Below are 72,089 nucleotides of genomic sequence, written 5' to 3'. Positions count from 1 at the left end.
TTGTCATAGAAATTATGGTTAGTGCTGTAGAAAGGAAAATTAGGACATGTTTTAAATGAGAGCTCAAATATCTTCCTGTTATATTTGAACAGGAGCAGCCTGTCAGTTGATGCCTTTGTGTTCTACTTCAGCTTCCCAGAGTGTTCTAAAGAACAACTAGAGCACTAACAGCCTTACTTATGACAAAAGTATGGCACACCTGAAGCCAACTTGATTGGAATAAACTGGCAACACATAAAACATTTAATTTAAAAAGGAACAAAATGATGGGGTTCATTTTGTCATAGAAATTATGGTTAGTGCTGTAGAAAGAAAAAATAGGACATGGTTCAAGTGTGATCTCAAATATCTTCCTGTTATATTTCAACAGGAGCAGCCTGTCAGTTGATGCCTTTGTGTTCTACTGCAGCTTCCCAGAGTCTTCTAAAGAACAACTAGAGCGCTAACAGCCTTACTTATGACAAAAGTATGGCACACCTGAAGCCATCTTGATTGGAATAAACTGGTAACACTTAAAACATTTAATTTAAAAAGGAACAAAATGATGGGGTTCATTTTGTCATAGAAATTATGGTTAGTTCTGTAGAAAGAAAAATTAGGACATGTTTCAAGTGAGATCTCAAATATCTTCCTGTTATATTTCAACAGGAGCAGCCTGTCAGTTGATGCCTTTGTGTTCTACTGCAGCTTCCCAGAGTCTTCTCAAGAACAAATAGAGCGCTAACAGCCTTACTTATGACAAAAGTATGGCACACCTGAAGCCATCTTGATTGGAATAAACTGGTAACACTTAAAACATTTAATTTAAAAAGGAACAAAATGATGGGGTTCATTTTGTCATAGAAATTATGGTTAGTGCTGTAGAAAGAAAAATTAGGACATGTTTCAAGTGTGATCTCAAATATCCTCCTGTTATATTTCAACAGGAGCAGCCTGTCAGTTGATGCCTTTGTGTTCTTCTGCAGCTTCCCAGAGTCTTCTAAAGAACAACTAGAGCACTAACAGCCTTACTTATGACAAACGTATGGCACACTTGAAGCCATCTTGATTGAAATAAACTAGTAACTCTAAAAACATTTAATTTAAAAAGGAACAAAATGAGGGGGTTCATTTTTTCATATAAATTATGGTTAGTGCTGTAGAAAGGAAAATTAGGACATGTTTTAAGTGAGAGCTCAAATATCTTCCTGTTATATTTGAACAGGAGCAGCCTGTCAGTTGATGCCTTTGTTTTCTACTTCAGCTTTCCAGAGTGTTCTAAAGAACAACTAGAGCACTAACAGCTTTACTTATGTCAAAAGTATGGCACACCTGAAGCCATCTTGATTGGAATAAACTGGCAACACATAAAACATTCAATTTAAAAAGGAACTAAATGATGGGGTTCATTTTGTCATAGAAATTATGTTTAGTGCTGTAGAAAGGAAAATTAGGACATGTTTTAAGTGTGATCTCAAATATCTTCCTGTTATATTTCAAAAGGCGCAGCCTGTCAGTTGATGCCTTTGTGTTCTACTGCAGTGTTCCAGAGTGTTCTAAAGAACAACTATAGCGCTAACAGTCTTACTTATGACAAAATTATGGCACACCTGAAGCCATCTTGATTAGAATAAACTGGTAACTCTTAAAATATTTAATTTAAAAAGGAACAAAATGAGGGGGTTCATTTTGTCATAGAAATTATGGTTAGTGCTGTAGAAATGAAAATTAGGACATGTTTTAAGTGTGATCTCAAATATCTTCCTGTTATATTTCAAAAGGCGCAGCCTGTCAGTTGATGCCTTTGTGTTCTACTGCAGTGTTCCAGAGTGTTCTAAAGAACAACTATAGCGCTAACAGTCTTACTTATGACAAAATTATGGCACACCTGAAGCCATCTTGATTGGAATAAACTGGTAACTCTTAAAACATTTAATTTAAAAAGGAACAAAATGAGGGGGTTCATTTTGTCATAGAAATTATGGTTAGTGCTGTAGAAATAAAAATTAGGACATGTTTTAAGTGAGAGCTCAAATATCTTCCTGTTATATTTGAACAGGAGCAGCCTGTCAGTTGATGCTTTTGTGTTCTACTTCAGCTTCCCAGAGTGTTCTAAAGAACAACTAGAGCACTAACAGCCTTACTTATGACAAAAGTATGGCACACCTGAAGCCATCTTGATTGGATTTAACCGGCAACACATAAAACATTCAATTTAAAAAGGAAAAAAATGATGGGGGTTCATTTTGTCATAGAAATTATGGTTAGTGCTGTAGAAAGAAAAAATAGGACATGTTTCAAGTGTGATCTCAAATATCTTCCTGTTATATTTCAACAGGAGCAGCCTGTCAGTTGATGCCTTTGTGTTCTACTGCAGCTTCCCAGAGTCTTCTAAAGAACAACTAGAGCGCTAACAGCCTTAATTATGACAAAAGTATGGCACACCTGAAGCCATCTTGATTGGAATAAACTGGTAACACTTAAAACATTTAATTTAAAAAGGAACAAAATGATGGGGTTTATTTTGTCATAGAAATTATGGTTAGTGCTGTAGAAAGAAAAATTAGGACTTGTTTCAAGTGAGATCTCAAATATCTTCCTGTTATATTTCAACAGGAGCAGCCTGTCAGTTGATGCCTTTGTGTTCTACTGCAGCGTTCCAGAGTGTTCTAAAGAACAACTATAGCGCTAACAGTCTTACTTATGACAAAATTATGGCACACCTGAAGCCATCTTGATTAGAATAAACTGGTAACTCTTAAAATATTTATTTAAAAAGGAACAAAAAGAGGGGGTTCATTTTGTCATAGAAATTATGGTTAGTGCTGTAGAAAGGAAAATTAGGACATGTTTTAAGTGTGATCTCAAATATCTTCCTGTTATATTTCAACAGGAGCAGCCTGTCAGTTGATGCCTTTGTGTTCTACTGCAGCTTCCCAGAGTCTTCTAAAGAACAACTAGAGCACTAACAGCCTTACTTATGACAAACGTATGGCAGACTTGAAGCCATCTTGATTGGAATAAACTGGTAACTCTTAAACATTTAATTTAAAAAGGAACAAAATGCGGGGGTTCATTTTGTCATATACATTATGGTTAGTGCTGTAGAAAGGAAAATTAGGACATGTTTTAAGTGAGAGCTCAAATATCTTCCTGTTATATTTGAACAGGAGCAGCCGTCAGTTGATGCCTTTGTGTTCTACTTCAGCTTCCCAGAGTGTTCTAAAGAACAACTAGAGCACTAACAGCCTTACTTATGACAAAAGTATGGCACACCTGAAGCCATCTTGATTGGAATTAACCGGCAACACATAAAACATTCAATTTAAAAAGGAACAAAATAATGGGGTTCATTTTGTCATAGAAATTATGGTTAGTGCTGTAGAAAGAAAAAATAGGACATGTTTCAAGTGTGATCTCAAATATCTTCCTGTTATATTTCAACATGAGCAGCCTGTCAGTTGATGCCTTTGTGTTCTTCTGCAGCTTCCCAGAGTCTTCTAAAGAACAACTAGAGCACTAACAGCCTTACTTATGACAAACGTATGGCACACTTAAAGCCATCTTGATTGAAATAAACTGGTAACTCTTAAAACATTTAATTTAAAAAGGAACAAAATGAGGGGGTTCATTTTTTCATATAAATTATGGTTAGTGCTGTAGAAAGGAAAATTAGGACATGTTTTAAGTGAGAGCTCAAATATCTTCCTGTTATATTTGAACAGGAGCAGCCTGTCAGTTGATGCCTTTGTTTTCTACTTCAGCTTTCCAGAGTGTTCTAAAGAACAACTAGAGCACTAACAGCCTTAATTATGACAAAAGTATGGCACACCTGAAGCCATCTTGATTGGAATTAACCGGCAACACATAAAACATTCAATTTAAAAAGGAACATAATAATGGGGTTCATTTTGTCATAGAAATTATGGTTAGTGCTGTAGAAAGAAAAAATAGGACATGTTTCAAGTGTGATCTCAAATATCTTCCTGTTATATTTCAACAGGAGCAGCCTGTCAGTTGATGACTTTGTGTTCTACTGCAGCTTCCCAGAGTCTTCTAAAGAACAACTAGAGCGCTAACAGCCTTACTTATGACAAAAGTATGGCACACCTGAAGCCATCTTGATTGCAACAAACTGGTAACACTTACAACATTTAATTTAAAAAGGAACAAAATGATGGGGTTCATTTTGTCATAGAAATTATGATTATTGCTGTAGAAAGAAAAATTAGGACATGTTTCAAGTGTGATCTCAAATATCCTCCTGTTATATTTCAACAGGAGCAGCCTGTCAGTTGATGCCTTTGTGCTCTACTGCAGTGTTCCAGAGTGTTCTAAAGAACAACTAGAGCGCTAACAGTCTTACTTATGACAAAATTATGGCACACCTGAAGCCATCTTGAATGGAATGAACTGGTAACTCTTACATCATTTAATTTAAAAAGGAACAAAATGAGGGGGTTCATTTTGTCATAGAAATTATGGTTAGTGCTGTAGAAATAGAAATTAGGACATGTTTTAAGTGAGATCTCAAACATCTTCCTGTTATATTTCAACAGGAGCAGCCTGTCAGTTGATGCCTTTGTGTTCTTCTGCAGCTTCCCAGAGTCTTCTAAAGAACAACTAGAGCACTAACAGCCTTACTTATGACAAACGTATGGCACACTTGAAGCCATCTTGATTGAAATAAACTAGTAACTCTAAAAACATTTAATTTAAAAAGGAACAAAATGAGGGGGTTCATTTTTTCATATAAATTATGGTTAGTGCTGTAGAAAGGAAAATTAGGACATGTTTTAAGTGAGAGCTCAAATATCTTCCTGTTATATTTGAACAGGAGCAGCCTGTCAGTTGATGCCTTTGTTTTCTACTTCAGCTTTCCAGAGTGTTCTAAAGAACAACTAGAGCACTAACAGCTTTACTTATGTCAAAAGTATGGCACACCTGAAGCCATCTTGATTGGAATAAACTGGCAACACATAAAACATTCAATTTAAAAAGGAACTAAATGATGGGGTTCATTTTGTCATAGAAATTATGGTTAGTGCTGTAGAATTAAAAAATAGGACATGTTTCAAGTGTGATCTCAAATATCTTCCTGTTATATTTCAACAGGAGCAGCCTGTCAGTTGATGCCTTTGTGTTCTACTGCAGCTTCCCAGAGTCTTCTAAAGAACAACTAGAGCGCTAACAGCCTTACTTATGACAAAAGTATGGCACACCTGAAGCCATCTTGATTGCAATAAACTGGTAACACTTAAAACATTAAATTTAAAAAGGAACAAAATGAGTGGGTTCATTTTGTCATAGAAATTATGGTTAGTGCTGTAGAAAGGAAAATTAGGACATGTTTTAAGTGTGATCTCAAATATCTTCCTGTTATATTTCAAAAGGCGCAGCCTGTCAGTTGATGCCTTTGTGTTCTACTGCAGTGTTCCAGAGTGTTCTAAAGAACAACTATAGCGCTAACAGTCTTACTTATGACAAAATTATGGCACACCTGAAGCCATCTTGATTAGAATAAACTGGTAACTCTTAAAATATTTAATTTAAAAAGGAACAAAATGATGGGGTTTATTTTGTCATAAAAATTATGGTTAGTGCTGTAGAAAGAAAAATTAGGACTTGTTTCAAGTGAGATCTCAAATATCTTCCTGTTATATTTCAAAAGGAGCAGCCTGTCAGTTGATGCCTTTGTGTTCTACTGCAGCGTTCCAGAGTGTTCTAAAGAACAACTATAGCGCTAACAGTCTTACTTATGACAAAATTATGGCACACCTGAAGCCATCTTGATTAGAATAAACTGGTAACTCTTAAAATATTTAATTTAAAAAGGAACAAAAAGAGGGGGTTCATTTTGTCATAGAAATTATGGTTAGTGCTGTAGAAAGGAAAATTAGGACATGTTTTAAGTGTGATCTCAAATATCTTCCTGTTATATTTCAACAGGAGCAGCCTGTCAGTTGATGCCTTTGTGTTCTACTGCAGCTTCCCAGAGTCTTCTAAAGAACAACTAGAGCACTAACAGCCTTACTTATGACAAACGTATGGCAGACTTGAAGCCATCTTGATTGGAATAAACTGGTAACTCTTAAACATTTAATTTAAAAAGGAACAAAATGAGGGGGTTCATTTTGTCATATACATTATGGTTAGTGCTGTAGAAAGGAAAATTAGGACATGTTTTAAGTGAGAGCTCAAATATCTTCCTGTTATATTTGAACAGGAGCAGCCGTCAGTTGATGCCTTTGTGTTCTACTTCAGCTTCCCAGAGTGTTCTAAAGAACAACTAGAGCACTAACAGCCTTACTTATGACAAAAGTATGGCACACCTGAAGCCATCTTGATTGGAATTAACCGGCAACACATAAAACATTCAATTTAAAAAGGAACAAAATAATGGGGTTCATTTTGTCATAGAAATTATGGTTAGTGCTGTAGAAAGAAAAAATAGGACATGTTTCAAGTGTGATCTCAAATATCTTCCTGTTATATTTCAACAGGAGCAGCCTGTCAGTTGATGCCTTTGTGTTCTTCTGCAGCTTCCCAGAGTCTTCTAAAGAACAACTAGAGCACTAACAGCCTTACTTATGACAAACGTATGGCACACTTGAAGCCATCTTGATTGAAATAAACTGGTAACTCTTAAAACATTCAATTTAAAAAGGAACTAAATGATGGGGTTCATTTTGTCATAGAAATTATGGTTAGTGCTGTAGAAAGAAAAAATAGGACATGTTTCAAGTGTGATCTCAAATATCTTCCTGTTATATTTCAACAGGAGCAGCCTGTCAGTTGATGCCTTTGTGTTCTACTGCAGCTTCCCAGAGTCTTCTAAAGAACAACTAGAGCGCTAACAGCCTTACTTATGACAAAAGTATGGCACACCTGAAGCCATCTTGAGTGCAATAAACTGGTAACGCTTACAACATTTAATTTAAAAAGGAACAAAATGATGGGGTTCATTTTGTCATAGAAATTATGGTTAGTGCTGTAGAAAGAAAAATTAGGACTTGTTTCAAGTGAGATCTCAAATATCTTCCTGTTATATTTCAACAGGAGCAGCCTGTCAGTTGATGCCTTTGTGTTCTACTGCAGCTTCCCAGAGTCTTCTAAAGAACAACTAGAGCGCTAACAGCCTTACTTATGACAAAAGTATGGCACACCTGAAGCCATCTTGATTGCAATAAACTGGTAACACTTACAACATTTAATTTAAAAAGGAACAAAATGATGGGGTTCATTTTGTCATAGAAATTATGGTTAGTGCTGTAGAAAGACAAATTAGGACATGTTTCAAGTGTGATCTCAAATATCCTCCTGTTATATTTCAACAGGAGCAGCCTGTCAGTTGATGCCTTTGTGCTCTACTGCAGTGTTCCAGAGTGTTCTAAAGAACAACTAGAGCGCTAACAGTCTTACTTATGACAAAATTATGGCACACCTGAAGCCATCTTGAATGGAATAAACTGGTAACTCTTAAATCATTTAATTTAAAAAGGAACAAAATGAGGGGGTTCATTTTGTCATAGAAATTATGGTTAGTGCTGTAGAAATAAAAATTAGGGCATGTTTTAAGTGAGATCTCAAACATCTTCCTGTTATATTTCAACAGGAGCAGCCTGTCAGTTGATGCCTTTGTGTTCTACTTCAGCTTCCCAGAGTGTTCTAAAGAACAAGTAGAGCACTAACAGCCTTACTAATGACAAGAGTATGGCACACCTGAAGCCATCTTGATTGGAATTAACCGGCAACACATAAAACATTCAATTTAAAAAGGAACAAAATGAGGGGGTTCATTTTTTCATATAATTTATGGTTAGTGCTGTAGAAAGGAAAATTAGGACATGTTTTCAGTGAGAGCTCAAATATCTTCCTGTTATATTTGAACAGGAGCAGCCTGTCAGTTGATGCCTTTGTGTTCTACTGCAGCTTCCCAGAGTCTCCTAAAGAACAACTAGAGCACTAACAGCCTTACTTATGACAAACGTATGGCACACTTGAAGCCATCTTGATTGGAATAAACTGGTAACTCTTAAAACATTTAATTTAAAAAGGAACAAAATGATGGGGTTCATTTTGTCATATAAATTATGGTTAGTGCTGTAGAAAGGAAAATTAGGACATGTTTCAAGTGTGATCTCAAATATCTTCCTGTTATATTTCAACAGGAGCAGCCTGTCAGTTGATGCCTTTGTGTTCTACTGCAGCTTCCCAGAGTCTTCTAAAGAACAACTAGAGCGCTAACAGCCTTAATTATGACAAAAGTATGGCACACCTGAAGCCATCTTGATTGGAATAAACTGGTAACACTTAAAACATTTAATTTAAAAAGGAACAAAATGATGGGGTTTATTTTGTCATAGAAATTATGGTTAGTGCTGTAGAAAGGAAAATTAGGACATGTTTTAAGTGAGAGCTCAAATATCTTCCTGTTATATTTGAACAGGAGCAGCCTGTCAGTTGATGCCTTTGTTTTCTACTTCAGCTTTCCAGAGTGTTCTAAAGAACAACTAGAGCACTAACAGCTTTACTTATGACAAAAGTATGGCACACCTGAAGCCATCTTGATTGGAATAAACCGGCAACACATAAAACATTCAATTTAAAAAGGAACAAAATAATGGGGTTCATTTTGTCATAGAAATTATGGTTAGTGCTGTAGAAAGAAAAAATAGGACATGTTTCAAGTGTGATCTCAAATATCTTCCTGTTATATTTCAACAGGAGCAGCCTGTCAGTTGATGCCTTTGTGTTCTTCTGCAGCTTCCCAGAGTCTTCTAAAGAACAACTAGAGCACTAACAGCCTTACTTATGACAAACGTATGGCACACTTGAAGCCATCTTGATTGAAATAAACTGGTAACTCTTAAAACATTCAATTTAAAAAGGAACTAAATGATGGGGTTCATTTTGTCATAGAAATTATGGTTAGTGCTGTAGAAAGAAAAAATAGGACATGTTTCAAGTGTGATCTCAAATATCTTCCTGTTATATTTCAACAGGAGCAGCCTGTCAGTTGATGCCTTTGTGTTCTACTGCAGCTTCCCAGAGTCTTCTAAAGAACAACTAGAGCGCTAACAGCCTTACTTATGACAAAAGTATGGCACACCTGAAGCCATCTTGAGTGCAATAAACTGGTAACGCTTACAACATTTAATTTAAAAAGGAACAAAATGATGGGGTTCATTTTGTCATAGAAATTATGGTTAGTGCTGTAGAAAGAAAAATTAGGACTTGTTTCAAGTGAGATCTCAAATATCTTCCTGTTATATTTCAACAGGAGCAGCCTGTCAGTTGATGCCTTTGTGTTCTACTGCAGCTTCCCAGAGTCTTCTAAAGAACAACTAGAGCGCTAACAGCCTTACTTATGACAAAAGTATGGCACACCTGAAGCCATCTTGATTGCAATAAACTGGTAACACTTACAACATTTAATTTAAAAAGGAACAAAATGATGGGGTTCATTTTGTCATAGAAATTATGGTTAGTGCTGTAGAAAGACAAATTAGGACATGTTTCAAGTGTGATCTCAAATATCCTCCTGTTATATTTCAACAGGAGCAGCCTGTCAGTTGATGCCTTTGTGCTCTACTGCAGTGTTCCAGAGTGTTCTAAAGAACAACTAGAGCGCTAACAGTCTTACTTATGACAAAATTATGGCACACCTGAAGCCATCTTGAATGGAATAAACTGGTAACTCTTAAATCATTTAATTTAAAAAGGAACAAAATGAGGGGGTTCATTTTGTCATAGAAATTATGGTTAGTGCTGTAGAAATAAAAATTAGGGCATGTTTTAAGTGAGATCTCAAACATCTTCCTGTTATATTTCAACAGGAGCAGCCTGTCAGTTGATGCCTTTGTGTTCTACTTCAGCTTCCCAGAGTGTTCTAAAGAACAAGTAGAGCACTAACAGCCTTACTAATGACAAGAGTATGGCACACCTGAAGCCATCTTGATTGGAATTAACCGGCAACACATAAAACATTCAATTTAAAAAGGAACAAAATGAGGGGGTTCATTTTTTCATATAATTTATGGTTAGTGCTGTAGAAAGGAAAATTAGGACATGTTTTCAGTGAGAGCTCAAATATCTTCCTGTTATATTTGAACAGGAGCAGCCTGTCAGTTGATGCCTTTGTGTTCTACTGCAGCTTCCCAGAGTCTCCTAAAGAACAACTAGAGCACTAACAGCCTTACTTATGACAAACGTATGGCACACTTGAAGCCATCTTGATTGGAATAAACTGGTAACTCTTAAAACATTTAATTTAAAAAGGAACAAAATGATGGGGTTCATTTTGTCATATAAATTATGGTTAGTGCTGTAGAAAGGAAAATTAGGACATGTTTCAAGTGTGATCTCAAATATCTTCCTGTTATATTTCAACAGGAGCAGCCTGTCAGTTGATGCCTTTGTGTTCTACTGCAGCTTCCCAGAGTCTTCTAAAGAACAACTAGAGCGCTAACAGCCTTAATTATGACAAAAGTATGGCACACCTGAAGCCATCTTGATTGGAATAAACTGGTAACACTTAAAACATTTAATTTAAAAAGGAACAAAATGATGGGGTTTATTTTGTCATAGAAATTATGGTTAGTGCTGTAGAAAGGAAAATTAGGACATGTTTTAAGTGAGAGCTCAAATATCTTCCTGTTATATTTGAACAGGAGCAGCCTGTCAGTTGATGCCTTTGTTTTCTACTTCAGCTTTCCAGAGTGTTCTAAAGAACAACTAGAGCACTAACAGCTTTACTTATGACAAAAGTATGGCACACCTGAAGCCATCTTGATTGGAATAAACTGGCAACACTTAAAACATTCAATTTAAAAAGGAACTAAATGATGGGCTTCATTTTGTCATAGAAATTATGGTTAGTGCTGTAGAAAAAAAAAGGACATGTTTCAAGTGTGATCTCAAATATCTTCCTGTTATATTTCAACAGGAGCAGCCTGTCAGTTGATGCCTTTGTGTTCTACTGCAGCTTCCCAGAGTCTTCTAAAGAACAACTAGAGCGCTAACAGCCTTACTTATGACAAAAGTATGGCACACCTGAAGCCATCTTGATTGCAATAAACTGGTAACGCTTACAACATTTAACTTAAAAAGGAACAACATGATGGGGTTCATTTTGTCATAGAAATTATGGTTAGTGCTGTAGAAAGAAAAATTAGGACTTGTTTCAAGTGAGATCTCAAATATCTTCCTGTTATATTTCAACAGGAGCAGCCTGTCAGTTGATGCCTTTGTGTTCTACTGCAGCTTCCCAGAGTCTTCTAAAGAACAACTATAGCGCTAACAGCCTTACTTATGACAAAAGTATGGCACACCTGAAGCCATCTTGATTGCAATAAACTGGTAACACTTACAACATTTAATTTAAAAAGGAACAAAATGATGGGGTTCATTTTGTCATAGAAATTATGGTTATTGCTGTAGAAAGAAAAATTAGGACATGTTTCAAGTGTGATCTCAAATATCCTCCTGTTATATTTCAACAGGAGCAGCCTGTCAGTTGATGCCTTTGTGCTCTACTGCAGTGTTCCAGAGTGTTCTAAAGAACAACTAGAGCGCTAACAGTCTTACTTATGACAAAATTATGGCACACCTGAAGCCATCTTGAATGGAATAAACTGGTAACTCTTAAATCATTTAATTTAAAAAGGAACAAAATGAGGGGGTTCATTTTGTCATAGAAATTATGGTTAGTGCTGTAGAAATAAAAATTAGGACATGTTTTAAGTGAGATCTCAAACATCTTCCTGTTATATTTCAACAGGAGCAGCCTGTCAGTTGATGCCTTTGTGTTCTACTGCAGCTTCCCAGAGTCTCCTAAAGAACAACTAGAGCACTAACAGCCTTACTTATGACAAACGTATGGCACACTTGAAGCCATCTTGATTGGAATAAACTGGTAACTCTTAAAACATTTAATTTAAAAAGGAACAAAATGATGGGGTTCATTTTGTCATATAAATTATGGTTAGTGCTGTAGAAAGGAAAATTAGGACATGTTTTCAGTGAGAGCTCAAATATCTTCCTGTTATATTTGAACAGGAGCAGCCTGTCAGTTGATGCCTTTGTGTTCTACTTCAGCTTCCCAGAGTGTTCTAAAGAACAAGTAGAGCACTAACAGCCTTACTAATGACAAAAGTATGGCACACCTGAAGCCATCTTGATTGGAATTAACCGGCAACACATAAAACATTCAATTTAAAAGGAACAAAATGATGGGGGTTCATTTTGTCATAGAAATTATGGTTAGTGCTGTAGAAAGAAAAAATAGGACATGTTTCAAGTGTGATCTCAAATATCTTCCTATTATATTTCAACAGGAGCAGCCTGTCAGTTGATGCCTTTGTGTTCTACTGCAGCTTCCCAGAGTCTTCTAAAGAACAACTAGAGCGCTAACAGCCTTACTTATGACAAAAGTATGGCACACCTGAAGCCCTCTTGATTGGAATAAACTGGTAACACTTAAAACATTTAATTTAAAAAGGAACAAAATGATGGGGTTCATTTTGTCATAGAAATTATGGTTAGTGCTGTAGAAAGAAAAATTAGGACTTGTTTCAAGTGAGATCTCAAATATCATCCTGTTATATTTCAACAGGAGCAGCCTGTCAGTTGATGCCTTTGTCTTCTACTGCAGCGTTCCAGAGTGTTCTAAAGAACAACTATAGCACTAACAGTCTTACTTATGACAAAATTATGGCACACCTGAAGCCATCTTGATTAGATTAAACTGGTAACTCTTAAAATATTTAATTTAAAAAGGAACAAAATGAAGGGGTTCATTTTGTCATAGAAATTATGGTTAGTGCTGTAGAAAGGAAAATTAGGACATGTTTTAAGTGTGATCTCACATATCTTCCTGTTATATTTCAACAGGAGCAGCCTGTCAGTTGATGCCTTTGTGTTCTACTGCAGCTTCCCAGAGTCTTCTAAAGAACAACTAGAGCGCTAACAGCCTTACTTATGACAAAGGTATGGCACACCTGAAGCCATCTTGATTGGAATAAACTGGCAACACATAAAACATTTAATTTAAAAAGGAACAAAATGATGGGGTTCATTTTGTCATAGAAATTATGGTTAGTGCTGTAGAAAGAAAAAATAGGACATGTGTCAAGTGTGATCTCAAATATCCTCCTGTTATATTTCAACAGGAGCAGCCTGTCAGTTGATGCCTTTGTGCTCTACTGCAGCGCTCCAGAGTGTTCTAAAGAACAACTAGAGCGCTAACAGCCTTACTTATGACAAAAGTATGGCACACCTGAAGCCATCTTGATTGGAATAAACTGGTAACACTTAAAACATTTAATTTAAAAAGGAACAAAATGATGGGGTTCATTTTGTCATAGAAATTATGGTTAGTGCTGTAGAAAGAAAAAATAGGACATGTTTCAAGTGTGATCTCAAATATCTTCCTGTTATATTTCAACAGGAGCAGCCTGTCAGTTGATGCCTTTGTGTTCTACTGCAGCTTCCCAGAGTCTTCCAAAGAACAACTAGAGCGCTAACAGCCTTACTTATGACAAAAGTATGGCACACCTGAAGCCATCTTGATTGGAATAAACTAGTAACTCTAAAAACATTTAATTTCAAAAGGAACAAAATGAGGGGGTTCATTTTTTCATATAAATTATGGTTAGTGCTGTAGAAAGGAAAATTAGGACATGTTTTAAGTGAGAGCTCAAATATCTTCCTGTTATATTTGAACAGGAGCAGCCTGTCAGTTGATGCCTTTGTTTTCTACTTCAGCTTTCCAGAGTGTTCTAAAGAACAACTAGAGCACTAACAGCTTTACTTATGTCAAAAGTATGGCACACCTGAAGCCATCTTGATTGGAATAAACTGGCAACACATAAAACATTCAATTTAAAAAGGAACTAAATGATGGGATTCATTTTGTCATAGAAATTATGGTTAGTGCTGTAGAATTAAAAAATAGGACATGTTTCAAGTGTGATCTCAAATATCTTCCTGTTATATTTCAACAGGAGCAGCCTGTCAGTTGATGCCTTTGTGTTCTACTGCAGCTTCCCAGAGTCTTCTAAAGAACAACTAGAGCGCTAACAGCCTTACTTATGACAAAAGTATGGCACACCTGAAGCCATCTTGATTGCAATAAACTGGTAACACTTAAAACATTAAATTTAAAAAGGAACAAAATGAGTGGGTTCATTTTGTCATAGAAATTATGGTTAGTGCTGTAGAAAGGAAAATTAGGACATGTTTTAAGTGTGATCTCAAATATCTTCCTGTTATATTTCAAAAGGCGCAGCCTGTCAGTTGATGCCTTTGTGTTCTACTGCAGTGTTCCAGAGTGTTCTAAAGAACAACTATAGCGCTAACAGTCTTACTTATGACAAAATTATGGCACACCTGAAGCCATCTTGATTAGAATAAACTGGTAACTCTTAAAATATTTAATTTAAAAAGGAACAAAATGAGGGGGTTCATTTTGTCATAGAAATTATGGTTAGTGCTGTATAAAGGAAAATTAGGACATGTTTTAAGTGTGATCTCAAATATCTTCCTGTTATATTTCAAAAGGCGCAGCCTGTCAGTTGATGCCTTTGTGTTCTACTGCAGTGTTCCAGAGTGTTCTAAAGAACAACTATAGCGCTAACAGTCTTACTTATGACAAAATTATGGCACACCTGAAGCCATCTTGATTGGAATAAACTGGTAACTCTTAAAACATTTAATTTAAAAAGGAACAAAATGAGGGGGTTCATTTTGTCATAGAAATTATGGTTAGTGCTGTAGAAATAAAAATTAGGACATGTTTTAAGTGAGAGCTCAAATATCTTCCTGTTATATTTGAACAGGAGCAGCCTGTCAGTTGATGCCTTTGTGTTCTACTTCAGCTTCCCAGAGTGTTCTAAAGAACAACTAGAGCACTAACAGCCTTACTTATGACAAAAGTATGGCACACCTGAAGCCATCTTGATTGGATTTAACCGGCAACACATAAAACATTCAATTTAAAAAGGAAAAAAATGATGGGGGTTCATTTTGTCATAGAAATTATGGTTAGTGCTGTAGAAAGAAAAAATAGGACATGTTTCAAGTGTGATCTCAAATATCTTCCTGTTATATTTCAACAGGAGCAGCCTGTCAGTTGATGCCTTTGTGTTCTACTGCAGCTTCCCAGAGTCTTCTAAAGAACAACTAGAGCGCTAACAGCCTTAATTATGACAAAAGTATGGCACACCTGAAGCCCTCTTGATTGGAATAAACTGGTAACACTTAAAACATTTAATTTAAAAAGGAACAAAATGATGAGGTTTATTTTGTCATAGAAATTATGGTTAGTGCTGTAGAAAGGAAAATTAGGACATGTTTTAAGTGAGAGCTCAAATATCTTCTTGTTATATTTGAACAGGAGCAGCCTGTCAGTTGATGCCTTTGTTTTCTACTTCAGCTTTCCAGAGTGTTCTAAAGAACAACTAGAGCACTAACAGATTTACTTATGACAAAAGTATGGCACACCTGAAGCCATCTTGATTGGAATAAACTGGCAACACATAAAACATTCAATTTAAAAAGGAACTAAATGATGGGGTTCATTTTGTCATAGAAATTATGGTTAGTGCTGTAGAAAGAAAAAATAGGACATGTTTCAAGTGTGATCTCAAATATCTTCCTGTTATATTTCAACAGGAGCAGCCTGTCAGTTGATGCCTTTGTGTTCTACTGCAGCTTCCCAGAGTCTTCTAAAGAACAACTAGAGCGCTAACAGCCTTACTTATGACAAAAGTATGGCACACCTGAAGCCATCTTGATTGCAATAAACTGGTAACGCTTACAAAATTTAATTTAAAAAGGAACAAAATTATGGGGTTCATTTTGTCATAGAAATTATGGTTAGTGCTGTAGAAAGAAAAATTAGGACTTGTTTCAAGTGAGATCTCAAATATCTTCCTGTTATATTTCAACAGGAGCAGCCTGTCAGTTGATGCCTTTGTGTTCTACTGCAGCTTCCCAGAGTCTTCTAAAGAACAACTAGAGCGCTAACAGCCTTACTTATGACAAAAGTATGGCACACCTGAAGCCATCTTGATTGCAATAAACTGGTAACACTTACAACATTTAATTTAAAAAGGAACAAAATGATGGGGTTCATTTTGTCATAGAAATTATGGTTATTGCTGTAGAAAGAAAAATTAGGACATGTTTCAAGTGTGATCTCAAATATCCTCCTGTTATATTTCAACAGGAGCAGCCTGTCAGTTGATGCCTTTGTGCTCTACTGCAGTGTTCCAGAGTGTTCTAAAGAACAACTAGAGCGCTAACAGTCTTACTTATGACAAAATTATGGCACACCTGAAGCCATCTTGAATGGAATAAACTGGTAACTCTTAAATCATTTAATTTAAAAAGGAACAAAATGAGGGGGTTCATTTTGTCATAGAAATTATGGTTAGTGCTGTAGAAATAAAAATTAGGACATGTTTTAAGTGAGATCTCAAACATCTTCCTGTTATATTTCAACAGGAGCAGCCTTTCAGTTGATGCCTTTGTGTTCTACTGCAGCTTCCCAGAGTCTCCTAAAGAACAACTAGAGCACTAACAGCCTTACTTATGACAAACGTATGGCACACTTGAAGCCATCTTGATTGGAATAAACTGGTAACTCTTAAAACATTTAATTTAAAAAGGAACAAAATGATGGGGTTCATTTTGTCATATAAATTATGGTTAGTGCTGTAGAAAGGAAAATTAGGACATGTTTTCAGTGAGAGCTCAAATATCTTCCTGTTATATTTGAACAGGAGCAGCCTGTTAGTTGATGCCTTTGTGTTCTACTTCAGCTTCCCAGAGTGTCCTAAAGAACAAGTAGAGCACTAACAGCCTTACTAATGACAAAAGTATGGCACACCTGAAGCCATCTTGATTGGAATTAACCGGCAACACATAAAACATTCAATTTAAAAGGAACAAAATGATGGGGGTTCATTTTGTCATAGAAATTATGGTTAGTGCTGTAGAAAGAAAAAATAGGACATGTTTCAAGTGTGATCTCAAATATCTTCCTGTTATATTTCAACAGGAGCAGCCTGTCAGTTGATGCCTTTGTGTTCTACTGCAGCTTCCCAGAGTCTTCTAAAGAACAACTAGAGCGCTAACAGCCTTACTTATGACAAAAGTATGGCACACCTGAAGCCCTCTTGATTGGAATAAACTGGTAACACTTAAAACATTTAATTTAAAAAGGAACAAAATGATGGGGTTCATTTTGTCATAGAAATTATGGTTAGTGTTGTAGAAAGAAAAATTAGGACTTGTTTCAAGTGAGATCTCAAATATCATCCTGTTATATTTCAACAGGAGCAGCCTGTCAGTTGATGCCTTTGTCTTCTACTGCAGCGTTCCAGAGTGTTCTAAAGAACAACTATAGCACTAACAGTCTTACTTATGACAAAATTATGGCACACCTGAAGCCATCTTGATTAGAGTAAACTGGTAACTCTTAAAATATTTAATTTAAAAAGGAACAAAATGAAGGGGTTCATTTTGTCATAGAAATTATGGTTAGTGCTGTAGAAAGGAAAATTAGGACATGTTTTAAGTGTGATCTCACATATCTTCCTGTTATATTTCAACAGGAGCAGCCTGTCAGTTGATGCCTTTGTGTTCTACTGCAGCTTCCCAGAGTCTTCTAAAGAACAACTAGAGCGCTAACAGCCTTACTTATGACAAAGGTATGGCACACCTGAAGCCATCTTGATTAGAATAAACTGGCAACACATAAAACATTTAATTTAAAAAGGAACAAAATGATGGGGTTCATTTTGTCATAGAAATTATGGTTAGTGCTGTAGAAAGAAAAATAAGGACATGTTTCAAGTGATTGTATGACATAATTTCGAAAGACAAAAATTCGACCTACAAAAATATCGCAACAAAAATATCGTGGTCAAGAATATCGACATCCTATCTACAACATGGTAAGTACAAAAATATCGATAATTTAATATCGATGTCAAAAATATCGTAATTCAAAAATATCGTTTTTTTTTTAGTTTAAAAATATATGTAAAATAAACCAAATAATACTTATAAATCAAAGAAACATAATTAAATATATTGTATAATATGTAAAATTTATAACAAATATATATAATTAAATGAAACTTTAATTAAACATATATATAATATATAATATATACACTTACTTAATAATTACTTTTAATAATAATTTCTGTAACATATAAATTATTAAATATTTATTTAAATTACCAATACATCTATACACATAAAACAATAACATTAATAAATATTAAATAATTACATATAGCAAATAATAATCATTAATTTTAATTTGAATTTTTTTTATTATTAATTATATATTACAATAGCTAAAATATTACAAAACATATTTAATATCAGACACAATAAAACTACTAGTCCAACTTCAACAAAAACAACAGTAAGGAAAATGTTGGATAGCGTAGGGGTAAAAATATCTATTCCAACTCCCGAGAGTGCAACAGTAGGGAAAACATTGGATAGCGTAAGAGTAAAAATTACTATTCCAACTCCAAAGAGTGCAACAGTAGGGAAAGCGTTGGATAGCGTAGGGGTAAAAATTACTATTCCAACTCCAGAGAGTGCAATAGTAGGGAAAGTGTTGGATAGCGTAATGGTAAAAATTACTATTCCCACTCCAGAGAGTGCAATAGTAGGGAAAGTGTTGGATAGCGTAAGGGTAAAAATTACTATTCCCACTCCAGACAGTGCAACAGTAGGGAAAACGTTGGATAGCGTAGGGGTACAAATAACTATTCCAACTCCAAAGAGTGCAACAGTAGGGAAAACGTTGGATAGCGTAGGGGTAAAAATTACTATTCCAACTCCAGAGAGTGCAATAGTAGGGAAACTGTTGGATAGCGTAAGCATAAAATTTACTATTCCCACTCCAGAGAGTGCAATAGTAGGGAAAGTGTTGGATAGCGTAAGGGTAAAATTTACTATTCCCACTCCAGAGAGTGCAACAGTATAGAAAACGTTGGATAGCGTAGGGGTAAAAATAACTATTCCAACTCCAAAGAGTGCAACAGTAGGGAAAACATTGGATAGCGTAGGGGTAAAAATTACTATTCCAACTCCAGAGAGTGCAATAGTAGGGAAAGTGTTGGATAGCGTAAGGGTAAAAATTACTATTCCAACTCCAGAGAGTGCAATAGTAGGGAAAGTGTTGGATAGCGTAAGGGTAAAAATTACTATTCCAACTCCAGACAGTGCAACAGTAGGGAAAACGTTGGATAGCGTAGGGGTACAAATAACTATTCCAACTCCAAAGAGTGCAACAGTAGGGAAAACGTTGGATAGCGTAGGGGTAAAAATTACTATTCCAACTCCAGAGAGTGCAATAGTAGGGAAAGTGTTGGATAGCGTAAGCATAAAATTTACTATTCCCACTCCAGAGAGTGCAATAGTAGGGAAAGTGTTGGATAGCGTAAGGGTAAAATTTACTATTCCCACTCCAGAGAGTGCAACAGTATAGAAAACGTTGGATAGCGTAGGGGTAAAAATAACTATTCCAACTCCAAAGAGTGCAACAGTAGGGAAAACATTGGATAGCGTAGGGGTAAAAATTACTATTCCAACTCCAGAGAGTGCAATAGTAGGGAAAGTGTTGGATAGCGTAAGGGTAAAATTTACTATTCCCACTCCAGAGAATGCAATAGTAGGGAAAGTGTTGGATAGCGTAAGGGTAAAAATTACTATTCCAACTCCAGAGAGTGCAATAGTAGGGAAAGTGTTGGATAGCGTAAGGGTAAAATGCACTATTCCCACTCCAGACAGTGCAACAGTAGAGAAAAGGTTGGATAGCGTAGGGGTAAAAATTACTATTCCCACTCCAGATAGTAAAACAGTTGGGAAACCACTAGATAGCATAGTGATTCTATTAACATGATAACCAATTCAATAATTTCTTATAAAAAAATTGCATGTTAACAATGTTTTTTAAAAAAAAATATTATTAAATACCAATTATGTAAAATAAATATTTAAATAAATAAATTTAAATTACATCCCACACTATTCCCCCTTTAACACACAACACACTACACATAAAAATTCACATAATTAATTTAATTATCAATTAATCACTTAATAAAATTAAATCACCAATTAATTACTAATTAACAATTAATTAACTATAACAATAAAGAAATATTATTAATAAACTAATTATAATTTATATAATTAACCAAATAATAAAGTAATTTTACAATTAATAATTAATTAAAAATTAATTATTCTATTAATCAAATTAATTACCAATTATTAATTGATTACCAATTAATTAATCATAAATACCAATGAAACAATACATATTAATTCATTAATTATAATTACATTACTTCCCACCCTATTCCCCTATAAACCCACAACCCACTACACATAAAAATTCACATAATTAATTTAATTATCAATTAATCACTTAATAAAATTAAATCACCAATTAATTACTAATTAACAATTAAGTAATTAACAATAACAATAAATAAATATTAATAATAAACTAATTATTATGTATATAATTAACCAATTAATAAAATAATTGTACAATTAATAATTAATTAACAATTAATTAATCAATTAATTACCAATTATTAATTAATTACCAATTAATTATTCATAAATACCAATTAAACAATACATATTAATTCATTAATTATAATTAAATTACTTCCCACCCTATTCCCCTATAAACCCACAACCCGCTCTGATACTAAAACGCTAAATTAAATGTAAAATAATTATAAATCTCTAAACATTTATTTTTAAATGTATTAAAATACATTACAATAATCTTTAACATACAAATAAAATACATATTAAATGACATTACACTAAATAAATATCGATATTATTGACATCGAAATTTTTACTTACGATATTACTTACATCGATATTAATTACTTCGATATTATTAACTTCGATATTACTTACCTTGGGATCGATATTCTGTCCATCGATATTCTTGACTTCGATATTCTGTACCTACGATATTAAAAACACGATATTATTGTAGGTCGAAATTTAAAACTCGATATTTTGGCTAAACACCTCATCAAGTGTGATCTCAAATATCTTCCTGTTATATTTCAACAGGAGCAGCCTGTCAGTTGATGCCTTTGTGTTCTACTGCAGCTTCCCAGAGTCTTCTAAAGAACAACTAGAGCGCTAACAGCCTTACTTATGACAAAAGTATGGCACACCTGAAGCCATCTTGATTGCAATAAACTGGTAACACTTACAACATTTAATTTAAAAAGGAACAAAATGATGGGGTTCATTTTGTCATAGAAATTATGGTTATTGCTGTAGAAATAAAAATTAGGACATGTTTTAAGTGAGATCTCAAACATCTTCCTGTTATATTTCAACAGGAGCAGCCTTTCAGTTGATGCCTTTGTGTTCTACTGCAGCTTCCCAGAGTCTCCTAAAGAACAACTAGAGCACTAACAGCCTTACTTATGACAAACGTATGGCACACTTGAAGCCATCTTGATTGGAATAAACTGGTAACTCTTAAAACATTTAATTTAAAAAGGAACAAAATGATGGGGTTCATTTTGTCATATAAATTATGGTTAGTGCTGTAGAAAGGAAAATTAGGACATGTTTTCAGTGAGAGCTCAAATATCTTCCTGTTATATTTGAACAGGAGCAGCCTGTTAGTTGATGCCTTTGTGTTCTACTTCAGCTTCCCAGAGTGTCCTAAAGAACAAGTAGAGCACTAACAGCCTTACTAATGACAAAAGTATGGCACACCTGAAGCCATCTTGATTGGAATTAACCGGCAACACATAAAACATTCAATTTAAAAGGAACAAAATGATGGGGGTTCATTTTGTCATAGAAATTATGGTTAGTGCTGTAGAAAGAAAAAATAGGACATGTTTCAAGTGTGATCTCAAATATCTTCCTGTTATATTTCAACAGGAGCAGCCTGTCAGTTGATGCCTTTGTGTTCTACTGCAGCTTCCCAGAGTCTTCTAAAGAACAACTAGAGCGCTAACAGCCTTACTTATGACAAAAGTATGGCACACCTGAAGCCCTCTTGATTGGAATAAACTGGTAACACTTAAAACATTTAATTTAAAAAGGAACAAAATGATGGGGTTCATTTTGTCATAGAAATTATGGTTAGTGTTGTAGAAAGAAAAATTAGGACTTGTTTCAAGTGAGATCTCAAATATCATCCTGTTATATTTCAACAGGAGCAGCCTGTCAGTTGATGCCTTTGTGTTCTACTGCAGCGTTCCAGAGTGTTCTAAAGAACAACTATAGCACTAACAGTCTTACTTATGACAAAATTATGGCACACCTGAAGCCATCTTGATTAGAGTAAACTGGTAACTCTTAAAATATTTAATTTAAAAAGGAACAAAATGAAGGGGTTCATTTTGTCATAGAAATTATGGTTAGTGCTGTAGAAAGGAAAATTAGGACATGTTTTAAGTGTGATCTCACATATCTTCCTGTTATATTTCAACAGGAGCAGCCTGTCAGTTGATGCCTTTGTGTTCTACTGCAGCTTCCCAGAGTCTTCTAAAGAACAACTAGAGCGCTAACAGCCTTACTTATGACAAAGGTATGGCACACCTGAAGCCATCTTGATTAGAATAAACTGGCAACACATAAAACATTTAATTTAAAAAGGAACAAAATGATGGGGTTCATTTTGTCATAGAAATTATGGTTAGTGCTGTAGAAAGAAAAATAAGGACATGTTTCAAGTGTGATCTCAAATATCTTCCTGTTATATTTCAACAGGAGCAGCCTGTCAGTTGATGCCTTTGTGTTCTACTGCAGCTTCCCAGAGTCTTCTAAAGAACAACTAGAGCGCTAACAGCCTTACTTATGACAAAAGTATGGCACACCTGAAGCCATCTTGATTGCAATAAACTGGTAACACTTACAACATTTAATTTAAAAAGGAACAAAATGATGGGGTTCATTTTGTCATAGAAATTATGGTTATTGCTGTAGAAAGAAAAATTAGGACATGTTTCAAGTGTGATCTCAAATATCCTCCTGTTATATTTCAACAGGAGCAGCCTGTCAGTTGATGCCTTTGTGCTCTACTGCAGTGTTCCAGAGTGTTCTAAAGAACAACTAGAGCGCTAACAGTCTTACTTATGACAAAATTATGGCACACCTGAAGCCATCTTGAATGGAATAAACTGGTAACTCTTAAATCATTTAATTTAAAAAGGAACAAAATGAGGGGGTTCATTTTGTCATAGAAATTATGGTTAGTGCTGTAGAAATAAAAATTAGGACATGTTTTAAGTGAGATCTCAAACATCTTCCTGTTATATTTCAACAGGAGCAGCCTTTCAGTTGATGCCTTTGTGTTCTACTGCAGCTTCCCAGAGTCTCCTAAAGAACAACTAGAGCACTAACAGCCTTACTTATGACAAACGTATGGCACACTTGAAGCCATCTTGATTGGAATAAACTGGTAACTCTTAAAACATTTAATTTAAAAAGGAACAAAATGATGGGGTTCATTTTGTCATATAAATTATGGTTAGTGCTGTAGAAAGGAAAATTAGGACATGTTTTCAGTGAGAGCTCAAATATCTTCCTGTTATATTTGAACAGGAGCAGCCTGTCAGTTGATGCCTTTGTGTTCTACTTCAGCTTCCCAGAGTGTTCTAAAGAACAAGTAGAGCACTAACAGCCTTACTAATGACAAAAGTATGGCACACCTGAAGCCATCTTGATTGGAATTAACCGGCAACACATAAAACATTCAATTTAAAAAGGAACAAAATGATGGGGTTCATTTTGTCATAGAAATTATGGTTAGTGCTGTAGAAAGAAAAATAAGGACATGTTTCAAGTGTGATCTCAAATATCTTCCTGTTATATTTCAACAGGAGCAGCCTGTCAGTTGATGCCTTTGTGTTCTACTGCAGCTTCCCAGAGTCTTCCAAAGAACAACTAGAGCGCTAACAGCCTTACTTATGACAAAAGTATGGCACACCTGAAGCCATCTTGATTGGAATAAACTGGTAACACCTAAAACATTTAATTTAAAAAGGAACAAAATGATGGGGTTCATTTTGTCATATAAATTATGGTTAGTGCTGTAGAAGGAAAATTAGGACATGTTTTAAGTGAGAGCTCAAATATCTTCCTGTTATATTTGAACAGGAGCAGCCTGTCAGTTGATGCCTTTGTGTTCTACTGCAGCTTCCCAGAGTCTTCTAAAGAACAAATAGAGCGCTAACAGCCTTTCTTATGACAAAAGTATGGCACACCTGAAGCCATCTTGATTGGAATAAACTGGTAACACTTAAAACATTTAATTTAAAAAGGAACAAAATGATGGGGTTCATTTTTTCATATAAATTATGGTTAGTGCTGTAGAAAGAAAAATTAGGACATGTTTCAAGTGTGATCTCAAATATCCTCCTGTTATATTTCAACAGGAGCAGCCTTTCAGTTGATGCCTTTGTGCTCCACTGCAGAGTTCCAGAGTGTTCTAAAGAACAACTAGAGCGCTAACAGTCTTACATATGACAAAATTATGGCACACCTGAAGCCATCTTGAATGGAATAAACTGGTAACTCTTAAAACATTTAATTTAAAAAGGAACAACATGAGGGGGTTCATTTTGTCATAGAAATTATGGTTAGTGCTGTAGAAATAAAAATTAGGACATGTTTTATGTGAGATCTCAAACATCTTCCTGTTATATTTCAACAGGAGCAGCCTGTCAGTTGATGCCTTTGTGTTCTTCTGCAGCTTCCCAGAGTCTTCTAAAGAACAACTAGAGCACTAACAGCCTTACTTATGACAAACGTATGGCACACTTGAAGCCATCTTGATTGAAATAAACTGGTAACTCTTAAAACATTTAATTTAAAAAGGAACAAAATGAGGGGGTTCATTTTTTCATATAAATTATGGTTAGTGCTGTAGAAAGGAAAATTAGGACATGTTTTAAGTGAGAGCTCAAATATCTTCCTGTTATATTTGAACAGGAGCAGCCTGTCAGTTGATGCCTTTGTTTTCTACTTCAGCTTTCCAGAGTGTTCTAAAGAACAACTAGAGCACTAACAGCCTTACTTATGACAAAAGTATGGCACACCTGAAGCCATCTTGATTGGAATAAACTGGCAACACATAAAACATTTAATTTAAAAAGGAACAAAATGATGGGGTTCATTTTGTCATAGAAGTTATGGTTAGTGCTGTAGAAAGAAAAAATAGGACATGTTTCAAGTGTGATCTCAAATATCTTCCTGTTATATTTCAACAGGAGCAGCCTGTCAGTTGATGCCTTTGTGTTCTACTGCAGCTTCCCAGAGTCTTCTAAAGAACAACTAGAGCGCTAACAGCCTTACTTATGACAAAAGTATGGCACACCTGAAGCCATCTTGATTGGAATAAACTGGTAACACTTAAAACATTTAATTTAAAAAGGAACAAAATGATGGGGTTCATTTTGTCATAGAAATTATGGTTAGTGCTGTAGAAAGGAAAATTAGGACATGTTTCAAGTGTGATCTCAAATATCCTCCTGTTATATTTCAACAGGAGCAGCCTTTCAGTTGATGCCTTTGTGCTCTACTGCAGAGTTCCAGAGTGTTCTAAAGAACAACTAGAGCGCTAACAGTCTTACATATGACAAAATTATGGCACACCTGAAGCCATCTTGAATGGAATAAACTGGTAACTCTTAAAACATTTAATTTAAAAAGGAACAACATGAGGGGGTTCATTTTGTCATAGAAATTATGGTTAGTGCTGTAGAAATAAAAATTAGGACATGTTTTAAGTGAGATCTCAAACATCTTCCTGTTATATTTCAACAGGAGCAGCCTGTCAGTTGATGCCTTTGTGTTCTACTGCAGCTTCCCAGAGTCTCCTAAAGAACAACTAGAGCACTAACAGCCTTAATTATGACAAACATATGGCACACTTGAAGCCATCTTGATTGGCATAAACTGGTAACTCTTAAAACATTTAATTTAAAAAGGAACAAAATGATGGGGTTCATTTTGTCATATAAATTATGGTTAGTGCTGTAGAAAGGAAAATTAGGACATGTTTTCAGTGAGAGCTCAAATATCTTCCTGATATATTTGAACAGGAGCAGCCTGTCAGTTGATGCCTTTGTGTTCTACTTCAGCTTCCCAGAGTGTTCTAAAGAACAAGTAGAGCACTAACAGCCTTACTAATGACAAAAGTATGGCACACCTGAAGCCATCTTGATTGGAATTAAGCGGCAACACATAAAACATTCAATTTAAAAGGAACAAAATGATGGGGGTTCATTTTGTTATAGAAATTATGGTTAGTGCTGTAGAAAGAAAAAATAGGACATGTTTCAAGTGTGATCTCAAATATCTTCCTGTTATATTTCAACAGGAGCAGCCTGTCAGTTGATGCCTTTGTGTTCTACTGCAGCTTCCCAGAGTCTTCTAAAGAACAACTAGAGCGCTAACAGCCTTAATTATGACAAAAGTATGGCACACCTGAAGCCATCTTGATTGGAATAAACTGGTAACACTTAAAACATTTAATTTAAAAAGGAACAAAATGATGAGGTTTATTTTGTCATAGAAATTATGGTTAGTGCTGTAGAAAGGAAAATTAGGACATGTTTTAAGTGAGAGCTCAAATATCTTCTTGTTATATTTGAACAGGAGCAGCCTGTCAGTTGATGCCTTTGTTTTCTACTTCAGCTTTCCAGAGTGTTCTAAAGAACAACTAGAGCACTAACAGCTTTACTTATGACAAAAGTATGGCACACCTGAAGCCATCTTGATTGGAATAAACTGGCAACACATAAAACATTCAATTTAAAAAGGAACTAAATGATGGGGTTCATTTTGTCATAGAAATTATGGTTAGTGCTGTAGAAAGAAAAAATAGGACATGTTTCAAGTGTGATCTCAAATATCTTCCTGTTATATTTCAACAGGAGCAGCCTGTCAGTTGATGCCTTTGTGTTCTACTGCAGCTTCCCAGAATCTTCTAAAGAACAACTAGAGCGCTAACAGCCTTACTTATGACAAAAGTATGGCACACCTGAAGCCATCTTGATTGCAATAAACTGGTAACGCTTACAACATTTAATTTAAAAAGGAACAAAATGATGGGGTTCATTTTGTCATAGAAATTATGGTTTAGTGCTGTAGAAAGAAAAATTAGGACTTGTTTCAAGTGAGATCTCAAATATCTTCCTGTTATATTTCAACAGGAGCAGCCTGTCAGTTGATGCCTTTGTGTTCTACTGCAGCTTCCCAGAGTCTTCTAAAGAACAACTAGAGCGCTAACAGCCTTACTTATGACAAAAGTATGGCACACCTGAAGCCATCTTGATTGCAATAAACTGGTAACACTTACAACATTTAATTTAAAAAGGAACAAAATGATGGGGTTCATTTTGTCATAGAAATTATGGTTATTGCTGTAGAAAGAAAAATTAGGACATGTTTCAAGTGTGATCTCAAATATCCTCCTGTTATATTTCAACAGGAGCAGCCTGTCAGTTGATGCCTTTGTGCTCTACTGCAGTGTTCCAGAGTGTTCTAAAGAACAACTAGAGCGCTAACAGTCTTACTAATGACAAAAGTATGGCACACCTGAAGCCATCTTGATTGGAATTAACCGGCAACACATAAAACATTCAATTTAAAAGGAACAAAATGATGGGGGTTCATTTTGTCATAGAAATTATGGTTAGTGCTGTAGAAAGAAAAAATAGGACATGTTTCAAGTGTGATCTCAAATATCTTCCTGTTATATTTCAACAGGAGCAGCCTGTCAGTTGATGCCTTTGTGTTCTACTGCAGCTTCCCAGAGTCTTCTAAAGAACAACTAGAGCGCTAACAGCCTTACTTATGACAAAAGTATGGCACACCTGAAGCCCTCTTGATTGGAATAAACTGGTAACACTTAAAACATTTAATTTAAAAAGGAACAAAATGATGGGGTTCATTTTGTCATAGAAATTATGGTTAGTGTTGTAGAAAGAAAAATTAGGACTTGTTTCAAGTGAGATCTCAAATATCATCCTGTTATATTTCAACAGGAGCAGCCTGTCAGTTGATGCCTTTGTGTTCTACTGCAGCGTTCCAGAGTGTTCTAAAGAACAACTATAGCACTAACAGTCTTACTTATGACAAAATTATGGCACACCTGAAGCCATCTTGATTAGAGTAAACTGGTAACTCTTAAAATATTTAATTTAAAAAGGAACAAAATGAAGGGGTTCATTTTGTCATAGAAATTATGGTTAGTGCTGTAGAAAGGAAAATTAGGACATGTTTCAAGTGTGATCTCAAATATCTTCCTGTTATATTTCAACAGGAGCAGCCTGTCAGTTGATGCCTTTGTGTTCTACTGCAGCTTCCCAGAATCTTCTAAAGAACAACTAGAGCGCTAACAGCCTTACTTATGACAAAAGTATGGCACACCTGAAGCCATCTTGATTGCAATAAACTGGTAACGCTTACAACATTTAATTTAAAAAGGAACAAAATGATGGGGTTCATTTTGTCATAGAAATTATGGTTTAGTGCTGTAGAAAGAAAAATTAGGACTTGTTTCAAGTGAGATCTCAAATATCTTCCTGTTATATTTCAACAGGAGCAGCCTGTCAGTTGATGCCTTTGTGTTCTACTGCAGCTTCCCAGAGTCTTCTAAAGAACAACTAGAGCGCTAACAGCCTTACTTATGACAAAAGTATGGCACACCTGAAGCCATCTTGATTGCAATAAACTGGTAACACTTACAACATTTAATTTAAAAAGGAACAAAATGATGGGGTTCATTTTGTCATAGAAATTATGGTTATTGCTGTAGAAAGAAAAATTAGGACATGTTTCAAGTGTGATCTCAAATATCCTCCTGTTATATTTCAACAGGAGCAGCCTGTCAGTTGATGCCTTTGTGCTCTACTGCAGTGTTCCAGAGTGTTCTAAAGAACAACTAGAGCGCTAACAGTCTTACTTATGACAAAATTATGGCACACCTGAAGCCATCTTGAATGGAATAAACTGGTAACTCTTAAATCATTTAATTTAAAAAGGAACAAAATGAGGGGGTTCATTTTGTCATAGAAATTATGGTTAGTGCTGTAGAAATAAAAATTAGGACATGTTTTAAGTGAGATCTCAAACATCTTCCTGTTATATTTCAACAGGAGCAGCCTTTCAGTTGATGCCTTTGTGTTCTACTGCAGCTTCCCAGAGTCTCCTAAAGAACAACTAGAGCACTAACAGCCTTACTTATGACAAACGTATGGCACACTTGAAGCCATCTTGATTGGAATAAACTGGTAACTCTTAAAACATTTAATTTAAAAAGGAACAAAATGATGGGGTTCATTTTGTCATATAAATTATGGTTAGTGCTGTAGAAAGGAAAATTAGGACATGTTTTCAGTGAGAGCTCAAATATCTTCCTGTTATATTTGAACAGGAGCAGCCTGTCAGTTGATGCCTTTGTGTTCTACTTCAGCTTCCCAGAGTGTTCTAAAGAACAAGTAGAGCACTAACAGCCTTACTAATGACAAAAGTATGGCACACCTGAAGCCATCTTGATTGGAATTAACCGGCAACACATAAAACATTCAATTTAAAAGGAACAAAATGATGGGGGTTCATTTTGTCATAGAAATTATGGTTAGTGCTGTAGAAAGAAAAAATAGGACATGTTTCAAGTGTGATCTCAAATATCTTCCTGTTATATTTCAACAGGAGCAGCCTGTCAGTTGATGCCTTTGTGTTCTACTGCAGCTTCCCAGAGTCTTCTAAAGAACAACTAGAGCGCTAACAGCCTTACTTATGACAAAAGTATGGCACACCTGAAGCCCTCTTGATTGGAATAAACTGGTAACACTTAAAACATTTAATTTAAAAAGGAACAAAATGATGGGGTTCATTTTGTCATAGAAATTATGGTTAGTGTTGTAGAAAGAAAAATTAGGACTTGTTTCAAGTGAGATCTCAAATATCATCCTGTTATATTTCAACAGGAGCAGCCTGTCAGTTGATGCCTTTGTGTTCTACTGCAGCGTTCCAGAGTGTTCTAAAGAACAACTATAGCACTAACAGTCTTACTTATGACAAAATTATGGCACACCTGAAGCCATCTTGATTAGAGTAAACTGGTAACTCTTAAAATATTTAATTTAAAAAGGAACAAAATGAAGGGGTTCATTTTGTCATAGAAATTATGGTTAGTGCTGTAGAAAGGAAAATTAGGACATGTTTTAAGTGTGATCTCACATATCTTCCTGTTATATTTCAACAGGAGCAGCCTGTCAGTTGATGCCTTTGTGTTCTACTGCAGCTTCCCAGAGTCTTCTAAAGAACAACTAGAGCGCTAACAGCCTTACTTATGACAAAGGTATGGCACACCTGAAGCCATCTTGATTGGAATAAACTGGCAACACATAAAACATTTAATTTAAAAAGGAACAAAATGATGGGGTTCATTTTGTCATAGAAATTATGGTTAGTGCTGTAGAAAGAAAAATAAGGACATGTTTCAAGTGTGATCTCAAATATCTTCCTGTTATATTTCAACAGGAGCAGCCTGTCAGTTGATGCCTTTGTGTTCTACTGCAGCTTCCCAGAGTCTTCTAAAGAACAACTAGAGCGCTAACAGCCTTACTTATGACAAAAGTATGGCACACCTGAAGCCATCTTGATTGCAATAAACTGGTAACACTTACAACATTTAATTTAAAAAGGAACAAAATGATGGGGTTCATTTTGTCATAGAAATTATGGTTATTGCTGTAGAAAGAAAAATTAGGACATGTTTCAAGTGTGATCTCAAATATCCTCCTGTTATATTTCAACAGGAGCAGCCTGTCAGTTGATGCCTTTGTGCTCTACTGCAGTGTTCCAGAGTGTTCTAAAGAACAACTAGAGCGCTAACAGTCTTACTTATGACAAAATTATGGCACACCTGAAGCCATCTTGAATGGAATAAACTGGTAACTCTTAAATCATTTAATTTAAAAAGGAACAAAATGAGGGGGTTCATTTTGTCATAGAAATTATGGTTAGTGCTGTAGAAATAAAAATTAGGACATGTTTTAAGTGAGATCTCAAACATCTTCCTGTTATATTTCAACAGGAGCAGCCTTTCAGTTGATGCCTTTGTGTTCTACTGCAGCTTCCCAGAGTCTCCTAAAGAACAACTAGAGCACTAACAGCCTTACTTATGACAAACGTATGGCACACTTGAAGCCATCTTGATTGGAATAAACTGGTAACTCTTAAAACATTTAATTTAAAAAGGAACAAAATGATGGGGTTCATTTTGTCATATAAATTATGGTTAGTGCTGTAGAAAGGAAAATTAGGACATGTTTTCAGTGAGAGCTCAAATATCTTCCTGTTATATTTGAACAGGAGCAGCCTGTCAGTTGATGCCTTTGTGTTCTACTTCAGCTTCCCAGAGTGTTCTAAAGAACAAGTAGAGCACTAACAGCCTTACTAATGACAAAAGTATGGCACACCTGAAGCCATCTTGATTGGAATTAACCGGCAACACATAAAACATTCAATTTAAAAAGGAACAAAATGATGGGGTTCATTTTGTCATAGAAATTATGGTTAGTGCTGTAGAAAGAAAAATAAGGACATGTTTCAAGTGTGATCTCAAATATCTTCCTGTTATATTTCAACAGGAGCAGCCTGTCAGTTGATGCCTTTGTGTTCTACTGCAGCTTCCCAGAGTCTTCCAAAGAACAACTAGAGCGCTAACAGCCTTACTTATGACAAAAGTATGGCACACCTGAAGCCATCTTGATTGGAATAAACTGGTAACACCTAAAACATTTAATTTAAAAAGGAACAAAATGATGGGGTTCATTTTGTCATATAAATTATGGTTAGTGCTGTAGAAGGAAAATTAGGACATGTTTTAAGTGAGAGCTCAAATATCTTCCTGTTATATTTGAACAGGAGCAGCCTGTCAGTTGATGCCTTTGTGTTCTACTGCAGCTTCCCAGAGTCTTCTAAAGAACAAATAGAGCGCTAACAGCCTTTCTTATGACAAAAGTATGGCACACCTGAAGCCATCTTGATTGGAATAAACTGGTAACACTTAAAACATTTAATTTAAAAAGGAACAAAATGATGGGGTTCATTTTTTCATATAAATTATGGTTAGTGCTGTAGAAAGAAAAATTAGGACATGTTTCAAGTGTGATCTCAAATATCCTCCTGTTATATTTCAACAGGAGCAGCCTTTCAGTTGATGCCTTTGTGCTCCACTGCAGAGTTCCAGAGTGTTCTAAAGAACAACTAGAGCGCTAACAGTCTTACATATGACAAAATTATGGCACACCTGAAGCCATCTTGAATGGAATAAACTGGTAACTCTTAAAACATTTAATTTAAAAAGGAACAACATGAGGGGGTTCATGTTGTCATAGAAATTATGGTTAGTGCTGTAGAAATAAAAATTAGGACATGTTTTAAGTGAGATCTCAAACATCTTCCTGTTATATTTCAACAGGAGCAGCCTGTCAGTTGATGCCTTTGTGTTCTTCTGCAGCTTCCCAGAGTCTTCTAAAGAACAACTAGAGCACTAACAGCCTTACTTATCACAAACGTATGGCACACTTGAAGCCATCTTGATTGAAATAAACTGGTAACTCTTAAAACATTTAATTTAAAAAGGAACAAAATGAGGGGGTTCATTTTTTCATATAAATTATGGTTAGTGCTGTAGAAAGGAAAATTAGGACATGTTTTAAGTGAGAGCTCAAATATCTTCCTGTTATATTTGAACAGGAGCAGCCTGTCAGTTGATGCCTTTGTTTTCTACTTCAGCTTTCCAGAGTGTTCTAAAGAACAACTAGAGCACTAACAGCCTTACTTATGACAAAAGTATGGCACACCTGAAGCCATCTTGATTGGAATAAACTGGCAACACATAAAACATTTAATTTAAAAAGGAACAAAATGATGGGGTTCATTTTGTCATAGAAATTATGGTTAGTGCTGTAGAAAGAAAAAATAGGACATGTTTCAAGTGTGATCTCAAATATCTTCCTGTTATATTTCAACAGGAGCAGCCTGTCAGTTGATGCCTTTGTGTTCTACTGCAGCTTCCCAGAGTCTTCTAAAGAACAACTAGAGCGCTAACAGCCTTACTTATGACAAAAGTATGGCACACCTTAAGCCATCTTGATTGGAATAAACTGGTAACACTTAAAACATTTAATTTAAAAAGGAACAAAATGATGGGGTTCATTTTGTCATAGAAATTATGGTTAGTTCTGTAGAAAGAAAAATTAGGACATGTTTCAAGTGAGATCTCAAATATCTTCCTGTTATATTTCAACAGGAGCAGCCTGTCAGTTGATGCCTTTGTGTTCTACTGCAGCTTCCCAGAGTCTTCTAAAGAACAAATAGAGCGCTAACAGCCTTACTTATGACAAAAGTATGGCACACCTGAAGCCATCTTGATTGGAATAAACTGGTAACACTTAAAACATTTAATTTAAAAAGGAACAAAATGATGGGGTTCATTTTGTCATAGAAATTATGGTTAGTGCTGTAGAAAGGAAAATTAGGACATGTTTCAAGTGTGATCTCAAATATCCTCCTGTTATATTTCAACAGGAGCAGCCTTTCAGTTGATGCCTTTGTGCTCTACTGCAGAGTTCCAGAGTGTTCTAAAGAACAACTAGAGCGCTAACAGTCTTACTTATGACAAAATTATGGCACACCTGAAGCCATCTTGAATGGAATAAACTGGTAACTCTTAAATCATTTAATTTAAAAAGGAACAAAATGAGGGGGTTCATTTTGTCATAGAAATTATGGTTAGTGCTGTAGAAATAAAAATTAGGACATGTTTTAAGTGAGATCTCAAACATCTTCCTGTTATATTTCAACAGGAGCAGCCTTTCAGTTGATGCCTTTGTGTTCTACTGCAGCTTCCCAGAGTCTCCTAAAGAACAACTAGAGCACTAACAGCCTTAATTATGACAAACATATGGCACACTTGAAGCCATCTTGATTGGCATAAACTGGTAACTCTTAAAACATTTAATTTAAAAAGGAACAAAATGATGGGGTTCATTTTGTCATATAAATTATGGTTAGTGCTGTAGAAAGGAAAATTAGGACATGTTTTCAGTGAGAGCTCAAATATCTTCCTGATATATTTGAACAGGAGCAGCCTGTCAGTTGATGCCTTTGTGTTCTACTTCAGCTTCCCAGAGTGTTCTAAAGAACAAGTAGAGCACTAACAGCCTTACTAATGACAAAAGTATGGCACACCTGAAGCCATCTTGATTGGAATTAAGCGGCAACACATAAAACATTCAATTTAAAAGGAACAAAATGATGGGGGTTCATTTTGTCATAGAAATTATGGTTAGTGCTGTAGAAAGAAAAAATAGGACATGTTTCAAGTGTGATCTCAAATATCTTCCTGTTATATTTCAACAGGAGCAGCCTGTCAGTTGATGCCTTTGTGTTCTACTGCAGCTTCCCAGAGTCTTCTAAAGAACAACTAGAGCGCTAACAGCCTTAATTATGACAAAAGTATGGCACACCTGAAGCCATCTTGATTGGAATAAACTGGTAACACTTAAAACATTTAATTTAAAAAGGAACAAAATGATGAGGTTTATTTTGTCATAGAAATTATGGTTAGTGCTGTAGAAAGGAAAATTAGGACATGTTTTAAGTGAGAGCTCAAATATCTTCTTGTTATATTTGAACAGGAGCAGCCTGTCAGTTGATGCCTTTGTTTTCTACTTCAGCTTTCCAGAGTGTTCTAAAGAACAACTAGAGCACTAACAGCTTTACTTATGACAAAAGTATGGCACACCTGAAGCCATCTTGATTGGAATAAACTGGCAACACATAAAACATTCAATTTAAAAAGGAACTAAATGATGGGGTTCATTTTGTCATAGAAATTATGGTTAGTGCTGTAGAAAGAAAAAATAGGACATGTTTCAAGTGTGATCTCAAATATCTTCCTGTTATATTTCAACAGGAGCAGCCTGTCAGTTGATGCCTTTGTGTTCTACTGCAGCTTCCCAGAATCTTCTAAAGAACAACTAGAGCGCTAACAGCCTTACTTATGACAAAAGTATGGCACACCTGAAGCCATCTTGATTGCAATAAACTGGTAACGCTTACAACATTTAATTTAAAAAGGAACAAAATGATGGGGTTCATTTTGTCATAGAAATTATGGTTTAGTGCTGTAGAAAGAAAAATTAGGACTTGTTTCAAGTGAGATCTCAAATATCTTCCTGTTATATTTCAACAGGAGCAGCCTGTCAGTTGATGCCTTTGTGTTCTACTGCAGCTTCCCAGAGTCTTCTAAAGAACAACTAGAGCGCTAACAGCCTTACTTATGACAAAAGTATGGCACACCTGAAGCCATCTTGATTGCAATAAACTGGTAACACTTACAACATTTAGTTTAAAAAGGAACAAAATGATGGGGTTCATTTTGTCATAGAAATTATGGTTATTGCTGTAGAAAGAAAAATTAGGACATGTTTCAAGTGTGATCTCAAATATCCTCCTGTTATATTTCAACAGGAGCAGCCTGTCAGTTGATGCCTTTGTGCTCTACTGCAGTGTTCCAGAGTGTTCTAAAGAACAACTAGAGCGCTAACAGTCTTACTTATGACAAAATTATGGCACACCTGAAGCCATCTTGAATGGAATAAACTGGTAACTCTTAAATCATTTAATTTAAAAAGGAACAAAATGAGGGGGTTCATTTTGTCATAGAAATTATGGTTAGTGCTGTAGAAATAAAAATTAGGACATGTTTTAAGTGAGATCTCAAACATCTTCCTGTTATATTTCAACAGGAGCAGCCTTTCAGTTGATGCCTTTGTGTTCTACTGCAGCTTCCCAGAGTCTCCTAAAGAACAACTAGAGCACTAACAGCCTTACTTATGACAAACGTATGGCACACTTGAAGCCATCTTGATTGGAATAAACTGGTAACTCTTAAAACATTTAATTTAAAAAGGAACAAAATGATGGGGTTCATTTTGTCATATAAATTATGGTTAGTGCTGTAGAAAGGAAAATTAGGACATGTTTTCAGTGAGAGCTCAAATATCTTCCTGTTATATTTGAACAGGAGCAGCCTGTCAGTTGATGCCTTTGTGTTCTACTTCAGCTTCCCAGAGTGTTCTAAAGAACAAGTAGAGCACTAACAGCCTTACTAATGACAAAAGTATGGCACACCTGAAGCCATCTTGATTGGAATTAACCGGCAACACATAAAACATTCAATTTAAAAGGAACAAAATGATGGGGGTTCATTTTGTCATAGAAATTATGGTTAGTGCTGTAGAAAGAAAAAATAGGACATGTTTCAAGTGTGATCTCAAATATCTTCCTGTTATATTTCAACAGGAGCAGCCTGTCAGTTGATGCCTTTGTGTTCTACTGCAGCTTCCCAGAGTCTTCTAAAGAACAACTAGAGCGCTAACAGCCTTACTTATGACAAAAGTATGGCACACCTGAAGCCCTCTTGATTGGAATAAACTGGTAACACTTAAAACATTTAATTTAAAAAGGAACAAAATGATGGGGTTCATTTTGTCATAGAAATTATGGTTAGTGTTGTAGAAAGAAAAATTAGGACTTGTTTCAAGTGAGATCTCAAATATCATCCTGTTATATTTCAACAGGAGCAGCCTGTCAGTTGATGCCTTTGTGTTCTACTGCAGCGTTCCAGAGTGTTCTAAAGAACAACTATAGCACTAACAGTCTTACTTATGACAAAAGTATGGCACACCTTAAGCCATCTTGATTGGAATAAACTGGTAACACTTAAAACATTTAATTTAAAAAGGAACAAAATGATGGGGTTCATTTTGTCATAGAAATTATGGTTAGTTCTGTAGAAAGAAAAATTAGGACATGTTTCAAGTGAGATCTCAAATATCTTCCTGTTATATTTCAACAGGAGCAGCCTGTCAGTTGATGCCTTTGTGTTCTACTGCAGCTTCCCAGAGTCTTCTAAAGAACAAATAGAGCGCTAACAGCCTTACTTATGACAAAAGTATGGCACACCTGAAGCCATCTTGATTGGAATAAACTGGTAACACTTAAAACATTTAATTTAAAAAGGAACAAAATGATGGGGTTCATTTTGTCATAGAAATTATGGTTAGTGCTGTAGAAAGGAAAATTAGGACATGTTTCAAGTGTGATCTCAAATATCCTCCTGTTATATTTCAACAGGAGCAGCCTTTCAGTTGATGCCTTTGTGCTCTACTGCAGAGTTCCAGAGTGTTCTAAAGAACAACTAGAGCGCTAACAGTCTTACTTATGACAAAATTATGGCACACCTGAAGCCATCTTGAATGGAATAAACTGGTAACTCTTAAATCATTTAATTTAAAAAGGAACAAAATGAGGGGGTTCATTTTGTCATAGAAATTATGGTTAGTGCTGTAGAAATAAAAATTAGGACATGTTTTAAGTGAGATCTCAAACATCTTCCTGTTATATTTCAACAGGAGCAGCCTTTCAGTTGATGCCTTTGTGTTCTACTGCAGCTTCCCAGAGTCTCCTAAAGAACAACTAGAGCACTAACAGCCTTAATTATGACAAACATATGGCACACTTGAAGCCATCTTGATTGGCATAAACTGGTAACTCTTAAAACATTTAATTTAAAAAGGAACAAAATGATGGGGTTCATTTTGTCATATAAATTATGGTTAGTGCTGTAGAAAGGAAAATTAGGACATGTTTTCAGTGAGAGCTCAAATATCTTCCTGATATATTTGAACAGGAGCAGCCTGTCAGTTGATGCCTTTGTGTTCTACTTCAGCTTCCCAGAGTGTTCTAAAGAACAAGTAGAGCACTAACAGCCTTACTAATGACAAAAGTATGGCACACCTGAAGCCATCTTGATTGGAATTAAGCGGCAACACATAAAACATTCAATTTAAAAGGAACAAAATGATGGGGGTTCATTTTGTCATAGAAATTATGGTTAGTGCTGTAGAAAGAAAAAATAGGACATGTTTCAAGTGTGATCTCAAATATCTTCCTGTTATATTTCAACAGGAGCAGCCTGTCAGTTGATGCCTTTGTGTTCTACTGCAGCTTCCCAGAGTCTTCTAAAGAACAACTAGAGCGCTAACAGCCTTAATTATGACAAAAGTATGGCACACCTGAAGCCATCTTGATTGGAATAAACTGGTAACACTTAAAACATTTAATTTAAAAAGGAACAAAATGATGAGGTTTATTTTGTCATAGAAATTATGGTTAGTGCTGTAGAAAGGAAAATTAGGACATGTTTTAAGTGAGAGCTCAAATATCTTCTTGTTATATTTGAACAGGAGCAGCCTGTCAGTTGATGCCTTTGTTTTCTACTTCAGCTTTCCAGAGTGTTCTAAAGAACAACTAGAGCACTAACAGCTTTACTTATGACAAAAGTATGGCACACCTGAAGCCATCTTGATTGGAATAAACTGGCAACACATAAAACATTCAATTTAAAAAGGAACTAAATGATGGGGTTCATTTTGTCATAGAAATTATGGTTAGTGCTGTAGAAAGAAAAAATAGGACATGTTTCAAGTGTGATCTCAAATATCTTCCTGTTATATTTCAACAGGAGCAGCCTGTCAGTTGATGCCTTTGTGTTCTACTGCAGCTTCCCAGAATCTTCTAAAGAACAACTAGAGCGCTAACAGCCTTACTTATGACAAAAGTATGGCACACCTGAAGCCATCTTGATTGCAATAAACTGGTAACGCTTACAACATTTAATTTAAAAAGGAACAAAATGATGGGGTTCATTTTGTCATAGAAATTATGGTTTAGTGCTGTAGAAAGAAAAATTAGGACTTGTTTCAAGTGAGATCTCAAATATCTTCCTGTTATATTTCAACAGGAGCAGCCTGTCAGTTGATGCCTTTGTGTTCTACTGCAGCTTCCCAGAGTCTTCTAAAGAACAACTAGAGCGCTAACAGCCTTACTTATGACAAAAGTATGGCACACCTGAAGCCATCTTGATTGCAATAAACTGGTAACACTTACAACATTTAATTTAAAAAGGAACAAAATGATGGGGTTCATTTTGTCATAGAAATTATGGTTATTGCTGTAGAAAGAAAAATTAGGACATGTTTCAAGTGTGATCTCAAATATCCTCCTGTTATATTTCAACAGGAGCAGCCTGTCAGTTGATGCCTTTGTGCTCTACTGCAGTGTTCCAGAGTGTTCTAAAGAACAACTAGAGCGCTAACAGTCTTACTTATGACAAAATTATGGCACACCTGAAGCCATCTTGAATGGAATAAACTGGTAACTCTTAAATCATTTAATTTAAAAAGGAACAAAATGAGGGGGTTCATTTTGTCATAGAAATTATGGTTAGTGCTGTAGAAATAAAAATTAGGACATGTTTTAAGTGAGATCTCAAACATCTTCCTGTTATATTTCAACAGGAGCAGCCTTTCAGTTGATGCCTTTGTGTTCTACTGCAGCTTCCCAGAGTCTCCTAAAGAACAACTAGAGCACTAACAGCCTTACTTATGACAAACGTATGGCACACTTGAAGCCATCTTGATTGGAATAAACTGGTAACTCTTAAAACATTTAATTTAAAAAGGAACAAAATGATGGGGTTCATTTTGTCATATAAATTATGGTTAGTGCTGTAGAAAGGAAAATTAGGACATGTTTTCAGTGAGAGCTCAAATATCTTCCTGTTATATTTGAACAGGAGCAGCCTGTCAGTTGATGCCTTTGTGTTCTACTTCAGCTTCCCAGAGTGTTCTAAAGAACAAGTAGAGCACTAACAGCCTTACTAATGACAAAAGTATGGCACACCTGAAGCCATCTTGATTGGAATTAACCGGCAACACATAAAACATTCAATTTAAAAGGAACAAAATGATGGGGGTTCATTTTGTCATAGAAATTATGGTTAGTGCTGTAGAAAGAAAAAATAGGAATTGTTTCAAGTGTGATCTCAAATATCTTCCTGTTATATTTCAACAGGAGCAGCCTGTCAGTTGATGCCTTTGTGTTCTACTGCAGCTTCCCAGAGTCTTCTAAAGAACAACTAGAGCGCTAACAGCCTTACTTATGACAAAAGTATGGCACACCTGAAGCCCTCTTGATTGGAATAAACTGGTAACACTTAAAACATTTAATTTAAAAAGGAACAAAATGATGGGGTTCATTTTGTCATAGAAATTATGGTTAGTGTTGTAGAAAGAAAAATTAGGACTTGTTTCAAGTGAGATCTCAAATATCATCCTGTTATATTTCAACAGGAGCAGCCTGTCAGTTGATGCCTTTGTGTTCTACTGCAGCGTTCCAGAGTGTTCTAAAGAACAACTATAGCACTAACAGTCTTACTTATGACAAAATTATGGCACACCTGAAGCCATCTTGATTAGAGTAAACTGGTAACTCTTAAAATATTTAATTTAAAAAGGAACAAAATGAAGGGGTTCATTTTGTCATAGAAATTATGGTTAGTGCTGTAGAAAGGAAAATTAGGACATGTTTTAAGTGTGATCTCACATATCTTCCTGTTATATTTCAACAGGAGCAGCCTGTCAGTTGATGCCTTTGTGTTCTACTGCAGCTTCCCAGAGTCTTCTAAAGAACAACTAGAGCGCTAACAGCCTTACTTATGACAAAGGTATGGCACACCTGAAGCCATCTTGATTGGAATAAACTGGCAACACATAAAACATTTAATTTAAAAAGGAACAAAATGATGGGGTTCATTTTGTCATAGAAATTATGGTTAGTGCTGTAGAAAGAAAAATAAGGACAAGTTTCAAGTGTGATCTCAAATATCTTCCTGTTATATTTCAACAGGAGCAGCCTGTCAGTTGATGCCTTTGTGTTCTACTGCAGCTTCCCAGAGTCTTCTAAAGAACAACTAGAGCGCTAACAGCCTTACTTATGACAAAAGTATGGCACACCTGAAGCCATCTTGATTGCAATAAACTGGTAACACTTACAACATTTAATTTAAAAAGGAACAAAATGATGGGGTTCATTTTGTCATAGAAATTATGGTTATTGCTGTAGAAAGAAAAATTAGGACATGTTTCAAGTGTGATCTCAAATATCCTCCTGTTATATTTCAACAGGAGCAGCCTGTCAGTTGATGCCTTTGTGCTCTACTGCAGTGTTCCAGAGTGTTCTAAAGAACAACTAGAGCGCTAACAGTCTTACTTATGACAAAATTATGGCACACCTGAAGCCATCTTGAATGGAATAAACTGGTAACTCTTAAATCATTTAATTTAAAAAGGAACAAAATGAGGGGGTTCATTTTGTCATAGAAATTATGGTTAGTGCTGTAGAAATAAAAATTAGGACATGTTTTAAGTGAGATCTCAAACATCTTCCTGTTATATTTCAACAGGAGCAGCCTTTCAGTTGATGCCTTTGTGTTCTACTGCAGCTTCCCAGAGTCTCCTAAAGAACAACTAGAGCACTAACAGCCTTACTTATGACAAACGTATGGCACACTTGAAGCCATCTTGATTGGAATAAACTGGTAACTCTTAAAACATTTAATTTAAAAAGGAACAAAATGATGGGGTTCATTTTGTCATATAAATTATGGTTAGTGCTGTAGAAAGAAAAATAAGGACATGTTTCAAGTGTGATCTCAAATATCTTCCTGTTATATTTCAACAGGAGCAGCCTGTCAGTTGATGCCTTTGTGTTCTACTGCAGCTTCCCAGAGTCTTCCAAAGAACAACTAGAGCGCTAACAGCCTTACTTATGACAAAAGTATGGCACACCTGAAGCCATCTTGATTGGAATAAACTGGTAACACCTAAAACATTTAATTTAAAAAGGAACAAAATGATGGGGTTCATTTTGTCATATAAATTATGGTTAGTGCTGTAGAAGGAAAATTAGGACATGTTTTAAGTGAGAGCTCAAATATCTTCCTGTTATATTTGAACAGGAGCAGCCTGTCAGTTGATGCCTTTGTGTTCTACTGCAGCTTCCCAGAGTCTTCTAAAGAACAAATAGAGCGCTAACAGCCTTTCTTATGACAAAAGTATGGCACACCTGAAGCCATCTTGATTGGAATAAACTGGTAACACTTAAAACATTTAATTTAAAAAGGAACAAAATGATGGGGTTCATTTTTTCATATAAATTATGGTTAGTGCTGTAGAAAGAAAAATTAGGACATGTTTCAAGTGTGATCTCAAATATCCTCCTGTTATATTTCAACAGGAGCAGCCTTTCAGTTGATGCCTTTGTGCTCCACTGCAGAGTTCCAGAGTGTTCTAAAGAACAACTAGAGCGCTAACAGTCTTACATATGACAAAATTATGGCACACCTGAAGCCATCTTGAATGGAATAAACTGGTAACTCTTAAAACATTTAATTTAAAAAGGAACAACATGAGGGGGTTCATTTTGTCATAGAAATTATGGTTAGTGCTGTAGAAATAAAAATTAGGACATGTTTTAAGTGAGATCTCAAACATCTTCCTGTTATATTTCAACAGGAGCAGCCTGTCAGTTGATGCCTTTGTGTTCTTCTGCAGCTTCCCAGAGTCTTCTAAAGAACAACTAGAGCACTAACAGCCTTACTTATGACAAACGTATGGCACACTTGAAGCCATCTTGATTGAAATAAACTGGTAACTCTTAAAACATTTAATTTAAAAAGGAACAAAATGAGGGGGTTCATTTTTTCATATAAATTATGGTTAGTGCTGTAGAAAGGAAAATTAGGACATGTTTTAAGTGAGAGCTCAAATATCTTCCTGTTATATTTGAACAGGAGCAGCCTGTCAGTTGATGCCTTTGTTTTCTACTTCAGCTTTCCAGAGTGTTCTAAAGAACAACTAGAGCACTAACAGCCTTACTTATGACAAAAGTATGGCACACCTGAAGCCATCTTGATTGGAATAAACTGGCAACACATAAAACATTTAATTTAAAAAGGAACAAAATGATGGGGTTCATTTTGTCATAGAAATTATGGTTAGTGCTGTAGAAAGAAAAAATAGGACATGTTTCAAGTGTGATCTCAAATATCTTCCTGTTATATTTCAACAGGAGCAGCCTGTCAGTTGATGCCTTTGTGTTCTACTGCAGCTTCCCAGAGTCTTCTAAAGAACAACTAGAGCGCTAACAGCCTTACTTATGACAAAAGTATGGCACACCTTAAGCCATCTTGATTGGAATAAACTGGTAACACTTAAAACATTTAATTTAAAAAGGAACAAAATGATGGGGTTCATTTTGTCATAGAAATTATGGTTAGTTCTGTAGAAAGAAAAATTAGGACATGTTTCAAGTGAGATCTCAAATATCTTCCTGTTATATTTCAACAGGAGCAGCCTGTCAGTTGATGCCTTTGTGTTCTACTGCAGCTTCCCAGAGTCTTCTAAAGAACAAATAGAGCGCTAACAGCCTTACTTATGACAAAAGTATGGCACACCTGAAGCCATCTTGATTGGAATAAACTGGTAACACTTAAAACATTTAATTTAAAAAGGAACAAAATGATGGGGTTCATTTTGTCATAGAAATTATGGTTAGTGCTGTAGAAAGGAAAATTAGGACATGTTTCAAGTGTGATCTCAAATATCCTCCTGTTATATTTCAACAGGAGCAGCCTTTCAGTTGATGCCTTTGTGCTCTACTGCAGAGTTCCAGAGTGTTCTAAAGAACAACTAGAGCGCTAACAGTCTTACATATGACAAAATTATGGCACACCTGAAGCCATCTTGAATGGAATAAACTGGTAACTCTTAAAACATTTAATTTAAAAAGGAACAACATGAGGGGGTTCATTTTGTCATAGAAATTATGGTTAGTGCTGTAGAAATAAAAATTAGGACATGTTTTAAGTGAGATCTCAAACATCTTCCTGTTATATTTCAACAGGAGCAGCCTGTCAGTTGATGCCTTTGTGTTCTACTGCAGCTTCCCAGAGTCTCCTAAAGAACAACTAGAGCACTAACAGCCTTAATTATGACAAACATATGGCACACTTGAAGCCATCTTGATTGGCATAAACTGGTAACTCTTAAAACATTTAATTTAAAAAGGAACAAAATGATGGGGTTCATTTTGTCATATAAATTATGGTTAGTGCTGTAGAAAGGAAAATTAGGACATGTTTTCAGTGAGAGCTCAAATATCTTCCTGATATATTTGAACAGGAGCAGCCTGTCAGTTGATGCCTTTGTGTTCTACTTCAGCTTCCCAGAGTGTTCTAAAGAACAAGTAGAGCACTAACAGCCTTACTAATGACAAAAGTATGGCACACCTGAAGCCATCTTGATTGGAATTAACCGGCAACACATAAAACATTCAATTTAAAAGGAACAAAATGATGGGGGTTCATTTTGTCATAGAAATTATGGTTAGTGCTGTAGAAAGAAAAAATAGGACATGTTTCAAGTGTGATCTCAAATATCTTCCTGTTATATTTCAACAGGAGCAGCCTGTCAGTTGATGCCTTTGTGTTCTACTGCAGCTTCCCAGAGTCTTCTAAAGAACAACTAGAGCGCTAACAGCCTTACTTATGACAAAAGTATGGCACACCTGAAGCCCTCTTGATTGGAATAAACTGGTAACACTTAAAATATTTAATTTAAAAAGGAACAAAATGATGGGGTTCATTTTGTCATAGGAATTATGGTTAGTGCTGTAGAAAGAAAAATTAGGACTTGTTTCAAGTGAGATCTCAAATATCATCCTGTTATATTTCAACAGGAGCAGCCTGTCAGTTGATGCCTTTGGGTTCTACTGCAGCGTTCCAGAGTGTTCTAAAGAACAACTATAGCACTAACAGTCTTACTTATGACAAAATTATGGCACACCTGAAGCCATCTTGATTAGAGTAAACTGGTAACTCTTAAAATATTTAATTTAAAAAGGAACAAAATGAGGGGGTTCATTTTGTCATAGAAATTATGGTTAGTGCTGTAGAAAGGAAAATTAGGACATGTTTTAAGTGTGATCTCAAATATCTTCCTGTTATATTTCAACAGGAGCAGCCTGTCAGTTGATGCCTTTGTGTTCTACTGCAGCTTCCCAGAGTCTTCTAAAGAACAACTAGAGCGCTAACAGCCTTACTAATGACAAAAGTATGGCACACCTGAAGCCATCTTGATTGGAATAAACTGGTAACTCTTAAAACATTTAATTTAAAAAGGAACAAAATGAGGGGGTTCATTTTGTCATAGAAATTATGGTTAGTGCTGTAGAAAGGAAAATTAGGACATGTTTAAAGTGTGATCTCAAATATCTTCCTGTTATATTTGAACAGGAGCAGCCTGTCAGTTGATGCCTTTGTGTTCTACTTCAGCTTCCCAGAGTGTTCTAAAGAACAACTAGAGCACTAACAGCCTTACTTATGACAAAAGTATGGCACACCTGAAGCCATCTTGATTGGAATAAACTGGCAACACATAAAACATTTAATTTAAAAAGGAACAAAATGATGGGGTTCATTTTGTCATAGAAATTATGGTTAGTGCTGTAGAAAGAAAAAATAGGACATGGTTCAAGTGTGATCTCAAATATCTTCCTGTTATATTTCAACAGGAGCAGCCTGTCAGTTGATGCCTTTGTGTTCTACTGCAGCTTCCCAGAGTCTTCTAAAGAACAACTAGAGCGCTAACAGCCCTACTTATGACAAAAGTATGGCACACCTGAAGCCATCTTGATTGGAATAAACTGGTAACACTTAAAACATTTAATTTAAAAAGGAACAAAATGATGGGGTTCATTTTGTCATAGAAATTATGGTTAGTTCTGTAGAAAGAAATATTAGGACATGTTTCAAGTGAGATCTCAAATATCTTCCTGTTATATTTCAACAGGAGCAGCCTGTCAGTTGATGCCTTTGTGTTCTACTGCAGCTTCCCAGAGTCTTCTCAAGAACAAATAGAGCGCTAACAGCCTTACTTATGACAAAAGTATGGCACACCTGAAGCCATCTTGATTGGAATAAACTGGTAACACTTAAAACATTTAATTTAAAAAGGAACAAAATGATGGGGTTCATTTTGTCATAGAAATTATGGTTAGTGCTGTAGAAAGAAAAATTAGGACATGTTTCAAGTGTGATCTCAAATATCCTCCTGTTATGTTTCAACAGGAGCAGCCTTTCAGTTGATGCCTTTGTGCTCTACTGCAGAGTTCCAGAGTGTTCTAAAGAACAACTAGAGCGCTAACAGTCTTACATATGACAAAATTATGGCACACCTGAAGCCATCTTGAATGGAATAAACTGGTAACTCTTAAAACATTTAATTTAAAAAGGAACAACATGAGGGGGTTCATTTTGTCATAGAAATTATGGTTAGTGCTGTAGAAATAAAAATTAGGACATGTTTTAAGTGAGATCTCAAACATCTTCCAGTTATATTTCAACAGGAGCAGCCTGTCAGTTGATGCCTTTGTGTTCTTCTGCAGCTTCCCAGAGTCTTCTAAAGAACAACTAGAGCACTAACAGCCTTACTTATGACAAACGTATGGCACACTTGAAGCCATCTTGATTGAAATAAACTAGTAACTCTAAAAACATTTAATTTAAAAAGGAACAAAATGAGGGAGTTCATTTTTTCATATAAATTATGGTTAGTGCTGTAGAAAGGAAAATTAGGACATGTTTTAAGTGAGAGCTCAAATATCTTCCTGTTATATTTGAACAGGAGCAGCCTGTCAGTTGATGCCTTTGTTTTCTACTTCAGCTTTCCAGAGTGTTCTAAAGAACAACTAGAGCACTAACAGCTTTACTTATGTCAAAAGTATGGCACACCTGAAGCCATCTTGATTGGAATAAACTGGCAACACATAAAACATTCAATTTAAAAAGGAACTAAATGATGGGGTTCATTTTGTCATAGAAATTATGGTTAGTGCTGTAGAATTAAAAAATAGGACATGTTTCAAGTGTGATCTCAAATATCTTCCTGTTATATTTCAACAGGAGCAGCCTGTCAGTTGATGCCTTTGTGTTCTACTGCAGCTTCCCAGAGTCTTCTAAAGAACAACTAGAGCGCTAACAGCCTTACTTATGACAAAAGTATGGCACACCTGAAGCCATCTTGATTGCAATAAACTGGTAACACTTAAAACATTAAATTTAAAAAGGAACAAAATGAGTGGGTTCATTTTGTCATAGAAATTATGGTTAGTGCTGTAGAAAGGAAAATTAGGACATGTTTTAAGTGTGATCTCAAATATCTTCCTGTTATATTTCAAAAGGCGCAGCCTGTCAGTTGATGCCTTTGTGTTCTACTGCAATGTTCCAGAGTGTTCTAAAGAACAACTATAGCGCTAACAGTCTTACTTATGACAAAATTATGGCACACCTGAAGCCATCTTGATTAGAATAAACTGGTAACTCTTAAAATATTTAATTTAAAAAGGAACAAAATGAGGGGGTTCATTTTGTCATAGAAATTATAGTTAGTGCTGTAGAAAGGAAAATTAGGACATGTTTTAAGTGTGATCTCAAATATCTTCCTGTTATATTTCAAAAGGCGCAGCCTGTCAGTTGATGCCTTTGTGTTCTACTGCAGTGTTCCAGAGTGTTCTAAAGAACAACTATAGCGCTAACAGTCTTACTTATGACAAAATTATGGCACACCTGAAGCCATCTTGATTGGAATAAACTGGTAACTCTTAAAACATTTAATTTAAAAAGGAAAAAAATGAGGGGGTTCATTTTGTCATAGAAATTATGGTTAGTGCTGTAGAAATAAAAATTAGGACATGTTTTAAGTGAGAGCTCAAATATCTTCCTGTTATATTTGAACAGGAGCAGCCTGTCAGTTGATGCCTTTGTGTTCTACTTCAGCTTCCCAGAGTGTTCTAAAGAACAACTAGAGCACTAACAGCCTTACTTATGACAAAAGTATGGCACACCTGAAGCCATCTTGATTGGATTTAACCGGCAACACATAAAACATTCAATTTAAAAAGGAAAAAAATGATGGGGGTTCATTTTGTCATAGAAATTATGGTTAGTGCTGTAGAAAGAAAAAATAGGACATGTTTCAAGTGTGATCTCAAATATCTTCCTGTTATATTTCAACAGGAGCAGCCTGTCAGTTGATGCCTTTGTGTTCTACTGCAGCTTCCCAGAGTCTTCTAAAGAACAACTAGAGCGCTAACAGCCTTAATTATGACAAAAGTATGGCACACCTGAAGCCATCTTGATTGGAATAAACTGGTAACACTTAAAACATTTAATTTAAAAAGGAACAAAATGATGGGGTTTATTTTGTCATAGAAATTATGGTTAGTGCTGTAGAAAGAAAAAATAGGACTTGTTTCAAGTGAGATATCAAATATCTTCCTGTTATATTTCAACAGGAGCAGCCTGTCAGTTGATGCCTTTGTGTTCTACTGCAGCGTTCCAGAGTGTTCTAAAGAACAACTATAGCGCTAACAGTCTTACTTATGACAAAATTATGGCACACCTGAAGCCATCTTGATTAGAATAAACTGGTAACTCTTAAAATATTTAATTTAAAAAGGAACAAAAAGAGGGGGTTCATTTTGTCATAGAAATTATGGTTAGTGCTGTAGAAAGGAAAATTAGGACATGTTTTAAGTGTGATCTCAAATATCTTCCTGTTATATTTCAACAGGAGCAGCCTGTCAGTTGATGCCTTTGTGTTCTACTGCAGCTTCCCAGAGTCTTCTAAAGAACAACTAGAGCACTAACAGCCTTACTTATGACAAAAGTATGGCAGACTTGAAGCCATCTTGATTGGAATAAACTGGTAACTCTTAAACATTTAATTTAAAAAGGAACAAAATGAGGGGGTTCATTTTGTCATATACATTATGGTTAGTGCTGTAGAAAGGAAAATTAGGACATGTTTTAAGTGAGAGCTCAAATATCTTCCTGTTATATTTGAACAGGAGCAGCCGTCAGTTGATGCCTTTGTGTTCTACTTCAGCTTCCCAGAGTGTTCTAAAGAACAACTAGAGCACTAACAGCCTTACTTATGACAAAAGTATGGCACACCTGAAGCCATCTTGATTGGAATTAACCGGCAACACATAAAACATTCAATTTAAAAAGGAACAAAATAATGGGGTTCATTTTGTCATAGAAAATATGGTTAGTGCTGTAGAAAGAAAAAATAGGACATGTTTCAAGTGTGATCTCAAATATCTTCCTGTTATATTTCAACAGGAGCAGCCTGTCAGTTGATGCCTTTGTGTTCTTCTGCAGCTTCCCAGAGTCTTCTAAAGAACAACTAGAGCACTAACAGCCTTACTTATGACAAACGTATGGCACACTTGAAGCCATCTTGATTGAAATAAACTGGTAACTCTTAAAACATTTAATTTAAAAAGGAACAAAATGAGGGGGTTCATTTTTTCATATAAATTATGGTTAGTGCTGTAGAAAGGAAAATTAGGACATGTTTTAAGTGAGAGCTCAAATATCTTCCTGTTATATTTGAACAGGAGCAGCCTGTCAGTTGATGCCTTTGTTTTCTACTTCAGCTTTCCAGAGTGTTCTAAAGAACAACTAGAGCACTAACAGCTTTACTTATGACAAAAGTATGGCACACCTGAAGCCATCTTGATTGGAATAAACTGGCAACACATAAAACATTCAATTTAAAAAGGAACTAAATGATGGGGTTCATTTTGTCATAGAAATTATGGTTGGTGCTGTAGAAAGAAAAAATAGAACATGTTTCAAGTGTGATCTCAAATATCTTCCTGTTATATTTCAACAGTGTGGTAAATAATTTAATTACCGGGACTTAATTTGATACAGAAACATAATAAAAATAGCTCAGTAAATAAGAGGCAGAATCCGTGGTATTAGAGGTTCGGAATGGGCTTTATTCCAATGGGCGATTTGAATCGGTTGCTCCAAGTTCCATCACCACGAAGGTTCAGGAAGTGAAGTACATACATTATTGATAATTAATCACTTTTATACAATAGGCATTACAGTGAAGCAAATGCAAGAAGCGTAACAATTGATAGCAAAGATAACATTTCACATGCGTAGCTGAAGGAGGCGTAATTGGGAGTAACAAGGAAACGTCATTGGTTGTGATGTCACATATGGGTGGGCCTACGAAATAATTTCGCAATGTCAGCAGAAATACTTGGCAGAGATGCGCGTGCAGCAGCATGACGTATGATTGACGTGCGACTAGGGGGTGAAGGGGACTTGACATTTAGCTCTACATGTGGCGACAGAAGTCTGGAGGGTCAAGTCAACCTAATCCCAAATCATATCTAACATCCTATGTTTAAAGAACTACGTTATCCAAAGGAAAGGTCTCTTAGAGTAGAATCTTATTCTATACTGACTATACTGACTGTTAGTGCGTGTACAAGCGTCTAAGTGTCTACACTAGATGCGAGGGCAGAAGTCTTCCATAATAATAAGGCTATGAATTACTTGCATAAAGACAGAGAAGCCGGGCCTTTGCTCGGTAGCTGGAAGAATGTTTACTGAAACTACTAGGCAGGAATGCATTGGGCAGGGAGCGGAGCAGATAATTTCGAAGGTGAAATACAGTTTCTTGGCAGGCAACAGGCTGATGTCAGGCTTCGTGAGCCGCGCAGGGAATGAGACAAAGTTCATGGTCACAGATGCAGGCTCAGACTGGAGCTTCAGAGGCAGAAAGCAAGAAAAGCTTGATGACAGAATCAGGGCCTACTTGCCTGGACTGTAAAAATGGCATAAGTGAACCATATAAAGCCGGTGGCCTTTCATACTTAGGAATGGAATATCCGGCCTATTCATGGCGGATCTGAAAGAGGATATGTTGACGGTGGACGCACATGTGTTTGCGTCTTCATAACTGGAACTGGAGGGAACATACATGTACTTGTGATTCATACATGAAACCGTTGGGGTCCAAGATAGGGGACATAACTGATCAGAAAAATCCATATTTCCACATTCCCTCCTTGTCCCCTACTTGCCCGTCAAGAGATATCAATCTTCATTAATCCATTGATCTGTTCATATAGCATCATTTGTTCTTCTTTTTTCTTCTGGGACGAATGAAATCTTGGTGATGGAATACACGATGTGGCACACAGACCACAAATCGCTGGTCCACATTGTAGGCATAGACAGCAACTGAATAGTATGAGAAAGCCAATACCTAGGAAGGATAGGACCTTCCATCCAAAGGTAGATAATACACTCCAAAACCAACCGGACCAAGTCCAGGTGCCTGGATTCTGGTGTATCTGGCTTACAATCTTATGAAGGCGAGTTATGGCTTTATATACAGATGGCGAATTTTCTGGTATGAAAATGCAACAACTTGATCCGATGACCCTACAAGCTCCGCCCCTATCGGCCAGGATGACGTCAAGGACAAGACGATTCTGAAGCACAACAATCCGCATAGCAGACTGTTCTTCTGTTAAATTGCCTAAGGCGGAAATAGTTTCGTTCACTACTGCTTCAAGGGTTCTAGTTAATCTACGTATCAGCTTACTATTAGTAACGGTACCTATATAGGGAAAGAGACCTTTATTGAAATCTGTGTATTTTTCCCATGCTGTTTCAGTGTAATCGACAATTGGGAGATCTCTCCTTTCTCTATTGTGTACTAAATGAGTATTTCTGTGATAATCAGGAGGAGCTAGGAAAACAGGTGGCAAAAGAAATCCAATGTAGCAGGTACCATCCCAATCTAGAGGTAGGCGTACATATGCCGTCTGACCACATATGAAATAGGAATGGCGGGAAGCTCTAAATGTCGACTTGCCTTGATCACTGAATTCTATTACAGTGGCGCATCTACTATGGCCCATATGTATGGAACCATTCTTTCTTACACATAATTCACCTTTTACTGGAAATATTGACATAGCGGGCAAAATTGGAGTAGCTTCGGATTCGACATTTAGGATCATAAGATTAAGCGTAAAATTACATAATCCATATACTTCATTTTCTAGATCAGTTCCTGTTCTCTTGGGAAGTCCCTCCTTGTTAGGGTAGCAGACTTTAAGTAAAACTAAGTTTAAATTTCCCCATACCCAGTTGTCTTGATAAACTGCAGAATTTGAATCTAGGGGATTAATTAAACTAAACCATGCTCCACAGGAGCCGTTGTGTGTGAATGGGTATGGAAAGAGAGGTAGAATTCCTTTATAATTCTGATAGGGAGGGAGTCGGCCACATATCCAACAATTTGTAGCATTGTTAACCTGATGGGAATGATGTAACATACTAATAAACGTGTTATTGCGCAGCGCAAATCTATAAGACAACTCATGCGGAGGTAATTCACTAAAAGAATGTTCAGCAGTAACAGTATAAACATGTCTAGAAATAGGATAATATATGTGCAACAATATACTTGCAGTAATTATTAAAAGACTTAGGAAAAACAAAATTAATAACGTCACTGTGCAATGACTACGCAGTGATTTACAGTATGCATGTCGTTTCAACATTTTTCGGGTGTTTTCTCTATTCAGATCTAAGGGATACATGTCAGAGACGAATTCAACCGCTTCACCTTGGAGAGGACTTAAACAATCAAATTTCCCGACCGGTTAGATCTGAGTTTTAGTTTATATTGTTCGTGACTACTGGTTTCAACAAAAGGAAGTTTTGAGTCAATGGGTGAAGACACACGAGGTGTGGTGTTTACATCCGATGGTAGTCCATGAAATTTCTTGATATGACTTGAATGTATCCAGCCTTTTCTGCCTTCGATCTTCACGGCTGTCCTTGTGGTGAGCAAGACCAGTTGCGGTGACTTCCACCTAGGATCCAGCTGAGTCTTTCGATCAAAGTTCCTCATGAGGACCAGATCCCCCGGAACTATGTCATGGGGTTTCACCTCAGTGTTGTCAGGAAAAGCTGCAGCTACCTGTGAACGACAAGATTGTAGTGCAGACATCAAGGAAGCCAAATAATCTGTCAGCATATTACAGTCAATATCAGTTATTTTACGTGGTATAGGCGTCCCCCACATATTTGGTGGTCTGCCAAAGATCACCTCATACGGGGATAGCCCTGTTCGAGAGTGTGCTACCATTCTCATGTAAAAGAGTGCAACTGGTAAGGCTACTACCCAGTCGACACCTTTCTCTCTGCATATTTTGGACAATCTGATTTTCAGGATCTGATTATGTCTTTCTACGAGACCTGCTGCCTCGGGGTGTCGGACACAGTGGAATTTCCACTGATAGCCTAACAAAAGTGAAACGTGTTTCATTAGTTCGGATGAGAACGGCTGGCCGTTATCTGAGTAGACAGCACGTGGTAAACCGTATCGTGGGAAGAATTCTCGAACTAACTGTTTGGCAGTAGTCGGGGCAGTGTAATCTGAAACCGGGTATGCCTCTGTCCAACGGGAAAGAGCACAGACAACTACGAGAACATATTTGAATCCTCGACATCGTTCCATCTGGATATAATCCATCTGGAGCACTTCAAAAGGGTGATCAGGAGACTGAAATCCACCCTGTTCTACGGGAACGCTTTTTCCTGGGTTAAACTGACAGCAGATCATACAGGTACGAACTTTTTGCTTGGCTGCTGCTCGTAAATGTTTATTGAACCAAATGTGTTGAATGCTGTCTAGCATAGCTTTTTCTCCTAGATGCGCTGGACTATGTATAGTGTTAATAATAACTTGGACCATTGAATCAGGAAGGAACCACACAGATTTTTCCTTCGTCATCCATCCTTGGTCCGTTTGAATCCCTCCTAATTCAGTTCATTTCTTTATTTCGTCTGGTGTAGCATGCGTCTGTATGTCAATTACGTCAAGAGCGGGATCTTTAATCGTCATACAATGTGTTGGCGTCGGGACTATTGTCTTTGTCATGTCGGATGTTTGAGTTTGAGCAGTCTGTTTAGCTGTTCTGTCAGCTAGATCATTGCCTTGAGAAATGATATCAGTAACTTTCGTATGAGCTTTACATTTCATAATTGATATTGCAGTGGGTAGATGTATTGCATCTAATAAGGCATGAATGAGGGGTCCGTGCTGAATGTGGGCACCGTGAGAAGTTAAATAACCTCTCTCTCGCCACAGCACGCCGAAGTCATGTACAACTCCGAATGCATAACGTGAATCAGTGTATATGTTGACTTTTTTATTTGTGGCTTGAATACAGGCTTGCGTCAGAGCGACGAGCTCTGCTGCTTGAGCGGACAAGGTATTTATGCAATTTGTTTCAATGATTTCAGTGTCTGTTGTGACTGCGTAAGCGGCCACTAACTCTCCTGTACTTGTTCTCATACATGAACCATCTACATACAACGTCAGGTCTGGGTCTGACAATGGGACATCTGTCAAGTCTTGTCTGGGTTTCGTCGTGATTGTAATAACGTCAATACAGTCATGCGCTAGTGGATCTGTTCCAATTACGGGTAAAAGTGTGGCAGGATTCAATGTGTTACAACGTCTGATTTCTATATGTGGCTGGAACAATGTTAATTCATACCCTGTAAGTCGCGCTATAGTTAAGTGTTGTGTTTGCGTTCGATTCTAGAGAACCTCTACTGCATGTGGTACTTGGACTGTCAATGGATGTCCTAACACTATGGCATCGCTTTGTCTTATTGCTAAAGCTGTTGCTGCCACCGATTTCAGGCATGCAGGCAAAGCCTGAGCTACGGGATCTAATGTACTAGAAAAATAAGCACATGGTTTGTGGGATCCTGCCTGTTCCTGTGTGAGTACTGACAAGGCAGTACCTTCGCGTTCTGTAACAAAGAGTGTAAACTGTTTATTGTAACATGGTGTTGCTAAAACCGGTGCTTGACATAAGGCTTTCTTTAAGCTTTCAAAAGCTTGTGTATGTTCCTGAGTCCAAGGGAGAACAGTCGATGTGGCTGCCTCCTGTGTTGTCAACTGAATGAGTGGTTTTGCTAGAAATGCATACTGAGGGATCCACTGCCTACAATATGAAGTGAGGCCTATGAAAGCCCGCACCTCCTTTTGTGTCTTGGGTATTGGCATGTTAGCTATTAACTGAATGCGGTCGGGTGTAAGCTGCCTTCCCTCCTTGGACAGCGAGTGTCCAAGATAAACAACTCGCTGGACACAGAATTGCAGCTTAGAAGGGGACACCTTGTGCCCCTTTTCGGCTAGAAATTGTAAAACTGTCAGTGATGCTTTTTCACATTCAGGTTCGCTTCTAGCGGTGATCAGCAGATCATCGACATATTGAAGCAGGGCAGTGTTTACTGGCATGTGGATACTGTCGAGTTCTCGTTTCAGTGCTTGGCTATAGATGCTGGGGCTTTCTGTAAATCCTTGAGGTGCGCGTGAGAATTTAAAGCTACGTCCATTTAAACTAAATCCGAACAAGTATTGGCTTTCCGGATCTATAGGGACGCTGAAAAAGGCATTTTTGAGATCAATTACAGTAAAGAATGTTGCTTCAGAATCAATAGCTGTCAGTAATGACGAGATATCTGGGACCACAGGGAATTGTGGCACAATGCACTTGTTTAATTCGCGCAGATCAATAACCAATCGATATACTGGCGGGGCCTTCGGATCTGTTCGTTTAAGAATCGGAATTATCGGTGAATTACATACATTGGAGTCTGTTTCTACAACCACTCCTTGGGCAATGAGCTCGTCAATGATTTGTAGTAAAGCCACTACAGCATCTGGTGGTAACTTGTATTGTCGCATTCGTGGTAGTACCACTCCTGCCTTTAGTGTAACTCGATATGGTGTAATATTCATGCAACCAACATCAGTAGGGCCTTGTGCCCATAGATGTGTAGGTAAAGTCTGCAGTCGGGGATCCATGTCTCTAGACACATAGTGACCTTTGAAATCACGTAAAAACAATCTTACTCCTTCCGGAGAACAACATATTATAGCTCCTAGAGCTTTCAGTGTTTTTATACCTAACAAGTTTTCTGGACATGATTTAGTAAACAATAAATCTGTAGTTCTGGTCAAGGGTCCTATCGTAAGTGGAAGAGGCTGTGATACTTCATTAACAATAGGTTTTCCTGAAAAACCAAGGGAAATATTCTGTGAGCCTGAGAGGGGTGCCCCTGGAACTTCACTACGTTTTATGGTTGTTCGACTTGCCCCTGTATCGAGTAAAAATTTTCTATCTTGGCCTAATAATTCACTATGTACATAAGGTCCTTCTTGGTCTACAGGGACCTCGATAAGGGGTAAGTCAACTTCCCTCTCTAGGCTGGTTCATGCATATCGTTGATAATCAGGATAGTCGTACTGTGCGGTCTGGTACAGCTGTCGTGTCGTGGTTTGTGTGGCAGCAACAGGCAGCGCAGGTGCAGCTGGCACAAACTGTATAGACTGTTGTGGAGCTGGCATGGACTGTGCATGCTGCGGGGCTCCTTGTTCATTCTGATCCTGTCTAAGTGGCCGTGGTCTTTCTTTTGTAATACCTGTGGCGATATTACGCTTCAGGACTGGGCAATCGTGTATATAATGACCTGGTGGTTTACAGTAATTGCATGTCCCTTTTACAGGTCCTGCTGAATCACCGGAATGTGTCGTGCCCTTTTTATGTCCTTCAGCTGGAACTGTCTGGGAGACTAGCATTTTCATTTTCGTGTCTTTCATGCGTCTTTGTTCATGATCTTGTTCCTCTCTAATTCTATTGTGATGATACTGTAACATTTGTAACATTTGTGATGGGGTGTTACCTTGCCAGGTACTCTCGAATTTTAATACTCTATTCTTCACTTGGGGCAAGGAATTTTCAACTAATTTTGTCACAAACAGATGTGGGTATGATTCGCTACTTGCTTTTATGCCACTATTTATACCAAAACATTTTTCAAATCGTGCATAGAAATCACTAGTGTCTTCATCTTGCTTTTGTTTACAGGCTGAAATTGCACCCCAGTCTTCCTTTTTCGTAGTTAATAAACGTGGCAGTACTTGTACTAGTAAACCTGGTAGTGCTTTAGTTTTGTCCCCAAGCCCCGAACCTGGACCTCGGGCCTTTTCTTCATTTTCTAATGCTGTCCAGTCTATCTTTTGGTCTCCCACCTCCCACTCTTTTTCCTTGAGTTTTTCATAAATGCCAGCAGGCATCAATACCTTTAATATTGTCATAATGTCGGGATAGGTATACTCTCCCATGAGTAACATGTCTTTAATTTCTCGGTGGAAACCCGCTGGATCTTTGTCATGACTGGGTACCACTTTCTTCATTTCTAACAATTCTATTTTCGATATGGGCGTATATACAAATACACGTTTAAACTGATTGTCCTCGCCCTTTATTGGGTGTACTTCTCGTAAGGGATTCTGTCTGTCCATGTAATACATCGGTCTTTCCTTGATGGGCAGTGAGACATGTTCTGGACATACAAAAAGAATGTACTGCTTTCTTGATTCTAGTATTTCTTTAATTAGCTTAGTACCTGAACCTCTCCATCTATTCGTGAGTAATTCAGTCAATATATCAGGTAAGGGACCAGGATCTGAATGTTGGTTTTTATATAGTATAAGAAGTTGTTGAATCATATAAATCCCAGCTAAACGCTGTTCATCTGGGGTGAGATTCAAAAATGTGTGGGCTACGGTATCATCATCATACTTTCCGGGACTGTCAACCCAATGAACGGCTGACCTGGCTAATTCTTGTTCATCCATAGAATCGAGAAAATGATAACCCCTTCGTTCTCGGAGTAATTTGTCAGCGGCTTGGAACGAATGCTCGGGGGACCTTATATTTATTATAGGTGTTTGGAAATTCCTGTTATTATCTGGGCATATCGGACGTATCGGGTCAGTAAAACATCTAGTACTATTACAAGATCTTCCTCTACCTACATAGGCTATGGTTTCTGACTGTCCTGTGGGCAGTCCTGATCCTTCCTCCTCGCTTTGTTCGAACTGGTCTACCGCTAATCTCTCTTCGTGTAGGCGTTCTATTTCTTTACGGATCTTTCGGCACATGGCTATTATACAGTTTTGCTTATCATGTCTCCCTTCTGATATATTCTGGCTCCATCTGGTAAGAGTTTGCATTGCTTCCGGGTCTACCCCCGGTCGGTCTTGATTTCTGATCACACAATTTATAAGGAAACGTAACAGTTCCCCTTGTATCTCCACTTTCTGGTATTCCATAGCTCTGTTAATACATTCAGAATCTCGCCCTGTTTGGACAAAATGATATATATTATCTAGATGCATAGTCATTCCTGGTAACTTCCCTAAATACACCGCGGCTCGTCGGATACGTAATGATGCCATGATCATTTCGTCCTCTTTGCCGGGCACAGGGTCATATCTACAATCTATAAGAAGTTCCTTAAGCGTACGGGCATTTATGAGTTTGGGGGTACGTGGATGTGCTGATTCTTGAAAGGTAAGTTTATTTATTCTGGGTGGCGTAGAAAAAAGATTGGTAGCACCTCCGGTAGCCCCGTCTGGGGTATCGGGCGTGAAAGGATTCGTTGAACGCGATAGAGCAACTATAGGTGTGGGCACAGCTATAGAAGTAGCTGTAGGAACAGATGTGGAAACAGATGTGCTTGCCGGAACTTGTGTCAGGATTTGGTGCTGTAGAGATACAGATACAGGATCTTGGCGTTGAACCTCCCCGGCCAACGGTCTATGTGGGGCGGGGTTAGCATACTCGGGAGCTGCGTCATCTAAATATGAGGAAAGAAAAACATCTTCTGCGGTTCTAGGATGCCCTTTAGGATGTACTTTTATTGGAAACAATGGGGGTGGCAAGTCTTTTGGTATCCCCGCAGTAGCCTTAGGTAATCCCTCGGCCAGAAGGGGATACATACCCTTCATAAGGGCATTTCTTTGTCTGTCTACTTGTTCTGATTTCACTCGTGTACCTTCTTCAATTAATAGATTTTCTCGGACTTCATTTGAATTCTCTTTACTCTTCTCTTCCTGTCTACGTGCTTTTTCTGTACGTCTATACGATTCTTTACGCCATAATTCAATGGCGTCTTTCTGTGATTGTCTAGCTTTCTTTTTCCATAATTCTTCCTCTACTTTCACGATGCACTCTGCATCCCAGGTCCCAGCTGCGGGCCACCTCTGACTTTCTGGTAATTCCTTAGTGTAGTCTACCCATAAATCAAGAAATAATATAGCGTCTAAGCCGTGTTTATGATACATGAAGTACCCTGGAGTGTCCCTAGGCGGAATAGGAACAGCTACTTCGAGTACCCCTTTTCTAGTTGTGATCTGTCTTAATTTCGAAAAGAGCGGCATATTGAGAACTGATCTGATACTTGATCTTGAACAAACTTAATACAATAAACACGATAATGAACAGTCATTCATACCACAATATGCAGAACGTATTAACACATTTAACATTTAACATTTAGATGAGCAAACAATGATGATGGCGATCTAAGGAAAACTTAATCACTAAACATAATACTCGGCATTATCGGAATTATTCTGAATTTATATACTTGATATACTAGATATACTGCTAAACAGTACAGATACACTGCTGAAACAGTGCAGACCGGATTTGTGTACCCAAACCCGTCTTGACCGGCACAACCTATGTGCACGTCAGAACGCCTCCCCAGTAATGGTACTCACCGGGTAGCTCGGAACGGAAGGCCTCGGAACGGAACTGAACTGAACTGGACCGGACTGGACTCGACTCGAAAACTTCGGACACTTCTGAGCTTCGGAAACCTGGTGGGCCTCTGTATACCTCGGATCTTGCTCTCTCAGCTAGGCTCTGGTCGGGATACTTCGCACTTCTCACCGCCTCGTCTGGGTGTTGATCGCAGCCTCAGTCGCCCCCGCTTGACCGGAGGGAGATACAGGAAATCCTGCTGGTACGCGTTGTTGTCCGTCCAGCTGTGGCAGGAGACCGGGCCTGCAACGCACCGCCGGCGCGTGAGATGAGAAAGTGTCCCTGTTCGGGCGCCATTCATGTGGTAAATAATTTAATTACCGGGACTTAATTTGATACAGAAACATAATAAAAATAGCTCAGTAAATAAGAGGCAGAATCCGTGGTATTAGAGGTTCGGAATGGGCTTTATTCCAATGGGCGATTCGAATCGGTTGCTCCAAGTTCCATCACCACGAAGGTTCAGGAAGTGAAGTACATACATTATTGATAATTAATCACTTTTATACAATAGGCATTACAGTGAAGCAAATGCAAGAGGCGTAACAATTGATAGCAAAGATAACATTTCACATGCGTAGCTGAAGGAGGCGTAATTGGGAGTAACAAGGAAACGTCATTGGTTGTGATGTCACATATGGGTGGGCCTACGAAATAATTTCGCAATGTCAGCAGAAATACTTGGCAGAGATGCGCGTGCAGCAGCATGACGTATGATTGACGTGCGACTAGGGGGTGAAGGGGACTTGACATTTAGCTCTACATGTGGCGACAGAAGTCTGGAGGGTCAAGTCAACCTAATCCCAAATCATATCTAACATCCTATGTTTAAAGAACTACGTTATCCAAAGGAAAGGTCTCTTAGAGTAGAATCTTATTCTATACTGACTATACTGACTGTTAGTGCGTGTACAAGCGTCTAAGTGTCTACACTAGATGCGAGGGCAGAAGTCTTCCATAATAATAAGGCTATGAATTACTTGCATAAAGACAGAGAAGCCGGGCCTTTGCTCGGTAGCTGGAAGAATGTTTACTGAAACTACTAGGCAGGAATGCATTGGGCAGGGAGCGGAGCAGATAATTTCGAAGGTGAAATACAGTTTCTTGGCAGGCAACGGGCTGATGTCAGGCTTCGTGAGCCGCACAGGGAATGAGACAAAGTTCATGGTCACAGATGCAGGCTCAGACTGGAGCTTCAGAGGCAGAATGCAAGAAAAGCTTGATGACAGAATCAGGGCCTACTTGCCTGGACTGTAAAAATGGCATAAGTGAACCATATAAAGCCGGTGGCCTTTCATACTTAGGAATGGAATATCCGGCCTATTCATGGCGGATCTGAAAGAGGACATGTTGACGGTGGACGCACATGTGTTTGCGTCTTCATAACTGGAACTGGAGGCAACATACATGTACTTGTGATTCATACATGAAACCGTTGGGGTCCAAGATAGGGGACATAACTGATCAGAAAAATCCATATTTCCACAACAGGAGCAGCCTGTCAGTTGATGCCTTTGTGTTCTACTGCAGCGTTCCAGAGTGTTCTAAAGAACAACTATAGCGCTAACAGTCTTACTTATGACAAAATTATGGCACACCTGAAGCCATCTTGATTAGAATAAACTGGTAACTCTTAAAATATTTAATTTAAAAAGGAACAAAAAGAGGGGGTTCATTTTGTCATAGAAATTATGGTTAGTGCTGTAGAAAGGAAAATTAGGACATGTTTTAAGTGTGATCTCAAATATCTTCCTGTTATATTTCAACAGGAGCAGCCTGTCAGTTGATGCCTTTGTGTTCTACTGCAGCTTCCCAGAGTCTTCTAAAGAACAACTAGAGCACTAACAGCCTTACTTATGACAAAAGTATGGCAGACTTGAAGCCATCTTGATTGGAATAAACTGGTAACTCTTAAACATTTAATTTAAAAAGGAACAAAATGAGGGGGTTCATTTTGTCATATACATTATGGTTAGTGCTGTAGAAAGGAAAATTAGGACATGTTTTAAGTGAGAGCTCAAATATCTTCCTGTTATATTTGAACAGGAGCAGCCGTCAGTTGATGCCTTTGTGTTCTACTTCAGCTTCCCAGAGTGTTCTAAAGAACAACTAGAGCACTAACAGCCTTACTTATGACAAAAGTATGGCACACCTGAAGCCATCTTGATTGGAATTAACCGGCAACACATAAAACATTCAATTTAAAAAGGAACAAAATAATGGGGTTCATTTTTTCATGGAAATTATGGTTAGTGCTGTAGAAAGAAAAAATAGGACATGTTTCAAGTGTGATCTCAAATATCTTCCTGTTATATTTCAACAGGAGCAGCCTGTCAGTTGATGCCTTTGTGTTCTTCTGCAGCTTCCCAGAGTCTTCTAAAGAACAACTAGAGCACTAACAGCCTTACTTATGACAAACGTATGGCACACTTGAAGCCATCTTGATTGAAATAAACTGGTAACTCTTAAAACATTTAATTTAAAAAGGAACAAAATGAGGGGGTTCATTTTTTCATATAAATTATGGTTAGTGCTGTAGAAAGGAAAATTAGGACATGTTTTAAGTGAGAGCTCAAATATCTTCCTGTTATATTTGAACAGGAGCAGCCTGTCAGTTGATGCCTTTGTTTTCTACTTCAGCTTTCCAGAGTGTTCTAAAGAACAACTAGAGCACTAACAGCTTTACTTATGACAAAAGTATGGCACACCTGAAGCCATCTTGATTGGAATAAACTGGCAACACATAAAACATTCAATTTAAAAAGGAACAAAAAGAGGGGGTTCATTTTGTCATAGAAATTATGGTTGGTGCTGTAGAAAGAAAAAATAGGACATGTTTTAAGTGTGATCTCAAATATCTTCCTGTTATATTTCAACAGGAGCAGCCTGTCAGTTGATGCCTTTGTGTTCTACTGCAGCTTCCCAGAGTCTTCTAAAGAACAACTAGAGCACTAACAGCCTTACTTATGACAAAAGTATGGCACACCTGAAGCCATCTTGATTGCAATAAACTGGTAACGCTTACAACATTTAATTTAAAAAGGAACAAAATGATGGGGTTCATTTTGTCATAGAAATTATGGTTAGTGCTGTAGAAAGAAAAATTAGGACTTGTTTCAAGTGAGATCTCAAATATCTTCCTGTTATATTTCAACAGGAGCAGCCTATCAGTTGATGCCTTTGTGTTCTACTGCAGCTTCCCAGAGTCTTCTAAAGAACAACTAGAGCGCTAACAGCCTTACTTATGACAAAAGTATGGCACACCTGAAGCCATCTTGATTGCAATAAACTGGTAACACTTACAACATTTAATTTAAAAAGGAACAAAATGATGGGGTTCATTTTGTCATAGAAATTATGGTTATTGCTGTAGAAAGAAAAATTAGGACATGTTTCAAGTGTGATCTCAAATATCCTCCTGTTATATTTCAACAGGAGCAGCCTGTCAGTTGATGCCTTTGTGCTCTACTGCAGTGTTCCAGAGTGTTCTAAAGAACAACTAGAGCGCTAACAGTCTTACTTATGACAAAATTATGGCACACCTGAAGCCATCTTGAATGGAATAAACTGGTAACTCTTAAATCATTTAATTTAAAAAGGAACAAAATGAGGGGGTTCATTTTGTCATAGAAATTATGGTTAGTGCTGTAGAAATAAAAATTAGGACATGTTTTAAGTGAGATCTCAAACATCTTCCTGTTATATTTCAACAGGAGCAGCCTGTCAGTTGATGCCTTTGTGTTCTACTGCAGCTTCCCAGAGTCTCCTAAAGAACAACTAGAGCACTAACAGCCTTACTTATGACAAACGTATGGCACACTTGAAGCCATCTTGATTGGAATAAACTGGTAACTCTTAAAACATTTAATTTAAAAAGGAACAAAATGACGGGGTTCATTTTGTCATATAAATTATGGTTAGTGCTGTAGAAAGGAAAATTAGGACATGTTTTCAGTGAGAGCTCAAATATCTTCCTGTTATATTTGAACAGGAGCAGCCTGTCAGTTGATGCCTTTGTGTTCTACTTCAGCTTCCCAGAGTGTTCTAAAGAACAAGTAGAGCACTAACAGCCTTACTAATGACAAAAGTATGGCACACCTGAAGCCATCTTGATTGGAATTAACCAGCAACACATAAAACATTCAATTTAAAAGGAACAAAATGATGGGGGTTCATTTTGTCATAGAAATTATGGTTAGTGCTGTAGAAAGAAAAAATAGGACATGTTTCAAGTGTGATCTCAAATATCTTCCTGTTATATTTCAACAGGAGCAGCCTGTCAGTTGATGCCTTTGTGTTCTACTGCAGCTTCCCAGAGTCTTCTAAAGAACAACTAGAGCGCTAACAGCCTTACTTATGACAAAAGTATGGCACACCTGAAGCCCTCTTGATTGGAATAAACTGGTAACACTTAAAACATTTAATTTAAAAAGGAACAAAATGATGGGGTTCTTTTTGTCATAGAAATTATGGTTAGTGCTGTAGAAAGAAAAATTAGGACTTGTTTCAAGTGAGATCTCAAATATCATCCTGTTATATTTCAACAGGAGCAGCCTGTCAGTTGATGCCTTTGTGTTCTACTGCAGCGTTCCAGAGTGTTCTAAAGAACAACTATAGCACTAACAGCCTTACTTATGACAAAATTATGGCACACCTGAAGCCATCTTGATTAGAGTAAACTGGTAACTCTTAAAATATTTAATGTAAAAAGGAACAAAATGAAGGGGTTCATTTTGTCATAGAAATTATGGTTAGTGCTGTAGAAAGGAAAATTAGGACATGTTTTAAGTGTGATCTCACATATCTTCCTGTTATATTTCAACAGGAGCAGCCTGTCAGTTGATGCCTTTGTGTTCTACTGCAGCTTCCCAGAGTCTTCTAAAGAACAACTAGAGCGCTAACAGCCTTACTTATGACAAAAGTATGGCACACCTGAAGCCATCTTGATTGGAATAAACTGGCAACACATAAAACATTTAATTTAAAAAGGAACAAAATGATGGGGTTCATTTTGTCATAGAAATTATGGTTAGTGCTGTAGAAAGAAAAAATAGGACATGTTTCAAGTGTGATCTCAAATATCTTCCTGTTATATTTCAACAGGAGCAGCCTGTCAGTTGATGCCTTTGTGTTCTACTGCAGCTTCCCAGAGTCTTCCAAAGAACAACTAGAGCGCTAACAGCCTTACTTATGACAAAAGTATGGCACACCTGAAGCCATCTTGATTGGAATAAACTGGTAACACCTAAAACATTTAATTTAAAAAGGAACAAAATGATGGGGTTCATTTTTTCATAGAAATTATGGTTAGTTCTGTAGAAAGAAAAATTAGGACATGATTCAAGTGAGATCGCAAATATCTTCCTGTTATATTTCAACAGGAGCAGCCTGTCAGTTGATGCCTTTGTGTTCTACTGCAGCTTCCCAGAGTCTTCTAAAGAACAAATAGAGCGCTAACAGCCTTCCTTATGACAAAAGTATGGCACACCTGAAGCCATCTTGATTGGAATAAACTGGTAACACTTAAAACATTTAATTTAAAAAGGAACAAAATGATGGGGTTCATTTTGTCATAGAAATTATGGTTAGTGCTGTAGAAAGAAAAATTAGGACATGTTTCAAGTGTGATCTCAAATATCCTCCTGTTATATTTCAACAGGAGCAGCCTTTCAGTTGATACCTTTGTGCTCTACTGCAGAGTTCCAGAGTGTTCTAAAGAACAACTAGAGCGCTAACAGTCTTACATATGACAAAATTATGGCACACCTGAAGCCATCTTGAATGGAATAAACTGGTAACTCTTAAAACATTTAATTTAAAAAGGAACAACATGAGGGGGTTCATTTTGTCATAGAAATTATGGTTAGTGCTGTAGAAATAAAAATTAGGACATGTTTTAAGTGAGATCTCAAACATCTTCCTGTTATATTTCAACAGGAGCAGCCTGTCAGTTGATGCCTTTGTGTTCTTCTGCAGCTTCCCAGAGTCTTCTAAAGAACAACTAGAGCACTAACAGCCTTACTTATGACAAACGTATGGCACACTTGAAGCCATCTTGATTGAAATAAACTGGTAACTCTTAAAACATTTAATTTAAAAAGGAACAAAATGAGGGGGTTCATTTTTTCATATAAATTATGGTTAGTGCTGTAGAAAGGAAAATTAGGACATGTTTTAAGTGAGAGCTCAAATATCTTCCTGTTATATTTGAACAGGAGCACCCTGTCAGTTGATGCCTTTGTTTTCTACTTCAGCTTTCCAGAGTGTTCTAAAGAACAACTATAGCACTAACAGCTTTACTTATGACAAAAGTATGGCACACCTGAAGCCACCTTGATTGGATTAAACTGGCAACACATAAAACATTCAATTTAAAAAGGAACTAAATGATGGGGTTCATTTTGTCCTAGAAATTATGGTTAGTGCTGTAGAATTAAAAAATAGGACATGTTTCAAGTGTGATCTCAAATATCTTCCTGTTATATTTCAACAGGAGCAGCCTGTCAGTTGATGACTTTGTGTTCTACTGCAGCTTCCCAGAGTCTTCTAAAGAACAACTAGAGCGCTAACAGCCTTACTTATGACAAAAGTATGGCACACCTGAAGCCATCTTGATTGCAATAAACTGGTAACACTTAAAACATTAAATTTAAAAAGGAACAAAATGAGTGGGTTCATTTTGTCATAGAAATTATGGTTAGTGCTGTAGAAAGGAAAATTAGGACATGTTTTAAGTGTGATCTCAAATATCTTCCTGTTATATTTCAAAAGGCGCAGCCTGTCAGTTGATGCCTTTGTGTTCTACTGCAGTGTTCCAGAGTGTTCTAAAGAACAACTATAGCGCTAACAGTCTTACTTATGACAAAATTATGGCACACCTGAAGCCATCTTGATTTGAATAAACTGGTAACTCTTAAAATATTTAATTTAAAAAGGAACAAAATGAGGGGGTTCATTTTGTCATAGAAATTATAGTTAGTGCTGTAGAAAGGAAAATTAGGACATGTTTTAAGTGTGATCTCAAATATCTTCCTGTTATATTTCAAAAGGCGCAGCCTGTCAGTTGATGCCTTTGTGTTCTACTGCAGTGTTCCAGAGTGTTCTAAAGAACAACTATAGCGCTAACAGTCTTACGTATGACAAAATTATGGCACACCTGAAGCCATCTTGATTGGAATAAACTGGTAACTCTTAAAACATTTAATTTAAAAAGGAAAAAAATGAGGGGGTTCATTTTGTCATAGAAATTATGGTTAGTGCTGTAGAAATAAAAATTAGGACATGTTTTAAGTGAGAGCTCAAATATCTTCCTGTTATATTTGAACAGGAGCAGCCTGTCAGTTGATGCCTTTGTGTTCTACTTCAGCTTCCCAGAGTGTTCTAAAGAACAACTAGAGCACTAACAGCCTTACTTATGACAAAAGTATGGCACACCTGAAGCCATCTTGATTGGATTTAACCGGCAACACATAAAACATTCAATTTAAAAAGGAAAAAAATTATGGGGGTTCATTTTGTCATAGAAATTATGGTTAGTGCTGTAGAAAGAAAAAATAGGACATGTTTCAAGTGTGATCTCAAATATCTTCCTGTTATATTTCAACAGGAGCAGCCTGTCAGCTAATGCCTTTGTGTTCTACTGCAGCTTCCCAGAGTCTTCTAAAGAACAACTAGAGCGCTAACAGCCTTAATTATGACAAAAGTATGGCACACCTGAAGCCATCTTGATTGGAATAAACTGGTAACACTTAAAACATTTAATTTAAAAAGGAACAAAATGATGGGGTTTATTTTGTCATAGAAATTATGGTTAGTGCTGTAGAAAGAAAAAATAGGACTTGTTTCAAGTGAGATCTCAAATATCTTCCTGTTATGTTTCAACAGGAGCAGCCTGTCAGTTGATGCCTTTGTGTTCTACTGCAGCGTTCCAGAGTGTTCTAAAGAACAACTATAGCGCTAACAGTCTTACTTATGACAAAATTATGGCACACCTGAAGCCATCTTGATTAGAATAAACTGGTAACTCTTAAAATATTTAATTTAAAAAGGAACAAAAAGAGGGGGTTCATTTTGTCATAGAAATTATGGTTAGTGCTGTAGAAAGGAAAATTAGGACATGTTTTAAGTGTGATCTCAAATATCTTCCTGTTATATTTCAACAGGAGCAGCCTGTCAGTTGATGCCTTTGTGTTCTACTGCAGCTTCCCAGAGTCTTCTAAAGAACAACTAGAGCACTAACAGCCTTACATATGACAAACGTATGGCAGACTTGAAGCCATCTTGATTGGAATAAACTGGTAACTCTTAAACATTTAATTTAAAAAGGAACAAAATGAGGGGGTTCATTTTGTCATATACATTATGGTTAGTGCTGTAGAAAGGAAAATTAGGACATGTTTTAAGTGAGAGCTCAAATATCTTCCTGTTATATTTGAACAGGAGCAGCCGTCAGTTGATGCCTTTGTGTTCTACTTCAGCTTCCCAGAGTGTTCTAAAGAACAACTAGAGCACTAACAGCCTTACTTATGACAAAAGTATGGCACACCTGAAGCCATCTTGATTGGAATTAACCGGCAACACATAAAACATTCAATTTAAAAAGGAACAAAATAATGGGGTTCATTTTGTCATAGAAATTATGGTTAGTGCTGTAGAAAGAAAAAATAGGACATGTTTCAAGTGTGATCTCAAATATCTTCCTGTTATATTTCAACAGGAGCAGCCTGTCAGTTGATGCCTTTGTGTTCTTCTGCAGCTTCCCAGAGTCTTCTAAAGAACAACTAGAGCACTAACAGCCTTACTTATGACAAACGTATGGCACACTTGAAGCCATCTTGATTGAAATAAACTGGTAACTCTTAAAACATTTAATTTAAAAAGGAACAAAATGAGGGGGTTCATTTTTTCATATAAATTATGGTTAGTGCTGTAGAAAGGAAAATTAGGACATGTTTTAAGTGAGAGCTCAAATATCTTCCTGTTATATTTGAACAGGAGCAGCCTGTCAGTTGATGCCTTTGTTTTCTACTTCAGCTTTCCAGAGTGTTCTAAAGAACAACTAGAGCACTAACAGCTTTACTTATGACAAACGTATGGCACAGCTGAAGCCATCTTGATTGGAATAAACTGGCAACACATAAAACATTCAATTTAAAAAGGAACTAAATGATGGGGTTCATTTTGTCATAGAAATTATGGTTGGTGCTGTAGAAAGAAAAAATAGGACATGTTTCAAGTGTGATCTAAAATATCTTCCTGTTATATTTCAACAGGAGCAGCCTGTCAGTTGATGCCTTTGTGTTCTACTGCAGCTTCCCAGAGTCTTCTAAAGAACAACTAGAGCGCTAACAGCCTTAATTATGACAAAAGTATGGCACACCTGAAGCCATCTTGATTGCAATAAACTGGTAACGCTTACAACATTTAATTTAAAAAGGAACAAAATGATGGGGTTCATTTTGTCATAGAAATTATGGTTAGTGCTGTAGAAAGAAAAATTAGGACTTGTTTCAAGTGAGATCTCAAATATCTTCCTGTTATATTTCAACAGGAGCAGCCTGTCAGTTGATGCCTTTGTGTTCTACTGCAGCTTCCCAGAGTCTTCTAAAGAACAACTAGAGCGCTAACAGCCTTACTTATGACAAAAGCATGGCACACCTGAAGCCATCTTAATTGCAATAAACTGGTAACACTTACAACATTTAATTTAGAAAGGAACAAAATGATGGGGTTCATTTTGTCATAGAAATTATGGTTATTGCTGTAGAAAGAAAAATTAGGACATGTTTCAAGTGTGATCTCAAATATCCTCCTGTTATATTTCAACAGGAGCAGCCTGTCAGTTGATGCCTTTGTGCTCTACTGCAGTGTTCCAGAGTGTTCTAAAGAACAACTAGAGCGCTAACAGTCTTACTTATGACAAAATTATGGCACACCTGAAGCCATCTTGAATGGAATAAACTGGTAACTCTTAAATCATTTAATTTAAAAAGGAACAAAATGAGGGGGTTCATTTTGTCATAGAAATTATGGTTAGTGCTGTAGAAATAAAAATTAGGACATGTTTTAAGTGAGATCTCAAACATCTTCCTGTTATATTTCAACAGGAGCAGCCTGTCAGTTGATGCCTTTGTGTTCTACTGCAGCTTCCCAGAGTCTCCTAAAGAACAACTAGAGCACTAACAGCCTTACTTATGACAAATGTATGGCACACTTGAAGCCATCTTGATTGGAATAAACTGGTAACTCTTAAAACATTTAATTTAAAAAGGAACAAAATGACGGGGTTCATTTTGTCATATAAATTATGGTTAGTGCTGTAGAAAGGAAAATTAGGACATGTTTTCAGTGAGAGCTCAAATATCTTCCTGTTATATTTGAACAGGAGCAGCCTGTCAGTTGATGCCTTTGTGTTCTACTTCAGCTTCCCAGAGTGTTCTAAAGAACAAGTAGAGCACTAACAGCCTTACTAATGACAAAAGTATGGCACACCTGAAGCCATCTTGATTGGAATTAACCGGCAACACATAAAACATTCAATTTAAAAGAAACAAAATGATGGGGGTTCATTTTGTCATAGAAATTATGGTTAGTGCTGTAGAAAGAAAAAATAGGACATGTTTCAAGTGTGATCTCAAATATCTTCCTGTTATATTTCAACAGGAGCAGCCTGTCAGTTGATGCCTTTGTGTTCTACTGCAGCTTCCCAGAGTCTTCTAAAGAACAACTAGAGCGCTAACAGCCTTACTTATGACAAAAGTATGGCACACCTGAAGCCCTCTTGATTGGAATAAACTGGTAACACTTAAAACATTTAATTTAAAAAGGAACAAAATGATGGGGTTCATTTTGTCATAGAAATTATGGTTAGTGCTGTAGAAAGAAAAATTAGGACTTGTTTCAAGTGAGATCTCAAATATCATCCTGTTATATTTCAACAGGAGCAGCCTGTCAGTTGATGCCTTTGTGTTCTACTGCAGCATTCCAGAGTGTTCTAAAGAACAACTATAGCACTAACAGTCTTACTTATGACAAAATTATGGCACACCTGAAGCCATCTTGATTAGAGTAAACTGGTAACTCTTAAAATATTTAATGTAAAAAGGAACAAAATGAAGGGGTTCATTTTGTCATAGAAATTATGGTTAGTGCTGTAGAAAGGAAAATTAGGACATGTTTTAAGTGTGATCTCACATATCTTCCTGTTATATTTCAACAGGAGCAGCCTGTCAGTTGATGCCTTTGTGTTCTACTGCAGCTTCCCAGAGTCTTCTAAAGAACAACTAGAGCGCTAACAGCCTTACTTATGACAAAAGTATGGCACACCTGAAGCCATCTTGATTGGAATAAACTGGCAACACATAAAACATTTAATTTAAAAAGGAACAAAATGATGGGGTTCATTTTGTCATAGAAATTATGGTTAGTGCTGTAGAAAGAAAAAATAGGACATGTTTCAAGTGTGATCTCAAATATCTTCCTGTTATATTTCAACAGGAGCAGCCTGTCAGTTGATGCCTTTGTGTTCTACTGCAGCTTCCCAGAGTCTTCCAAAGAACAACTAGAGCGCTAACAGCCTTACTTATGACAAAAGTATGGCACACCTGAAGCCATCTTGATTGGAATAAACTGGTAACACCTAAAACATTTAATTTAAAAAGGAACAAAATGATGGGGTTCATTTTGTCATAGAAATTATGGTTAGTTCTGTAGAAAGAAAAATTAGGACATGATTCAAGTGAGATCTCAAATATCTTCCTGTTATATTTCAACAGGAGCAGCCTGTCAGTTGATGCCTTTGTGTTCTACTGCAGCTTCCCAGAGTCTTCTAAAGAACAAATAGAGCGCTAACAGCCTTCCTTATGACAAAAGTATGGCACACCTGAAGCCATCTTGATTGGAATAAACTGGTAACACTTAAAACATTTAATTTAAAAAGGAACAAAATGATGGGGTTCATTTTGTCATAGAAATTATGGTTAGTGCTGTAGAAAGAAAAATTAGGACATGTTTCAAGTGTGATCTCAAATATCCTCCTGTTATATTTCAACAGGAGCAGCCTTTCAGTTGATGCCTTTGTGCTCTACTGCAGAGTTCCAGAGTGTTCTAAAGAACAACTAGAGCGCTAACAGTCTTACATATGACAAAATTATGGCACACCTGAAGCCATCTTGAATGGAATAAACTGGTAACTCTTAAAACATTTAATTTAAAAAGGAACAACATGAGGGGGTTCATTTTGTCATAGAAATTATGGTTAGTGCTGTAGAAATAAAAATTAGGACATGTTTTAAGTGAGATCTCAAACATCTTCCTGTTATATTTCAACAGGAGCAGCCTGTCAGTTGATGCCTTTGTGTTCTTCTGCAGCTTCCCAGAGTCTTCTAAAGAACAACTAGAGCACTATCAGCCTTACTTATGACAAACGTATGGCACACTTGAAGCCATCTTGATTGAAATAAACTGGTAACTCTTAAAACATTTAATTTAAA

Source organism: Triturus cristatus, chromosome 1_1 (assembly GCF_964204655.1).
Source record: "Triturus cristatus chromosome 1_1, aTriCri1.1, whole genome shotgun sequence".
Classification (NCBI taxonomy): domain Eukaryota; kingdom Metazoa; phylum Chordata; class Amphibia; order Caudata; family Salamandridae; genus Triturus; species Triturus cristatus.
This window is presented reverse-complemented; position numbering follows the sequence as displayed.